Source organism: Pipistrellus kuhlii, unplaced genomic scaffold (genome assembly GCF_014108245.1).
Source record: "Pipistrellus kuhlii isolate mPipKuh1 unplaced genomic scaffold, mPipKuh1.p scaffold_m20_p_13, whole genome shotgun sequence".
Lineage (NCBI taxonomy): Eukaryota > Metazoa > Chordata > Mammalia > Chiroptera > Vespertilionidae > Pipistrellus > Pipistrellus kuhlii.
The window spans coordinates 14,805,581-14,877,669 of record NW_023425438.1 but is presented as its reverse complement, the minus strand read 5'-3'; positions in this window follow the sequence as shown (position 1 = coordinate 14,877,669).

The following is a 72,089-nucleotide window of genomic DNA, read 5'->3' as shown; positions in this document are numbered from 1 at the left end:
TACAAGGCACTTGCATTTCCGAGTAATTCAGTAAAAATTTTAATCCATGTAAAAATTATAATCCACGATTTACCTTCTATTTATTTTATAAGACTGTGAATTGGATGACTATGTCTTGTTTGTAAATATGTTTTATTTTTCATAATAGTCTGGAAGCTTCTTGGGAACAAGGCTCAAGTCTTTTGTATTTTGCGTTTGGATCCCAGCTCTGCCACTTAGAAGCTATTTGTCTTAGTTATAGGGCCCAGTAGCTCAGCCTCCCCAGTCACCTGAGCTGGGCCCTCTAAGTGCACCCCTTTGTGGGCTGTGAGCACAGTTTTGTTGTAGTTGAGACCTGATTGCTGTTGGTGTCACTGGGAGAAATTGACCTGCAGGCCAATTGGCTGCGGGGACCAGCTGAGACTACAGTGGGAGAGCTGCTGAGCAGGAGACACCCTTTGGAGCAGGACTTGCTTCAGTGGGGCTTTGGTGCTCACTGAGTATGCCCCTTGAGTATGTCTCTTATGGATGTGTAGAGTTGTAATCTGATATGGTCTGACACTGACCACTGGGTACACTGGCTCTTGGATCTCCAGGAAGGTGTCAAGTCAGCCACTACCTGAGGCTACCCAGCAGGAGCTACAGAAAGATCTGCAGATTCCTCTTCTTTGTATTGGGTTTGGAAATGCCCAGATGAGGCCCAGCTGTGAAGCAAGGCAGGCTGCTGCTGGTGCTGGTCTTCGGCCTTTTATTGATATGTTCAGGGCTTCCTGACCCAGCTGCAGCTTGTCTGATTTTAGCTTGAGTAAGGAGAGGCCATTTATATGCAAAAGCTACGGCACACAGCTTGGGTGAGGTTGTAAACTGGATGAAGCCGGGTCTCAGGGAATCACCAGGGCAGAGCAAACAGAAATGGCTGCCACTCAGCCCTGCGAGCGGGAGGTCCCAGCACAGGAACAAAGATCCCTGTGAGCACCTCCATCTGGGAGAAAGCCGCCTCCGAGTTCCTGCCCCGATGCCAGACAATCCAGTTCCTCCTGGTAAGTGTCTGTGTCTCCCAGAGCCTGGCCCTTTTGTTTTTTGTTTGTTTGAAGCCATTGAACCGGGAAGCCTGGAGTTCAGAGGAAGTGGGACGTTGTAAGTTCAGTTCATGCACCGGCCTTTTAAGAGGAACAGCTGGGTCTCCAGCAGCCTCTGTGTCACTGAGCCCCAATCCACACTGGTTTTTACAGCCTGCAGTTATGGGGACTTCTCTTCCCAGCTCTGGAGTCCTGGCTGGGGGGTCTGGTGTGGGGTTGGGACCCCTTGCTCCCCTGGGTGGTCTCCACAGAGACACTTCCTCCCAATTAAAAAAAAAGTGGCCCACATGGGTGCCGACCAGCCCGTTCACGCCTCCGGACCTCCTACCAGCCTCAGTGTGCTTTCTTCTTCACTTCTCTAGCTGTAGGACTTCCATTCAGCCAGCTTTCCTGCGGTTCTGGATGATGGCTGTTCTGTATTTTAGTTGTAATTTTGATGTGGTTGTGGGAGGCGGCGAGTACTGGTGTTTACCTACGCTGCTGTCTTGGTTCCTCCGATGGTACATTTATTATTAAATTTATTATTAAATTGTCTCCGGGTACAATTGGGATGCCTCTCATTTGCACAGCTCTTGGCAAAGTCATCTGTGCCTCACCACCATCTCATGAGTTAGGTTTTACTGAATCATTGGGACCAGTGATGTGAAAAACCAGGTGCAGAAGTTGAAACCCAAGTGTGCTGGAAATTAAAACGCCAAATTAGCAAGAAATACACACATCACCCACATATACCTGTGGCTGAAGCTCATGTTCCTCAAAACAGGCATCCAGTGAGCTCAGCTGAGGAGAAAGCATTTCCTGTCATTTGCCCACTACATCCCTTCTATGTGTAGTAAGTCAGGCAGCCTTGGCCAAATACGGTGACCAGCCGAGGTGGCCACACCTGCTCCTGGCAGGACTGTAGGTGGGGGACCCTGTCCAGGCTTCCACTGTGGTGAGCAGCGCCCTCTCTACAGACCCGTGGGGAAGACCTGTACAGACCAGAAATTGCTAACGAGCAACTGGCCTGCACACAACCTGCAGGACAGTGGTGTTTCTCCACAGGAGAGAAGTGGTTTATAGAAAACAGATGGTGCTATCCTGACCAAGGTCCTCGTTAGAACTCCCAGCAGCCAACAGGCATCTCGGTGCTTTTTTATTTTATTTACTTTAAATTTATTTTTATTGTTGAAAGTATTACAGATGTCCCTCCTTCCTCCCCACTCCCACACTATTGTCTGTGTCCATGGTGTGTATGTATGCACATAAGTTCTTGGTTGGTTGCTCTCTTTTCCTCCCACCCCTTCCTTCAGAGATTCGTCAGTCTCTTGCATGGTTTTACGTCTCTGGATCTATTCTGTTCATCAGTTTATATTGTTCATTAGATTCCACATTTAAATGAGGTCATGTGATATTTATTTTTCTCTGGCTGACTTATTTCACTTAGCATAATAACGACCAGGCCCCTGACATGCTGTCTCAAAGGATAAGAGATCCTCCTTCTTTACAGCTGCATAGTATTCCATGGTGTAAATGTACCACAGTTTTTCATCCAGTCCTCTGCTGATGGGCACTTAGGCTGTTTTCAGATCTTATCTCAGTGCCTTTTTAGATTGCTGGCCATGGAAAACTCAAAGAGAATACACCTACAAATATAGTTAGTGGCGATGCATAGGATTTGGTGAAGAAAACAAACGTTATTGAGGGATGTAAAAGATCTGAGTAAAGGGGGAGATGTGTTATGTTTCTGGAAGAGAGTCTTGGTCTGTCAACACAGTCCCTCCGGGAGGTGTTGGTAGATCGGAGACGTGGCCACTGGCAGATGCAGCTGGAACACGTGGGCCCCCCTAAGAGGCCGTGGGCCCGAGCATCACCCAAGGCCAGGACCGCAGCTCTGCTCTCAGAGCCTTTGCTGAGCAGTCGTCCAGCAAGAGATGCAGAAGGAGGCTGGCCACAGATTCCCCACAGATGAGGGCCCGGTCCCAGCTTTCTGGTGACCGGGAAGGTCTGGGGGAACCAACGGAGGAAGAATGATGATACCTGAGGGGACTTACACCTCGAAGCATAAGGGACTTGGGAAACCTGAGGTTCAGGGAAGCCAGCCGCAAAGTGAGACGGAAACCACTTGCCTTGCCAGGAGTTTACTGACACACGTGGGCTGAGCCAGCCTGTTATGCAGATATAATGGAAAAGAAAAGGCTTCCATTGCTCGTTCCACAGCCAAACCACAGACACTGGCAACTCCTCGCCTCGGAGGCAAAAAAGACATTCCCAGGGTTTGGCTCCTTCCCTTCTGAATTCTATACCTGCAGCTAAAGAAGTCAGTCACGCGAGGCTGGCCTGCTGGGAAGGGCATCTGTGGTCTCTGCAGAGATCTCTGCCCGCCCTTCTCTCGGATCTCTCCTCCCACATGCCCCCTCCACACCCGTTCTGGGAATGCCCATTAATGACATGACGGATAGATCCTTCTGTTTTGCTTCCAGGAATCTTTGTTTGTTTGTTTGAAGCCATTGAACCAGGAGGAAAAAAAAATTATTTTTTCCCACTTTGGAGACAACTTGTGGACAATCCATCAAGAATTCCATAACATACAGTTAACAAACCTTTTGAAGGCCAACAAATTGTTGGGCCTTGGGCCAGGCTTTGGAGATGAAAATAAAGAAGGTTGGAGTTTTCTTTTTATTATTCGTCAGATGGGAGGGTGTGGTCTGGGTACCTGGCCCAAGGGAAGAAGTGTCAGAATAACTGGACTGAACTCCTGCCTCTGACAGTGATGGCAGAAGAGTCGCCTATGGTCACTGTGCCTCAGGCTCCTAATCTGTATACTTCAGTGATGGGTCTGGCTGATCTCGCTGGGCCATCCAGTTCTAACACTGGATGCTGGCGAGTCCCTGAGCACAGGCAGAATCACGAGTAACTGGAATAGTCTTGCTCCTATGTTCTCAGAAGAGCCTGGCCAGGTGGTTTCCCTTTTATTATGATTATGCAACAGTTGACATAGGCAAAGGAATGTGAGTGTCGCACGCTTAATGATGAAGCATTACAACCTAATAACAATAACCCTGCCTGCTAACCTTAGAAGTCACTAACATTCTGAGTTTTATTTCTAGAAACCCCTTGTTTCAAAGACTAAGTTAGCTCATGTGTATTCACCCTCAAATAACATGCTATTTATTTTTGCTTGTTTTATGAAAATGGTGTTATGCTCTCCCTAGTCTTCTTTTCACTTGCTTTTTTCACTCAGTATTATGTTTCTAAGATTGGGCCATGTGGCATGCAGTAAAACTATATAAAGTTTTACTGTGTGAGTCTGAGTAAATAATTGTTTATTTAATTACGCTACTATGAATGTTCCCACACATAAATGCTACACAAGTGTTTCTCTGAGGTTTCTACTTAGAGGTAGAATCACATGAAACCTGGACAGGTGTGTAGAGTTTCTCTTGGGTAGAATTGCTGGGCTAAAAAGTATGTGAATATTCAACCTCTTTTCCCCCAAAGTGATTGTACCAATTCACCCTCCTATCAACTTGATTCAAACCCTCATCAAGACTTTGACAGTGTCAGGCTTCTTAATTTTTGCCAGTCCTGGGGATGAAAAGTAGTATCTCACTGGTGCCTTACTTAGTGTCTCTCCAATTACTAATGAGATTGTGTGTTCTTTCATGTATTTCTGGGCCACTCATGTTTCCTGCTCTGTGAGCTTCCTGTTCCTATCTTTTGCTCATTTTTTTTTCTATTGGACTTAAAAATAAATTCTCTTTATGTATTTTTTATTGATTATGCATATCATAAATATCTTTTCCTGGTATGTGGCTCTCAGGTCACTTTCATCATGGAATCTACTGTTAGAAGTTCTTGATTTGAATTCAGCCAAATTTATTATTTCTTTCTTTCTTAGTTTATACATTTGTGTTCTATTAAAGAAACCTTTGTCATCCTGGGGCCCTAAAGATATGCTTGTACAGTGTCTTAAAACATTTTAGAGTTTTTACCTGTTACATCTAAGTTTTAAACCCACTAGGGTTTGATTTTTCTCTATGGTGTAAAGCAGGATCTAATTATATATATTTTTTCCCATATGAAAAACCAATTGATATTACATTTGTTGAAGAATTTTTTCCTTGTGATCCATAATGCCTTATCTATACTAATAAAAGGGTAATATGCTAATTAGACCCAGAGATCTTCCGGGAGACCTTCCAGATGTCCTTCCAGGCAAAGCCATGGTGGTGGGGCCAAAACAGAGGCAGGTTAGGGGCGATCAGGCTGGCAAGGGGAGGCAGTTGGGGGTGATCAGGCAGGCAGGTAGGTGAGTGGTTAGGAGTCAGTGGTCCCAGATTGCGAGAGGGATGTCCAACTGCCAGCAGTCAGATATCCCCCGAGGTGTCCGAGTTTGGAGAGGGTATAGGCCAGGCTGAGGGCTACCCCTTCCCCATGCACAAATTTCGTGCACCGGACCACTAGTCCTATATAATAAAGAGCTAATATGCTAATTAACCAAACAGCAGAATGACCATCTGGACAACCTTCTGGGCAAAGCCTGGGCTGTGAGGGCTGGCCAAGGCTGCAAGGCCGCGAGAGCCAAGCCCCTTGCATGAATTTTGGGCATCGGGCGGCTAGTCTATCATATTGCAAGGACCCACACCTTCTTCTCTGTCTCTATTTCTTGTTCTTTAGTCTATTCCACTGGGCAATTTGTCTATATCTATCCTGGTACAACACTGTCTTCATTACTACAGCTTTATAGTAAGTCTTGCTATTCCTCTTCAGGGGTGCCTTGTTTATTCTTAGGCCTTTGCTGCTCCATATAAATTTGAGAATTATTGGCCCAAGTTCCTCAACAATCCTATTTGGCTTTCTATTGGAATTAGATCCATTTGGGGGAGGAGTGACACATGTGTGATATTTCCAAAGATTCTATTATGGTCCTCGAGTCGCTGGTGGTCTAGTGGTGAAGATAGACAGAGACAGATCACTATACTACCATGTGGTAAATATTACATAAGCATGAAACACCAAGGAGGAGTTGGGAAGGAGTTAGAGAAGGTAATGTGTCAAAAAGTTCTCAGTAAACAAAGATTCTGTATCCTGAGCAAAAGTGAGAGGGAGCGAGTGCAGAAAACACACTGTAGGGAGCTCCGTTGCCCCCAGTTGCTTTGGGGGACACAGGTCTGATGTTAAGGTTTCCGGTGGCTATCACCAATAGCCACAAAAACAACTATAGATAGTCATTAATTCCAGGGAATGTTGAATGCAGGTGAATGATCGGCATGGAGAGAGGGCTGGGTAGGGAAGGCTTCTTTCCTTGGGTATGGAAGATGCTGGGGTTTGAGCCAGGTTTTGGAGGATGTTGGACTGAGAGAGCCACCGGAGAAAATAAAGAGGTTCCCTGGGCTGCAGGGGTCTTTCTGGATAGGCTTAAGGGAGGGCAGGCAGATGACTGCAGTCTTTCACACCAGACTTTAGCTTTCACCACAAAAGGGAGCGTTGACTCTGCCCGAGGAGAAAATGACCCGATGAGAGTGGTATTTGGAGGAAATTGTCCTGGCATCATGCTGCTGCAATTTTCCTCTTTGCAAATTATAAATCATCACGGCATTTAGGAAAACACTGTCACGCATGTCTCTCCTGATGTGGTTCGCATCTGGCTCAGCCACTGCCATACAGACTGTTTAGGAAATCTGTGTAGCATTACTATCTAACAACAGTTGCTTTATATGCAATGAAGCAACCCACAAGCTTAGCAATGGCACATATCCCTCTGGAGGAATTTAGTCCGAGTTCCCTATGTGACGGGAAACCCCATGGTGTAGCGGCTACTGGTCTGGACAACAGCATGAGCATTGAGAACCAGGGACGCTGAAGCTCATCTTAGGACTGTATTTAAACGTAGTGACTTTTTTTTTAAATTTTTATTTTATTTTATTGATTTTTCACAGAGAGGAAGAGAGAGGGATAGAGAGTTAGAAACATCGATGAGAGAGAATCATCGATCAGCTGCCTCTTGTACACCCCCCCACTGGGGATGTGCCCGCAACCAAGGTACATGCCCCTGACTGGAATCGAACCCGGGACCCTTCAGTCCGCAGGCTGATGCTCTCTATCCACTGAGCCAAACCGGTTTCGGCTAAACGTAGTGACTCTTACTTTCAGTTTTCTTTCCTTGCATGTGTAATGTTTGGGGAGTTTAAAAAGGGCGCTAGGAAGCATTCTGCATAACCTATTTAGAGCAGAATTAGCAGGGTTTGTTTTTCTTTTTAAAAGAAAGTTATAATCTTGTAACACGTGGCCATCATGATCAGTTAAACTATTTAGGTTTAGAATTTAGGCTTGGATTTTGGCTGAACTCGTTTTTTCCTTTGTTGTGTTTCGCAGGGCTAAGGAGCTCCTTCAGCCTTTAGAAGAAACGAGGGTCAGAGCTTCTTTGCTGTTCCATGGCAGAGCATGTAGAATGCAGAAACACCACGTGCACCGGGGCTGCGCGTTCGGGGGCAGAGAAATAGAGGAGGGAACATGCGCTTTCTCAGCCCAGGATGTGCTCCTCCTTTGCAAGACCATAGACATGCTCTCCTTGACCCCAGTTAGTTGTAATCCACATGCAATCCATCCTCCGAGACAGCTGTTATCAGGCTATTGTGGGGAAAGCATGTCCTTGCTTAACGTTTGATGGAGAAGAGGAAAGGGCAAGGTTCTATGGCTGTGACCGCCATGCAATCACATCAAACAATCCATGTGGCTGTTTTCTCTGGAGGCCTTTCCCAATGGGCTCTTGTGAAGCAAGTTGAATTTGGGGAGTGATAAGATGAACCCCAAATCCATCTTTCCTGGTTCACCCCTAACTCCCAGCTGGGAGGAGACTTTCATTTTCAAATGAAAGAATTCCTGGAATAGACAGTCCTGGTGAGACTAGGTTTTGGAATTTTTTCATATCAAGATGGACTATCTATATTGGGTTGTTCACTGTGATCCTATGTGGTTTATTTCATCTGTAAGGGAGTGAAAGTAAAATCTAGAAGAGCTACATAAAGTGTAGTTTTGTGGTAATTTTTCTTAAGGAAAGTCATCCACTTAATATTTATTGAAAGCTTTGCGCTAACTGCTGTGCTTGTTGCTGGGAGTACTAGGGGATATACAGACAAACATGATAAATCACGGCCCATGAATCAGTGATGTGACATATGGCAGGGAAGCAATTCTCAAAGTGTGTCCTAAATGATGCCAACAATTTCATGAAATTCTCTTGCCCTCACCCAAACAAACAAAGTAGAAAGGAGGATTTTTTTTTCTCAAATAAATTTGGGAAGGAATGTATACTCTGGTTTGGAGACATGCATAGACATCATAATCATAGGATAATAAAGGCTGTGATATATTCTGTTATAAACAATTATGCCATTCTTGGTTCAATCCAGCATTTGTCAAAAGTATTTAGACTTGGAAATCTAGCTACTAATATCTTGAGGACTAGTTTTCTGTGAAACACTTCGGAAAATACCGTGGTGGAGGCAAGTCAGTGGAAATTAAGTGTCAAAAAAACTTTCATTTATACATCAGATATATTATTGGATTCGATTGACTAAGATTTTGTTGAGATCTATGTTTATAAATGATATTTGTCTAATTTTTCCTTTATCCGCAATATTCTTAATCTGGTTTGTTATTAAGGTAATACTGGCTTCATGGAATAAGTTAAAACATGCTCTCTCTGCTTTTATTTTTTTTGGAATAGCTTGTAGGGAGATGGTATAATTTCTTCCTTAATGGTTGGTAGAATTCATCAGTGAAGCCATATGGACCTGATGAAGTCTAATTTTTGAAAGTTATTAATCATTGATTAAATTTCTTTTATAGATATACTCTGATGTTCTGTTTTTCTGTATGTGAGTTTTGGATGTTTGTGTCTTTCAAATAAAGGAACTGTTTCAACTAAGTTATCAATGATGAACTTGAAAATGGAGAAAGTGTGTGTCCTGAAAGCCTAAGATATTTACTATCTGGAATTTTGGAGAGTTTGTTACTCTTGCTCTAGGAGATTTTCAGATGATTCGGTGAATGTCTGTTTATGAGCATGAGGTCAAATGGAGATTTCAAACATAGGTTTCTTGGGAGTTTGGAAGTGGAAACGTGGACAGTGAGTTGAGTGATCACATGGGAGCTGTGGGACAGTTCACATAGCATGCACTAGAACCTGCCCTGAGCCAGAATAAACCACGTTCCTGCCGGGGCCCCACAGTGTGGGTGTCCTGTCTGTGTCTGCGTTGCAGCTCAGAAACACCTGCAGTGGTCATGGCAACGGAAAGGTTTTCTACCTCTAATTTCTGTCCCAGGAACACTGGAATTAGATACCCATTTCATGCTGCTTCCAGTAATAACACAGTGCTAATCTAGCTTCAACAGAAGATAATCATCTTTACATAATCGGCAAGTGACACCGTATTAAAATTGTCATTGAAGAATTGCACGCAGGCAGAGTTTTAGTGAAGTGTGAGATATCAATACCCTAAGCCAGCAAATAAAGCTGAGCCTTAGTGATACCGTTTTGTACAGCATGCCTTTGTGTGCTCTGAGCAGGAAGTTCAGACTGTCCCTCTCAGGAGTCCCTACACCTTACTGGCCCACGAAACCCTGGATGTTCTTTACTATTTAAAATATATATTTTTTTATTGATTTTTTTACAGGGAGGAAGAGAGAGGGTTAGAGAGTTAGAAACATCGATGAGAGAGAATCATCGGTCAGCTGCCTCCTGCATACTCCCTACTGGGGATGTGCCCGCAACCAAGGTACATGCCCTTGACTGGAATCGAACCTGGGACCTTTCAGTCTGCAGGCCAACAGTCTATCCACTGAGCCAAACTGGTTTCGGCGTTCTTTACTATTTTGCCTGCTCCTGTCTCGGGGCCATGAGTGACACCCGGATGAGCTCCACTAGCAACCTGCTCACCCCCCAAACCAAGGTCTGTCCTTGTTCTAGACTCTCCTTCCCTCCTGTTGAGATTGTTGTTGGTATACTTCCTTGCCTGAGAACCTCTGTTAAAACTCATATTACACAGAATCTCTAGTCCATAAACACAGGTATTTTCTCAATGATTTAGATCAGTGGTCAGCAAACCGCAGCTCACAAGCCACATGCAGCTCTTTGACCCTTTGAGTGTTCTAATGCCACTTCTTCAAAATAGAGTCGCCCAGGCCGAAAACCGACTTCTGTGCACGGGCCACGAAGTTTCAATCGCACTGTACGTGCGCCCGCACATGGTATTTTGTGGAAGTGCCACACTCAAGGGGCCAAAGAGCTGCAGTTTGCCAACCACTGATTTAGATCTTCTTTAAATTCCCTCAACAATGTCTTGTAGTTTTCAGAATATATAAGTTCCCCCGCTGTACTTGTGACATGCCTGCAAGCCATCCACATTAGAGTGCCTCAAGCACATGGTCTTTACCCCCACGCTGTCTAGAGAACACAGACCATAACTGAGTCCCAATGTTCTTCTGTGTTTTGCACAGAGGAAGTGCTTACGTGTCCTCGAGATAAGAGCTGCAGCAGGATCCTCTTCATTTCATTAACAGCCGGGTTGCACAAAGCAGACGCTGGCTCCTCATCGCCAGGCTGCTCTGGAGTCCTTCATTTTGACAGGACAACGAGTCCTCCTCACACCCACAGCCTTTCCCTGAAGGAGCCACCTCTGCAGGAGTCTCCAGCAAGGAGGGGCGGTTGACCCTGGCTTTTACAATCCCACGCGGTGCTGCACGTACAGTCCTGCCTGCTGAGCAGGGCTGGGTTAACAGAGGGCAGGGCCCGACTCCATGGCACGCAGACCCACAGATGTGCAATCAAGTTCAAACCACAAAGCCTCTTGGGAAATGTGTGTGGGGTTTCCAGGGTCAGCCAGAGGCACAACCAGAGCTCTTGCCTTGAGTCTCCAGCCAAGCCTCCGCCTTCCTCTGGCCAGTCCACTCGGATCTGTGGTTCCCCAGGGGCTTGTTCCTCAGCTCCGGACCTCAGCCCCCAAAGCCCATTCTGACCCCGCTCTGTCCTCCATGAGACAGGCCCCCAGAGAGGAGTTGCCTTGTTTCCTTCTAAGCATTCAAAGCCAATGGAACAGATTTTGATAAAATACTGAATGGTTTTGTGTAATAAAGGATAAAGGGAAAAGATGTATTCCAGCCAACGGAGAGCATGGGTCCTGGTTCCTCATTGCCAATGGGAGTAATGGAGGTGAGCCCTGTGCGTTATTGGAAATTAGATCTTAAAGAAGACAGGGCGAAGCCCCATGCGGGTGGACAAAAAGCACCCACTTTGGTGCCAGCCTAGCCGGGTGCCTGTGAAACCTTAGGCAAGGGAATGTGAGTTAAATTAACCTCCTCGCTACCCGTACCTTATTCATAAAACAGGAAAATACCTACCTCACCTGGCTCCCACTGGGGTTGTATGAACTAACATATGGACAGTGCAGGCACGTGGCAAAGGCTCAGCAAATATTAGTTTTCTTTCCTTTTCATGAAGGAAAGGCCCTGAGGATGACAGAACTCTAATGCAGAGTCAGGCACAGGCAGAAATGGAGGCCGATATTGATGGAGTTCCCACAAAGTGCGGGAGCCCGGGGCCTGGGTGGAGGGCTCAGACGAGCACGAAGGTAATTAGAGACTGGGTGGCAGGACCATGATAAGATCGGATCAGATGCGTGTGAGATCGTGGTAGGGACGGCTCCTCTTGGGCGTGCAGGGAGGGTCCTGGAGGTAGCTCTCTGTAAGCCTGGGTCAGAAGATGAACGGGAATGACCTGGGCAAAGTGGCTGGGATGGTGTTCGGGACAGAAGAAACAAGTAAATGTGGGACCTGGACGCAAGGAGTCCTTGTGCACTGATGGACCCTTGGTGATAAAAACAATCACAACAACATTGGTTATGGACCTACCATGTCCCACACGCCCTGAGAAACACTGCTTCTACATTGTCTCATTAATCCTCACAGCTCTGAGCCATGCACTGTTAGGGTGCGGAAGAGAAAGCTGAGACTCCGTCATGAAGGGATCTTTGTGAGATCACAGAGCTGGCAGGTGGTGGGACAGGTTTCGATCAAGACCCTTTGGGTACTAGAGCCAGGGCTCATCCCTAACCACTGGACAGAGCTGCCCTAGCAACTGGCTGTGGCTGAGAAGAGCTCTCCTGGATGTCAGGGAAGCCATTGCATTAGGCAAGCCTGTTAACCAACATTTAGATGAGCAAGACAGATCCACGTGGCCACTCTCATTCCGTCTATTGCCCCTACCCGACCACCTTGTAGATGCCCCTTGGGTCAGTGCAAACCACCTCCATGCTTCACTGAACAACTCTCAAGAGCACTTCCTGCTGAAAGTGTGTTGGTGGAGGGGGCAGGCCTCAGAGGATGGGCAATGCACAGCTCCAGGGGTCTCCAGGCACACAAACAAAGGTAGCCTTGTGAAATTCAGGTGATACGATATGCTAAGATTTATTGAGAAAGTGAGTTCTTGGCTGGGTTTTGGAGCTCATCTGCTTTTCAGGGAGTTTTGTGAAAACATCTTGCAATAGAGTTTGGCCCAATTCAAGGTATAATAATGGAGTTAGATGCACATGGGTTTGGGGGATGCTGGAGAGAAGAGAGAGTTGTCAGAACTAAAGTAAAAATATTTTAAGTCTTCAAATAAGTGCATTTAGCAGACAGAAAACAATTGACCTGGAAGAGTTCCGTCTGTCCTGACATCTTTTACTGTAATTTTTCTGTCATTACCTGAAAAAAAACAACACCTACTATGAGCACTTGAAAAGATCCTCAACATCACCAGCCATCAGGGAAATTTAAATTAGAGCCACAATGAGATACTGCTTTGCACCCACTAGGATGGCTATAATAAAAAGGCAAATAAGTGTTGGCAAGGATGTGGAGATTGGTACCCTCATGCACCGCTGGTGGGAATGTGAAATGGTTCAGTCATTCCAGAAAACAGACCAGCAGTTTCTCGGAAGGTTAAACATAGAGTTACCATAGGACCCAGCACTTCTACATCTAGGCATATATCCAAGAGAAATAAAAATACACATCCACAAAAAAACAAAAAACTTATACGTGTTTTTAATGTTTAATAAAGTTCATAGCAGCATGGGAACAATTCAAGTATCCTTCAACAGATGAAGGATGAACAAAATAGAAGAACTGAAGTAGTGATGAACCTTGAAAACATGCTACGAGATGCTACAAGCTAATTGCAAAGAAACATGTATGATTCCATTTACATGAAATCTCCCAAAGAAGCATTTACTGGATGAGGATGCTAGACCCAGTGAGACCATGAACCTTCCCCAAGCTCATAGAGCTTTGCAGAAGGTCCAGGAGGCACCCAGATCTCCTAGCAGATAGTTCCAGATCGTAGACAGACCCGTGGTTTGCAAGCTGTATTCTATGGGGCCTTCGCAGGGAGGCCCATGGGTAGGGACAGTGGGGTGGGCGTGAGCATGAGAAGTACAGTTGATGATCAGATGAGCTCTGGTCTTCTATTTGGGTTGAATTAAAGCACATATTAGACTCATGAATATGCTTTCTTTGAAAAATAAAATAAAAGGGTTTCACTGTCAACATTCATTGCCTTTAGACCCAGGATTCTCAGATTATAGAGACAGTGAACAGAACATTTCCTTGCTCGACCTCAGCAGCCAGAGTGCTGTTGTATCCTCAGAAAACTATCTGTTTGAAGTTATTACATTTCAAACAGAAAGTAATAACTTGGGCTGCCAAGATCTTGTTGCTTCAGTGTTGATTCTTTGCTGAGGAATGCTCTCGCAGGTGTCTGTTTACAACACTGATCGCCAATGAGCAAGTGACAAATACAGCCCCGGGCGAAAATATATTATGTTGCTAGAAAACAACGCTGCTGAGGTGTTCATGAAATGATCAGAAAACACTGTCACGTAATGCTGATGTGGTACCAGATGTCCTTGTCCCCAGAAAGGCTCCCCACTCTCATCTAAGACGGTCTTTAGACGCAAAAGATGTTTCCCAACATAAATGAGAAGGTCTGTTCTCAATTTGTCTTGACAAGGAATGACACACATTTACCAGACAAAGGGGTTCCCATTTTCATTCCTCGTGTTTAATTTGCACGGACAGGAGGCTGTACGTATCTTGACGTGGTGTTGGCCCTGGAGGGGCCCTGTTCGTTAAGCACCATGGTTCGCTCGTTTCTGTGTTATGTCTCCCAAGGGCCAACCAGCTGCTTGCCTGTCATTGGCATGAGGCCTGGGAAACAAAAGCCCAGGAGCCTGTGTTGAAGGATAATGTGACCTTCGACCCCCACTAGCAAGGCCTGGAAGGAAAAGAGGCAAAGTCAGGCTCCGGTAATGGTTAGTGACAGATCTTGTTAGGGTTAAAAAAACAGCTCTGGCATCCAGCTGGGACTTCACCCGGGGAAGTGCTCAGAGGCCTTCAGCGACAGCCACCGGGCCCCATGCACAGCTGTACCAGGTGCCCATTGGCACTCTGTCTGAGCTGCTCCTTTCTGGACCCCCCTCTGTGTCAGCTGGGTCAATGGGAAGATTCATTCATTCCCACCCCTGCTGCCACCAGCATGTCTCCACCCTCCTGATGCTCCAGCGACATTCTGACAGTGGCAAGGCACGGATTCTGGGTTTTCTTTGATAAAAATAATATCAAGGAAGTGACCTGGGCTTAGTGATCCTATAAAAGGGATGCCATTGAGCTCTCTGGTCCCCTTCTGCCGCGTGACGTCACAGAGAGCGGACAGCTGTCTGTCACCCAGGAAGTGATTTCCTACCAGATCCTAACCACGCTGGCACCGTGATCTTGGACTTACAGTCTCCAGATCTGAGAGTAATAAACTTTGGTTGTTTAGAAGCCACCCAGTCTATGGTACTTTTGCTCCGAGCTGACTAAGACAAACGCCTTACATAAATATAGGGAGCGTGTAGTCAGGTGTAATTCGTGTTTAGCTGACAGGCTGAGTGGAGTTGAGCTGAAGATCGAGGTACTGAAATATACAGACAAACTTCAGATCGCGAGAATCCTGCTGCAAACAGAAGGCCTCCGTGTCTTCCACCTCTGAGTCATCCCCCCTTGGTATCTGTGTGTTTTTGGCACATCTGAAGAGAAATGAGTGGCCTGTTTTATTTATGCCAACAGAGAAAGGAAGAGACACACACGTCCTGGGACCTCTAGGTTGAGCGGCGTGGTTCCCACCAGCCTTTGCAGCAGTTTGGCATGTTCCTGAGGTGCAGATAGGAGCAGCCCAGGACCTGGCGTCTGCTCCCTGAATAAAACGCCGAAGTGGAGAGTACGGTGAGGAGAACTGAGGGTGTGAGCAGGGACAGACGATGGTGCAGGGGGTGTGACGTGGGAGACAGCCTGTCTGAGCATGTCTATTTTCCAGCACGTGGGGAACATATTACTCTCACATATCACTGCTATAGAAAAGTGTGACACATTAAAAAACATTTTTTATTTTGAGACAACTGTAGATTCCTAATGCTCCTGCTTTCTCTCTCTATCCTGTTATGTCCAGTTTCTTTGTCCTCAGCAGCTTTTCCTGCTGCAAGGCCATCATCCTTCCAGGCCCAATTAAGCACTGTTTTCTCTGTAGCATTTTCCAGGATTGCCTCTCATAGCACCACATGCACCCCCTCTTTTTAATGCTACCTTGTGTTAAAATGATCTGTGTATGTTTTGTTTCCAATTCTAGATCCTAAGATTCTGGTGGGTAGGGGCTCTTGCCTTATTCATCTTTGTATCTCTCCACAGGGCCTTACCCTGGGCCTTTAATTAAGTCTCAACACTTATTTATTTATCTGTTATTAATAAGAAATTAGTAAGTGATAACAATAAGTAGAATTTATTAAATACCGTGATAAGCGCTAAACATGCATTGTCTCAAATATTATGGAGTTGTGAGGATTAAATGCGATATTGCAAATAAAGGCCGTGAGACATAGTGGCACTCAGTAAGTGGTAGCAGTTATTATTATGGTTGTTGTTATTATTCTGAGTTAACGGGTGAGAAAACTAAAGCACATAGAGAGTAAGTCACTTGCTCAGTGTTTTATAGCCAGATGGAGTTGGAACGTGAGCCCAGGTGTCTGCCCATTTTGCCTGTTTTCCTTCATTTAGCATAATGATTTTGACGTTCAGCTGTGTTGGTGTGTATATTGATAATTCACCCCTTGAATTGATGAATAGCATGCTATTGTATTGATATACTACAACTTATTAATCCACCCACCTGTTGGTAGACATTTGAATTATTTCCAATTTTTGTCTAGTACAAATAAAGTGCCTGAGAACATTCATGAGCAATCTTTGTGTGGACATATATTTTGTTTCTTTTGATTTGAATAAAATGGTTAGGTTGTATGGTTGGTGTGTATTTAACGTTTAAGAAACTGCTAAATTGTTTTGGGGTTCTGTACCATTTTTTATCATCAGTGCACGAAAGTTCCAGTTTCTCTACATAATTGCGAACACTTGGCATGCTCATTCTTTTTAATCTGAGCCATCTTAATGGGTGTGTAGTAGTAGCTCATTGTGGTTTTAGGTGGTATTGTCATACCTATTCAGATCAGTGACTAATGATATTCAACATCTTTTTATGTATTTATTGGCCATTCATAGTGCTTCTTTGTTGAAGTCTGCTTATATTGTTTTGAAATCTAAGAGTTCTCTATATATTTTGGATGCAAGTCCTTTATAAGATAAATATATTATAAATTTTTCTACCAGCATTTCATGTTTGTTTTTCTTATTGACATTTTTCAAAAAGTGAAAGTTTTAAATGTTGGTAAAGTTTAATTATCAATGTTTTCCCATTTTTGGATAATGCTTTTGGTGTTATATCTAAGAAATCTTTGCCTGCCCTAAGGTCTCAAATGATTTTTCCGTGTTTTTCTAGAAGTTTTGTACTATGTTTCACATGAAGCAGTAGGATACATTTTCAACTGATTTTTGTGTGTGATAGTAACAATTGATATTTACTGTTTTTAATATGGGCACTTAGTTGATTGAATATTTATTGAAAAGGCTTTCCTTTCCCCATTGAATTGCTTTGTTAAAAATTAGTTGATTTATTTCCTAACTCTATTCTGTTCCAATGATCTATAGCTATATCCTAAAGCAAGACCAAGGGGTCTGAATTTACTAGATAGCTTTATAGTAAATATTGAAATGAAGCAGAAGAACTCCTCAGACTATGTTCTTTTTAAAAATTGTTTTGGCTATTCTAGGTTCTTTGAATTTCCACATAAATCATAGAATTACTTTATTAATTTCTACAAAATGCTTATGGGAATTTTGATTGGGTTTGTGTTGGATCTTGAGAAGAATTTGGGTAGCATTGCCATTTTAACTGTATAGTTTTCTAATCTCTTAACATGTTATATCTCTCCACTTATTTAGATAAGAGAAATTGTAATAGGAGACAAAGTATTTTGACATTAATGTTAAACCATTGTGAGTCTCACAATTATTGTTCAACTGTTATAAAAAAAATTGCAAAAATTTTCTCCTCCTCCTCCTCCTCCTCCTCCTCCTCATAGTTCTTCTTTTTCTTGGCTTGGTTTTTATCAAAAGCAAATTTATCACAGATTCAGATTTTAATTCATATTCTATCTCTCTCTTCGATTGTTCAAATTTTTTATATTTTAGTTTCTAAATATCTACTATATTTAGAAATATGTTGAGAAATTAATCATAACAACACATTGTCAAATATAGGAACATAGAACTGTAACCAGTATAGTGAACAATATTCATATTGGGGTCTGATATAATACTATTTTCATTGGATTTCCTTGAGAACCAAATGAGCTAAAGCCTGTGAGAAATTACATTAGAATTTCAAAGTCCTGTTAATGTTTTTATTTAAAAGAGGTTCCCAAATAACCTTTTTGTCTTATTAATTGATGCAAGTTATTTTTAATTTTTAAAAAATCCTCACCCAAGGATATTTTTTTGTTGATTTTAGAGAGAGTGAAAGAGAGAGGAAAAGACAGAGAGAAATATGGATGTGAGAGAAACACATCAATTGGTTGCCTCCTTCATGTGCCCTAGGGCACAGGCTGGGGAGGAGCCTGCAGCCAAGGTACATGCCTTTGACCAGAATCAAACTTGGGACCCTTTAGTCCATAGGCCGAGGATCCACTGAGCCAAACTGGCTAGGGCTTGATATGAGTTATTTTTCAAGGTGAAAAGCCAGTGAAAAAAATTCAACAAACAACCTGTGGTAGAGACAGCTAGCTGATCGTCAGTAATTTATGCTTCCTTTGCACAATGCAGAGTACTATTGGGAAGTGGCTAGTCAGCCAGAAATGACATTTCCTAGTCTCTCTGCATCCAAGTGGGGCTGAGTGACTAGCACTCATTGGTAGAAAGTGAGCTGGGTGCCGAAACAGGTTTGGCTCAATGGATAAAGCTTGGGGATTGAAAGGTCCCGGGTTCAATTCCGGTCAAGGGCATGTACCTTGGTTGGGGGCATATCCCCAGTAGAGGGTGTGCAAGAGGCAGCTGATCAATGACTCTCTCTCATCAATGTTTCGAACTCTCTATTTCTCTCCTTTCCTCTCTGTACAAAATCAATAAAATATATTAAAAAAAAAAAAAAAAGAAAGAAAGTGAGCTGGGTGACTGTCACTTTCAGCCCAAGGTGGTTGGGTATCCCCTGTGCTTTCCCGTTGCTTTAGTACCCTTCATGGTGACTTTGGGAGTCCCATGGTGAAGAGATGACATCTCAAGAATGAAAGGAGCCTGAATTCTCAAATCACCACTTGCGAAGAGGGCTACTACTCCACCAGGGAATCTCAGTAGTTAAACATATAAACATTTTATTTTGCCTTACACAACGTTCAAGGTGGTTTGAACATTGTGCAAGGCAAAATAAAATATTTATGTGTTTAACTACTGAGATTTTACTGTTTATTATAGCAGGTAGTTTATTCACATAAGTAACCATTTTTGTGTGTGTGTGTACACACACACACAAAAATGGTTACTTATGTGAATAAAAAAAAAATATATATATATATATATATATATATTTTTTTTTTTAATGAGAGGGCCTTTGAACAAAAGAAATAGTAATAGGGTAGGTCTGTTTACCTTGTAAGAAAGAGAAATAGACTAAAGTTAAATGCTTGGCCTTTAACCTTAAAGTGATCCACATCCAGTGAACCACATAAACTTCCTTGAACTTTGTTCTAAAGAATGAAAAAAAAAAAAAAAAAAAAAAAAAAAAAAAAAAAAAAAAAGGATCTAATTGATTTGGGCTTGGATTCTAGGTCTTCAAAATTCTTGCTCTGTGCCAATTTCTTTGTGCATCTACCAGTGGCTTTTATTTTTAGATCTATTAGTTCTCCTCAAAACATATCATTATTCTTAGCCCATAAACTGAGCTGGTCCTGGGTGCATATTGTTGGACATCTTCACCTTTCATACACAAGTGCCTCAAACTTAAATGACTAGTCCTAAACTTACTACCTTACCCAAATGTGCCTTTGTCTTGACTTCCATTAATTGTGCTGAGAACACTACTATTACAATTGGATAATCTGACTTCAAATATTTCAATGAAAGGATAGACTAATATATGTTGATGGTTGCTTGGACATAGGTTTTTGCTCTCTGTGATATATGTTGATACATTAAATGAATAATTTTAATAGTGATTAAATAGCTTGTAGATAAATAGCTCTCTTATTACTTTTAGTTAGAAGATATACAGTAGACAGTGTACCCTTGGCATGTATGGATTTAACATTTGTGACTTTGATCCTTCACGTGAGATTTTGAAAACACACAACAAAGAACAATTTTCCAGGAATTTGAGTCTTGAATTATATGAAGTTGTGGGTGGGTTCAGCTGACTACCTAGAATTTACCTTAAATCTGCCTTAGGGTTTTCTACTCAACATTAGTATGCATTCAATACCTCTTATGAAGTAATAAATTAAAAAAAAAGAAAAAGAAAATGGCCTAGAAAAGACAATCAACTTTTAGTGTTGGTGATGGAATTAAATGGAAAAAACACACAACAAAACAAAACACAAAAACAAAGTCTGAGAAAGTAATGTTCTTATTCATAAATAGAAATTCAATATAAATTAAAGAATGAAATATTAACTTTGTGAACATGTATTCTATAGAGAAACAAGAAGAGTTGATTCATTAAACGGATTCATCAAGTGCTTGAACAAGAGTTCCTTTTATGAGATAAATCATTGATACATTTTATAAATCAATTTAGTTCTAATATATAGAGAACATATATAAATCTGTGGACCACATCTAAACTCATAGGAAGACACTTTTCCTAAACAGGTTTATCAATCCATTTCCTTAAAGAGGTGGGTCCTCCATAAAATGAATTCTAGAATCAGTTGATTTAGATTTTCTCCACTTTGTTCCTCTTAAATTCTTGGTGCTTGGTGCATTGTTGAATGATTATAGACCACTCCACTGATATACACTAAAATAGGAAGACTCTGCATTTTCCAGATGCTTTAGGTAAGCTATTCTTGAGGTCAGAAAAGAGTAAGTTATATATCTAATATATATATATATATATATATATATATATATATATATATATATTTAAAATCCTTGATTTCTTTAAAAATCAATCTCATTTGGATAACCTCTAATTTGTCACTTCAACTTGGCCTTACAGGTATACTATATAAGCATATATCAGTGCAAGAAAATATTTTTAGTTGAGTGAATTATATTTTCTTCAGAAATTTTCCTGTGGTGTTCTTTGTTTTGATCTTTGTTGTAGAATCTGGTTGACTATTGTAGATCAACACCATATTCCATACTTTAAATATTTTAAAAAGTGGTGTGATATCCAGCCTCCAACATGGCTTTCAAAGATTCTTGCCTCGATATTCATACTTATGGGGAGTCCCTTCCTATACTAAATAAGCTGACCTCTGTAAGCACTGGAATACTGTCTATGTGATGGTATATGACTTCCGAGTTTACATAAAAGAAGTTGTGGTTTCCATCTCTCTCTCTCTTGGGTTATCACTCTGGGGGAAGCTAGCTGCCATGTTGTAAGGCCACTCAAGCAGCTCTGTACAAAGGCTCATTTGGCAAGGAACTGAGGCCTCCTGTTGGATACAACTAGCACTTATTGGCCACCTTGAATCTAGCCCCAGACAAATCTTTACATGATATCACAGCTCTGGTCAACATCTTGACTCTATTATGAGGTTGCCAGTGAAACTATAAGAGATAATAAAAGCTCATTGTCATTTAAGCCACTATGTTTTTTGATAATTTGTCATCAAGCTCTGGATAACTAGTATACTTAGTACTAGTTATCTAGTACTAGTTACCACTAGTGGTGGTACGCGGGCAGGTGTTACATCTGGCTTTGCTGGAGAAAGAGCTAAGGCAGCAGCAGGAGGTGCATTCTCGTCCTGGTTTATAGTGTGAGCTGGGGTGGGGCGTCTGTAACGGTGATATCTTCGTAGAGTCCCAGGCACTAAATGAAAGCCAAGAGAGCTCCAGGGTTTCTTCTGTGAATGTCTCTGTCTTAGAAAACATCACACAAAGCCAACAAAAATTTGGTTTCATTTCTCCATGGTTTCATGGCTGTATTTTGATGTGACAAAAATCCTTCCTTTGTGCTACGTACCAGCATTGGATGACTGAGGTACAAATTCTTGTGAAACTTCCGTTTAATTACACACGAAGCTCCCTAGAATCGCACCCACAGAACAGTAGGGTTGTTTTGTCAAATGTCCAAGACCTAAATTTGCCGCTGGCTCACCCCCAGCGCAGTCATGCGATTAGTCACGCAAGTTGTCACAACCCCCCTTTTGCCATCACGGAATCATAGCGGAGGGCCCCCCTGTGCTCATTTCCCAAAACATGTCTCTGAAGACGAATCTCGCACATGCATGACGGTTTGGGCTTATTTTTCACGTTTGCTTTGCCCAAAGCGTGGACCATGTCGGACAAGATGGAGACACCTTCACGGCCTGTTAGTCACATCTCACCGAAGCCCCTCAATGGGCTGTCAGACAAGAAAGGAGCCTCCTGTAGCCACCTTAATCAGCATCCCCATCTGTGAGGTCATCGGGATGTTTCCCTTTTCAGCTCTCATTAGTTTTCCACGGGCAAGTCCTTATCTTTTGTATCTTTGGCTGCCCCATCCTGAGAAAGCCTTTCTGCAGAATGACACCCTCCCCGTGGGTCAGCCGCAGTAATGAGCCACTGGTGGAGGTGGCCTTTGCACTCAGGGGCAGTCTATGTTGATAGGAACCTTTCGTGTTGCGAGATGTCGCTTTTACCCTTGGCTTCTGCCTTCTCCGTCTCATTATTTCTAATAGGCTGTGGCAATTAGGGTCCTGGGGCTGCTGATCACAGCCATTGGGAACGGGGAAGGGGCGCTCGGGGCGGGGAGGTGTGGGGGAGGGGGAACAGTTGCTTTTCTTTACATGAACAATGTGATGCCCTGCTCAGCCCAAATCTGCCAACAGCGAGGCACGGTGGACCTGCAGCTACGGATGGGAAACTCCTCAGCGAGGCCTCTCCCATGTCCTCCCCTCGCAGTAGCTACTGGCTGTTTTCAAACCCCTTTTGTGCAGAATTGGAGATGCTTGGCAGATGTTGCAGTGTGTTCAGTGTGTTGGATTTGGCCTAGTAAGGAATTCATTATTAAACAGGATTATTTGGGAAAGAAATGAGTGTGTTCAGAGAGCTTTTTTTTTTCTTCTTCTTCTTCTTCTTCTTCTTTCTTTCAAAGATAGTTGTTGGGCAAAGAAAAGGACACGGACAAGCAGTGGTCTTGAGTGGTTCGTGGGCCCTCTGAGGAAGGTTCCTCGGACGGATTGGGACATCTTGCCTCCTGATGGAACCCTGTGGTTATTAAGTTCAGTGGGCTTTCCATGGCTGTACGTTAGTGAAGAAGCTGTTCTCTCAAGGTTAGAGCAATACATTGGTACGATCCTAACAGCTTGGGGGGTGAAGGGGGGAAAATCCACACTAGAGTAAGTACAGAGGTTGTCACAAATAACTAAAAGCATAATATAGGGTCAGTGTTCACATTCTTCCCAGTTTTTGTTTTTTTTTTAAAATCTAAAGTGCTTCCTATATTAGAAGGCAAACAAACAAACAAAAAAATCCAGTATGCTTTCTGGAGATGAGATGAGGTTGAAGGTTAAGGGACAATTCAGAAGAAAGACGTCAGCTTACTCAGCAGTGAAGCTTGAATGTTCTCTATGAGGATGAGATTTTTCTAAACGAATGTAAGAAAAAGCCCCTCTATTAATCTGTGTATGAAAGTGACCCTTGGGAAAGCCCCTCCAATGAATGCCTCATGGATTAAGGATGTGCAGTGTCAGAGACCCTAATGTGCTGTTCCTGGAATCATCGATCTTGGGGATGTGGCAGGATAATCTGCTTCTGAGAGCCCCTTGCTGATTGGGTCCTTGCTTTGCAAAGTGACACATTTTAAAATGTAAGTTTATTTCGGTTGATTAGTCCACAGTAAAAATATATGGCAGTTGTGAGGTAGAGGAGTCAAAATGTATAACCATTGACCATTGAAAATTCATTCTTCCTTGAATAGGTAAGAAGTCTCTAGAAGGAAGCCATAAGAATGTTCTTTGTTCCTTCCCCTTTCCCTTCCTCCTTCTCCTCACCTCCCTCTGATCAGCTGCTCTCAGTCCCAGGGATAATTCTTCTCTCCTTGGGGTCTTCTTTCATTACTTTTTCAATTTGCTAAAACCTTAGTCCCCAGGAGAAAGTGTGGGTTCTCTGCAGCTTTTGTTCTGGGCTGTTCAAGTCTTCTGGGCAGCTGAAGCCCTCCCTGTTTGTATGGCCAGCCCAGATTAGCAGGGTGAGGGCTCAGGCCTAAGATCCAGTTGGCGATGAGGAGTTTACATCATTTTACATTTTGAAAATGCAACCAATATTGTTGTAATATATAGCACATTCACACAGGAAGTGCTGACTCTGCCAGGACAACGTTATGAAAAGGAAAATTTGTCACTTGGTTTGCTCACTTTGAAGAGCAGAATCTTATTACAATAGGTCTACCTGATCCAGATTATCTGTCTGTCTGTCTGTCTATCTATCTATCTATCTATCTATCATCTATCTACCCATCTATCTAGCATTCTATCTATCTATCTATCTATCTATCTATCATCTATCTACCCATTTATCTAGCATTCTATCTATATCTATCTATCTATCTATCTATCTATCTATCTATCTATTTAACTATCATCTATTTACCCATCTACCTAGCATTCTATCTAGAATTCTATCTAGCATTCTATCTATCTATCTATCTATCTATCTATCTATCTATCTATCTAACACAATACCTAATGGGGACTTTAGAAGATAATAAAAATTATTTTGAATGACTGAATCCAGTGAATAGATGAGAGATGAGAAAACTGAAGTTTCCCAGGGTAACATATGCAGCATCTTGTGCAAGCTGCACCCAATCCTAAACTCTTAGTCTTTAAATCCAGCATTTGTTTTCTACTGCTTTGTGAGTCCTGAAATTGCTGCTGAACTTTTCCCTCTTGCATCCCAATTAGGATGCCATCAGTAACCTTTATTAGGAAAAGTCTTCTAGGGTCAAGAGGAGAGGACATGTGGGAGAGGGTGAGTTACGGCGCCGGCGTTGGAAAGAATTCAATGGCGTGACCGAGCTGTTCATACTGTTGTCAGCTATAATTCACCACGGGCTCTCACAGGGAGAACTTCCTTAATTTATGAGAGGGAAAAGTTAAAGTTCTTTTCTCCTCAAGTACTGCATCCATAAATGGTTATGTTTATAGTTACTTTGTGCCAATAGGCAAGATTGAAGTACTTCTTTCAGAAAATAGAATTAAATGTGTTGTGGTAAACTACTGTTTGGAAGTAAACTCAGTGGTGAGGGAGCACTTCCCAGCCACGAGGGGACCAAAGAGAGCAGCAAAGAGGTGACCGAGCATCTGACTTTGGAAGAACTGGAAGAATGCATGCACCTTACAGGAGGGGTAACATTAGGTTACAAACCACAATTGACGTCTGTCCCTAAGGGAACACAAGATTCTGACAATTGAGAGAATTTCACTAATCAGTGGTTTGGCTTTCAATTATTGTTATTTTTTATAGTCATTTGGCAGAATAAATACATGGTTACAAAGTGTTTGAAGTTTATTTACTTTACAGAATGACAAAAAAAAAAAATCAATCCACAGTGTTGATTTTTTTCTTAAAGTTGTAGACTTCAGAAGGACAATCTCCAACCCACTTATTTACAGTGAAGAAGGCACAGGTGCTAGAGTCTTTTTGCCACTGTGCCCTGCAGGGTCACATCAGGAAAGACTCCAAGGAAAAGGTGCAACTTTCAAACTGGTGTGGCCACTATGAAAAAAAGCATAGAGTTTCCTCAAAAGATTAAAAAAATAAAAATAAAAATAGAAGTGCCTTATGATCCAGCTGTTCCACTTCTGGGTATATAACCCAAAGAAACCCAAAACGCTGACTGGAAAGACTGTATGCACCCCTAAGCTCATTGCACTGTGGGGGTGCAGGAAATGTCATACACACCCTTGTCTGTGGGGGTTTACACTATGTCAGGAGTCTACTAGCTATGACCCACAGCCAGATCCAGCTCAGCACCTATTTCTGTAAAGTTTAATTGGGATCCAGCCACACTCGCCTGTTTACTCATTGTCTATGACTGCCTTCATGTTTCCAAAGTTGAACTAAAACTATTCCATCCACATAGCTTAACTATTTACTATCTGGTCCTTCACAGAAAAGCTTGCTGACCCCTGTATCACATGGTAGTTAGAGACAATATTACTCACAAACACTGCCATTTTTCATATTGCTATGCAGCACCTCTCCTTTTTCTGCCTTATTTTCCCTTAGCCATTATCACTTTTTTCTCCTCTGCTTGTCTGAATTTTCAGTCTCTCCTTTCCTCCACTCTTCTTGCTTATTCCTAGTCTGTTTTTTTTAATATATATTTTAAGTTTAAATTTTATTTTTCAATTACAGTTTATATTCAATATTAATTTGTATTAGTTTCAGGTGCATAGCATAGTGTTTAAGCAATCGTGTACTTTACTAAGTGATCCTTCTAGTACCCATCTGACACCACACATGGTTCTTACAATATTATTGACTCTGTTCCCTATGCTGAATTTATATCCCTGTGACTACTTTGCAACTGCCAATTTGTGCTTCTTCATTTCTTCACCTTTTCCCACACAGTTCCCAACAGCCAGATCCTGCCCTCGTCTCTGCAGCCATCATCAGACTGTTCTCTGGATCTATGAGTCTGTTCCCTAGTCTGTTTTTCCATGTCTTCGTTTCTTTCTACTCTTCTCTGTTCATTTCCCTCCCTTTCTTCACCTGTTTCTGCTCCTTATCCATCCTTGTCTACTTCCTCCCACCTCTCACTTCTTCACTTCTTTCCTTTCCTCTTCTCCTCTGTGCCTCCTTCGTAGAACTGGTCAACTCCTTTGACTTCGGATGGGTGGGCTGCCTCCTCTTCTCACAATTCAGAACAGCCTGTTCTTGCTCCAACACAATCTTGTCTTGATTTCCCTCTTTCGATCTCCTTAGCCCACAGGGCAGGGTGGATATTTAACTGGTAAGAAAGGGAGCAGGAAAGAATCAGTGATTGGTCAGCATCACATATTTTGAAAATTACTTCCGCCGTGAGATCACCTGCCAGACAGCTCAAAGTTTAGAAATGTTGTCAAGATGCCTTTCTCCTGGAGACCTCATTAGTCCCTGTCGGTGGGTACGGCCACTGAAACTTTAATGAGGCTCTTACAGTTGTTGTGGTTTTTCCCCCCATAGCATTGTGAGTCAGTGTCTAGAATTCAGAAATTAAGTCCATTCAAAATGAGGATGGGTGTGTGTGCTGGGTGGTGCCGTTCTTCCCACAAAGTAATATGTTTTGAATCTTGTGGTTAAATGTTTCTGAGAAGCATGTACCAGTAGTTGTTAAAGACTTCCTTATGCAGTGGTGTAGGAAAGAAAAAGTAAAAACTGAGTAGTTTGGAGTCACTTTAAAGTAATTATCAAAGATCTCCCTAATATTGTCACAGCACGCATCATTGATGCCAGAGTGACCAGAGGTCTCACACTACAGGGCCACCAACCACCAAGACAGCCCACAACTGAAGTGAGGGGAAAAGGCCCACACATGGCAGCCTTGGGCTATGCCTACCTGTAGAGAATGCGGCCTAAAATTTAAGGGCAAAGAGTTGATTGAATTTGTCTTGAATTTGAGTCTATTCACTCTAATTACTTTTCTTTCCCTTAACATTTTTGTTAAACCCCTTTTTCACTATGGTGAGTATGGAAATTCTTATTTCTACATAGTATATATTTTTGAAACCTTTGGGCACTTAATCATTGTATATAACATAAAAGCCATAAACTTGGAATGGAAAAGGAGTGAAAAGGATTTAACGGAACAATGTCTAATAGACATTTTGGGTTTCCCCTGCAGCTTCTCTTATTTTCTTCCTATTAGCCCTCATTTCAGCTGGAGATTCAATTGGCTCTATGGAACCTGGTCCCAGGGGTAAAGCATACGTCTCAGATCGGCATGTCTGACTCCCTGTTCATTGTGGTTGGTTCTGAGTAGACATGTGACTAAGCAAATGCAATTAGATGGAACCACAAGACCTTTGCTTGGAATTCCAGAATGCATACCTTTTCTCACTCATGCTGAATGTGAATTAGTCAGCACACAGCCCAGGGAGCTGTTTGCACCCAACTTGGAATCACCAGGGGTGTTAATCCTGGACTAGAAAGAAAGGAACTAGGTACTTAGTGGCATTGCTGAGGTGCTGGACCAAGTCTCACCTGAAGCTTCTGGCCTTCACAATGATATGAATCAATAAATTCCTTTACAAGTAAAATCAGATTGAGTTTTCTATCACTTGCAACCAAAAGATTTCTAGTTTTGGGGTAGGACAGAATAAAGAATTCAAAGACTGGGTACTAGTGTCTGCTTCATGCTAACTAGCTGTGGGGCTTCAGAGTCCTCTATGATCTCCTCTCTGGGCCTCAGTTTTGTATCTGAAATACACAGAGGAAGTAAGAAGTTGGGCTTTGTGCCTTCTTTGAGATCAATTCCAGCTTTAAGGTTCTCCGAGTTAAACTCTCTTCTTGATTCATTGTGAACTGGCTCCTCCTCCTGGTGTGTATTTCTGTCAATGTCCCCATCACACTCCAGATCTCTGGATAGAAACCTTGATGCTGTCCCTGTCTCCCATCTCCCTCTCTTCTATGCCCCCTATACCTGTTCAGTTATCAGGGCTTGTCAAATCTTCTAAGTGTCCTTTATTTTCTTCCCTTCCTCCCGATTCTTACCAACATTACTCATATCCAGGACTTGATCTTCTCCCTACATCTCCCCGCAGTGCCTACTCTCTTAAATCCAACTTCCTCTCTCTTACCAGATTCATATCGTCAAGTAAATTTGCAAAACTTTACTGGGGACCCCTTAACGTAAAATGAAATCTACATTGCTCAGCATGGCATTCTGTGTGGCCCATTCATTGCAGCCACACTTGTTCTTTGACTTGGATTACCTACCAGTTAGGAATAGAATGCCCGTCTTTAATTTTATGTATTATTAACTTTTAGGTGTAATTATGGTATTGTGGTTATTTGTTTTTCTTCCAGTTTTATTTTGTATTGGTTTCAAGTGGTTAGGCAATCATATACTTTTCAATGGGTCTCCCCCCCACCCCCCCATATTTCCAGTACCCACCTGGCATCACCCATAGTTATTACAATAATAGTTATTATGATATTATTGATCACATTTCTTATGCTGTACTTTATATCCCCTTGACTATTTTGTAACTGCCAATTTGTACTTCTTAGTCCCTTCACCTATTTCATCTAATCTCCCAATTCTCCTACCCTCTGGTAACCACCAGTTCACTCTATGTGATAGGATGACTATCTTTTTGAGGGTGAACACTTTATGCATGAACTGTGTCAGTAGTCCCTTCCAAGGAGTAAATTTGAGCTGGACTCAAGTTGTAGGGCATATACGCTGGTGAATGCCAGGATGAGCAGCCTCGGTGCTAACAACTGAGGGTCCGGGAGCTCTGAAGCCTTCATAAACCCCTTCAGGACAACGAGTCCTGAGAAAACGAGTATCCTTTTCAGATGATCAACATACCTATTAAAGCAACATGTATCTTGCATGTGGTCAGCTCTGAAATGGTGGCTGTTTTAAACATGTATGACTTTAATATAATCCAACCAAGTGCTGGTTAATGTCTACTCTTTAAAACATATATTAATAAGTTAAGTATATATGTTATTAGGACATTCTGTAATAGGAAGTCATAGAAAAGGTGTTGATTTATTGTAACCTAGGAATTAGTGCTGAATCAAGAGGAGAGAGTCTGTATTTGCTTTTTTTTAAAAATAACAAATCCTGGCCCAGGAAGGTCTGTGAGCGAATGGACTGAGCCGGCCTTGTTTTCTTCCTCCTGGTCCCCGTGACAGGCTGCTCCTCCCTGCAAGACCTTGCCAAGCTCTGATGCGTGTTGAGTCAAAACATTTTGAATATGAGCTCATCACACGTGAAGAGGCTTTAAACAACAGCTCAACATGTAAATGTACTATGGGCTTGTTCGGTCAATGTTTCAATTCACATTTCCTAAAGCCTGGAACACTGCATGTAGTTCATACAATATCTCAGCATTCCCTCTCCGGACTGAAGCGGGCAGCTGGCTTCCTGCTGCAGACTAAACAAATGAATAAAGAATCCTTGGAAGGAGCCAGGAACTAGTGTATCTATAGTTTTAGGCATTGACTGTTTAACTGACTGACTTGTGGGTGTACTTATATATTATTAGAGGTCTGATGCATGGATTTGTGCACTGGTGGGGTCCCTTGGCCTGGCCTGCAGGGGTCAGGCCAAAACTGGCTCGCCACCACCCCCCAAGTGGTCCTGGATTGTGAAAGGGCACAGGTCAGGCCAAGGGATCCCACAGAGCACAATCAGGGCCAAAGAGGGACTGTGGATAGGCTCCAAAGCATGTCCGGCCTGTCTTACTCAGTCCAGATTGGCTGGATCCTAGCAGCAAGCTAACCTACCAGTTGGAGCACCTGCCTCCCGGTGGTCAGTGCATGTCATAGCGACTGTGCACTTTGAGCTAATGGTTGGACGCTTGGCATATTAGGGTTTTATTATATAGGATAAACAATGGCCCATTTGATATGGTGGGGTGCTTTCTGTGTCCCCATCTGTTGCCGGTGGAAGCAAGCTTCTTACGATGTCATCAGAAATGGAATTTCCTGATACTCGGATGGGAGAATAGGCAGTCTTCAAGACCTGAAGAAATAATTTATGACCCTTATTTCACCTCTGACCAATCAGCTCCCAGCAAGACCCTGAGCCTCTAACCCATATTGCCTTGTGATTTTGCCCTATATAATATATAACCTATATGCCATCAAGGAGATTCTGCTTTTGAGCATTAGCTTCCCCCTATTCATATTAAAGTAGCCTATTTCTCTCCACTGCAATTCTCTGGTATTTGGTTTCTGGCTCTGCTTGTGCTGGGTAACTGAACTCTATAACATATCCACTCAATCCATTGGTTTCAGATGAGTGTAGTGTAGCCTTTGGGTCAGAGGATATTTCAGAAAGGGATAATAAAGAATGAAGCCTCTGTGTACACAGAGTAAGAATGAGTCAGAACAGTAGACCAAAATTTGAACTACGAGAAGGAAAAATTGGGGGTGTAGGGAGGAAATGGAGTTCTGAATTTTAAAGTTAGACTGACTTCTCAAGAATCGGAAAAAAAAAAAAATGAAGCTGGGATAGACAATATAAAGAAACTCATCAGTGGCTGCTAGTTTAGCTAAATTGAAGAAAAAGCCTTGAATTTTGAATGACAATAATGTTCAGAGATGAACATGGGGCTCATTCAGGATGTGGAGGAAATTATGATCAGGGAAATTCATGCAAAGAGAGACTAGATGGTATTTGAAAAAGAAGTGGGACTTAAAGGTTATCCCACACAGATACAAGACTCCAAACATCTAATGATGTCCTTTTTCTGTGCTCTGCTTTAGAATTCCCCCCGATGCCGTCTGCTTTTGTGGTGAATCAGATTTTGTTTCTCTTCTTAATACCCCTCACGGTTTGTTTCTGATTTCCAGAGTTTGAGCAGAAGGAGGGAGAGGAAGTGAAATTCAAATCACTGTATTTTTACCCTTTTTTGCCTTTTGGCTAAGAGAAGTGAGAGGTGAAGAGGTGCTTGTGGCTAACGTGTGGTTTGCAGAATGTGTGGGTATTGTTTGTCTATTTTTGTGTTTAGCTACTGCACTCCTATTATCCCACTTTTCCACAGTGTGTCCTATTTGGGCTGGACAGAAAAAGACTCAACAAACATTTTGCTGAACGGTTTGACCATGTTGTGCTCATTTAAATATTCCTAAACAGAGTCTCAGCATCTTAATGCAAAATCCAGGCAGAAGTCTGCTTACCCACCTCCTCAGTAATATGCCAGTCTTCAGGTGAGTATAGTATGGTCTAAAGTTTGTACCAACAAAAGATTTTATATCACTAGTTTGTGTCCTTACATATACGTATTAGTTATAACAATGCATCCTTTTCATAATTTTCAGTATCTCAAATCAATCACTAACCTGGTCTGCCCTTTAATCATTGAAGTCTGAGGTTTTACTACGATTTATAAAACTGTATAATAGGAAGAGGTATGTTCATCGAATACTGGCTATTTCTTTCTCCTTGTTTAATCTGGACAGGAAAAGGAAAAATAATTGCCAAGTAGGTGCCAATGGTCATTTGGTCTGGGACTTGATAAAGCAGATACGTTCTATTTCGATCCATTCATCCTTCATCTCCCCCTTCTCTCTTCCCAAGACATTCTTATCTTCTTCATATGTTCTCACCTGGTGTTTCCTGACCCTAAATGCTAAAAGAACCCTAATTCCCTTCTAGGGTCCCTTTGCCCCCATGCAAGAAAGAAAAGACAGTTCCTGTATCGAGCTCTTCTTTTAGATGTTCAAATTGACTTGGTTGATAGCTGAAATAAAAATTGGCCAGCCAAGGTGGTTTTAATAAATGATAATTCTTATTTTGACCATCTAATCAGCACAGTGTGTTACCATTGTACTTAGCTGACTAGGAATGATAGGAAGGAGGTAAGGAAAGGCCAGACATTACAAGCCTGGTCATTGGGGCAGCTTCTCCAGGGAGCTGCAACTTGGCCCTCCCCAGGGAACCACCTGTCCATTTCCTATAGATCATGGGGGAGGAGGGGAAGGGGAGAGGATCTGGACAAAGGGGAAGATGGGCACATCATAGTGAAGTTGGGGTGACGTAGGGAAAGTGCTTTTCTGTCAGTCTAGCCTGGGGAAACATGGGTTGGCTAGAGAGGGTGGACCTACTGCAAGCACGTGAAATCTTAGGTTAAAACCTGCAGACAAAGGAATCCTCTCTCTTGTTCCTTTTGCTTCGCTCCTGCTTCCTTGCACTTGCTCATGTTCCCTGCACAGCCATGTGGCCCTGGACGTTGTGTGGCTCAAGGCCATGCGGACCCCACATGCAGTGGACGACAGCTGGGAACACAGGCTAAGCTAGCCTGATGCTGGACTAGACAGTGCAGATGTGGAATACAAATTCTGGGGAATGGCTTTAGCCCTGCTGAAGGCACAGCTGGGCTTCTTCCATGGCAGGAGGGAGGGGTGCCTTGGAAACTCGGGGATTTAATTCCCTCCATCTGGTTTCATGGAAAAGTAATCAGGGGGTCATTCCTCCTTAGAACTCAGGACCTGAAACATAATGTAGGTCAAGTTATCTTTTGCTTACCAGACACCCTTACCTTGTGGCCCTCAGTCAAGGCCTAGCCATTGTTTCTGGCTGCCTTAGGGGTTACTGACTAGTAGGAAAAGGGCTAAGGCTTCCAGACCATGCTGTGAAGAAATAGAGTGCTGGGGTTATACTGTATATTAAAACCATACATTAGCCGAAACCAGTTTGGCTCAGTGGATAGAGCATCCGTCTGCGGATTGAAAGGTCCCAGGTTCGATTCCGGTCAAGAGCATGTACATTGATTGCTGGCACATCCACGGTAGGGGGTGTGCAGGAGGCAGCTGGTCGATGTCTCTCTCTCACTAATGTTTCTAGCTCTCTATCCCTCTCCCTTTCTCTCTGTAAAAAATCACTATATATATATATATATATATATATATATATATATATATATATATTGTCATATATTAAATCAGGTCCCTCAGTTTTAGGTAGAGGGCAAACACGGTCATGTTTTCGGGTGAGGACAAGAAATCTTGACTCATCCACAGAACGCCAACAATGTGCCAAACCCAAATTCAGAGGCTATGGCTGGCATGGACAGTGGATAGAGCAAGTCATTGAGGTGAGGTCTTCCCACCACACCTCCCTCCTGCTCCTCAGTGCTACCCCCCTCCACATTCCCGGGTCTCCGAGGGTTCTGAGGGGGTAAAACCGTATTTCTGTTGTTGAGAATACAACACAGTGATCCCCTTGTCACCTTTGGTATCAGGAGCAAGGATATTGCCCATGGGTTCCTGCTTTCCTGGGACTACCTCTCTGCAATGGGGAGTCTGTGGTGGTGCCAGTGGGTGGCGGGGTGCTGGGGCCCCTATCTCTTAACAGTTTTTCTTAAAAACCCTCCCATCACGCATGTAGTAAAGCATGTGGTTATAATGATCATATGAACAAATCCATAAAATAATTGGGGAAGCATGTATTTAAAATACATCTCACCTTAATTTGTAGAAGGAAGGCGCTAAGGAAGTGCTGTGCTTTGCCACTGGAAAATGGATTGTTTTAAGAGTGAAAATATCCTAGATTTTGATTCTATCCAGTCCACTGAAGAGACCCCCTAGGGGGATTAGTAGTCGATGGTATTGGCTGGTGAGTGAACCAGCGAGTGATCACTATAAACTCAGTTTCAAGTCAACTCTCCCAGCAGCTGGATTCCTCCTGCATCCCTGTCTCCTTTGCCTTCCCAAGCACCTCTTTCCTTCTAGAGCGTCTGCTGGCTGTGGCTGAGGAGCACCAGGCAGGGGTCAGGATGATGGGACATGGGGAAGAGAAGGGCTCTGTGATCGGCAGAATTTGGTTAACTCAGGAGTCAGCTTTCATGTCTACTCCTGCTGTTGCTACTGACTGACATTTATTTGATATTTCCCATGTGCCAGGAACTTCAGAGACTCTATCTATAGTCCTGCCAACAACTTTGAGCGGGACAAATTTCTCTCTCTCTCTCTCTCTCTCTCTCTCTCTCTCTCTCTCTCTCTCTCTCTCTCTCTCCCTCCCTCCCTCCCTCCCTCCCTCCCTCCTCTCCCTCCCTTCCTCTCCCTCCCTCCCCCCCCCCCCCTCTCTCTCTCTCCTTTCTTTTCAACGTTAAACCCGTGGGTCAGACAAGTTAAAACACACTTAACGTCACAATGCTAATAAGGAACAAAGATCTCAGAAAGATGGCTGACCATAAACCTAACCCCTCTTCTCTACACCCATGTCCCTCCAAGGATCACAGACTGACCTGCAGGATACAGAACCCCCCGAAATTGTGGGATAGCTTGTGACATCTTTCAGCCTGATTTTATGCACAATTCCATCTGAATTTTTCAGACATAAACTCTCATTTCCCTTCGCAGGCACAAAAGGCCATCTGTGCAGCCCAAAACAACAATGTAAGCTCCTTTCCAATTTCCTGTCCGTGTCTCTGTGACAGCAATTATGGCTCATCTCTCTAGATTTTTCATTGATATCTATCTTTCTCCAGATGCATGGGGGGGGGGGGGGCACATGTCCAAATTAAATATCATTTTGTTTCCCGAGTCTTAATTTTAAGTTCCCGTTGTCCTTTACTCTTTGTGGGGTTTATGTTATATTTCAATTAGTTTCTTATAAATCTTTGCTGCAGGCTATTAATTGTACACTCATGTAACTAGACAGTAACCTCAGGACTTTAAATTCTCCTTGTTATTTAATCTTGGACTTCTCAAGATTAGACCTAGATCATAGGAAATGCTTAGAATCAACCACTGAACACCACCACATCTGACCTTCCCCTTAAACCTCAAATTCACCCCTCTCCTCTTCACCAACCCCCGCCCCCTACCCCCGACCACTGGGCATGGCACAGTTGTCTATAAATCATAAATAATACTCGAGGCCAGCAAAATTTAAGTCTGGTCCAGGCTCATGCCATGATACAACCATGAGCAGAGTAAAAAGCTTTTGTGTCAAGACTATAAAAGATCAAAACCATTCATGCTTGACCTACAGGTTATAGGAGAATGATTGACTATTTTATTTTATTTTATTAAATTGCACTTTATTTGTTGGCATAAAAGAACAGCTTTCAGAGCTCTCTTTTGGGTGAGTTATGCTCACCTTGGAGTGGCTCTGGTAAAATGCTGACATCAATGAAGCATGTTTTCAACTTCTGGGTCTTCCAATTTCAATTCCTTTGAATCTGCCTCATTTCTCGGGTGGGTTCACCCTCCACTGCCAACTCCTTCTGGGTCCCAGCTGTGAAGCTCTGGGCCCTTGATATGCCTCAGGTCACACCCTGACTGTGAGGGTCCTTTGCCCTCATGGCAGAGGCCCAGCTTTAGGTGGGTCCTCAGGTCAGGACATCTAGGCTCAAAGTGCCTTTAACAGAGAACAAAGCTTTCCGGTCCTACCTCCTCGCTTAGATGCAGCTTGAGGAAGTAAGAGCAGTGACTATAGACAATTCTTTCAGAAAGTGGTGCTATAGAAGAGCTAAGAAGTTGAGTTGTGTCTAAAAGGGCATATGATGTCAAAGGATTTTTTTTTTTTTTTTTAAGGAAGTACTAGGGCATGTCTGAGCACTGGTGGTGGTGATCCAGGAAGGAGGGAGAAATGGATCATGTAGGGAAAGAGAGGTTAATTGCAGGAGGAAAATCTCTGGGAAAGATAGGGGATCATATCCAGAGCAGAAGTGGAGAGATTGACCTTTAATGAAATAGATATGCACACAGAGTCCTTGGCACATAGTAAGTGCTTAGTGAATAATTGCTTCTAGTATTATAAGAGTCTGTCTCCTTGAATAACCAAGGGCAACAGCTGGCCAGACCAACTCATGGATCAAAAGTCAATCTGGGAATGAGTGCATTAGCAATTGATATGGCCTGGCCAACGAGAAAGATAAAAAGACAGAGTGGTCTGCCGAAACCGGTTTGGCTCTGTGGATAGAGTGTCAGCCTGCGGACTGAAAGGTCCCGGGTTCGATTCCGGTCAAGGGCATGTACCTGGGTTGCGGGCACATCCCCAGTAGGAGGTGTGCAAGAGGCAGCTGATTGATGGTTTCTCTCTCATCGATGTTTCTAACTCTCTATCCCTCTCCTCTCCTCTCTGTAAAAAAAAAAAAAAAAAAAAAAAAAAAAAAAAAAAAAAAAAAAAAAAAAAAAAAAAAAAAAAAAAAAAAAAAAAAAAGATCAATAAAATATATTAAACAAACAAACAAAACAACTGAAGATTAAAAAAAAAAAAAAAAAAAGACAGAGTGGTCCATTCTCTCCTACAGCCCCACTCAGCCAGGGTAGACTCCTACATGAGGGGGGTTAAAATGTGCTTGAAAAAGGAAAGATCCTAGTAATTGGTGAATAATTGACATGGTTGTCTTATAATTGAGTCTGCTATTTTCTTTTTCATTGGATTGTGTTTGCCTATTAACAATGTTCTTTAGAGTTCCTGAGAGCGGCAGCCAGGGCAGTGGGGTTGTGGGACTGTGGAGAAAACCACAACCTCCAATCTCTGCTCTTGTATAATCGAGATGCAAACCAACCACTCTAACTGCCGAGGCTCGTACCCAGAAGTGGCCGTCTCACTGGCTCTCGCAGAGAAAACTTCTAACCAACTGCGTAGCAAACTAAGAGCCAAAGCTATCGTTGTTATTCTAGGAAGTACTGTCTTCAGGCCAGGAACTCAGAGCTTTCTCTACGTGGAATGTTATTTTTAATCATTTGGACTCAATGTTGAAACATAATAAGTGGATGTTCCCTGCCAAGTAGCTGATGAAGGAAGTGTCCATGTCCTCAAAAGCATCGCTAAAAAGAATTTTTACAGAAGAACACAACTCTTTCTCACTCAATAAAAATTTAAAATGAAAGTGTATCAGACAGAATTCTTAGTTGTACACGGTTTAGCAAAAAAAATAATAATTTATTAAAAGAATAGTGGAAATTACCCTGATGCCCATTGGCATAGACTGGATAAAGAAGTTGTGATTTAGTGGTGCAATGAAACACACAACAATAAAAAAAATCAATACATTTTATAATATGAATAGATTTCACAGACATAATATTGAGTAAAGGAAGGCAGACATTAAGTTCAGAGTATGTACTGTATATTTCCATTTACATAAAATTCAGAAACAGGCAAAACAAATCTATGGTGTTAACATCAGGAAGGTGGTTAAGGTTTGGTGGTCAAAGGGCTGAAAGGGGGCATGAGGAGTGATTCAGGGCGCTGGTTATACAGTGTGCTCTCTCTGAAAAAATGCAGTGAGCTTTGATATGTACTCCTTTTTCTGTATACACTGAGTGGCCAGATTATTCTGACCATATCCATCAGTACTTCCTTGGGCCACCTTTTGCCTTCAGTACTGTGGCAATTCTTCTTGGCATTGACTCCACGAGATGTTGAAAGGTGATGGGAGCAATCTGACACCATGCCTGATGAATAGCACTGTCTAGTTCTGTGAGATTTGATGGTTGTGGAACCAGCTGCCTGATGGCTCTTTTAACTTCGTCCCACAAATGCTCAATTGGATTGAGATCTGGTGATTGAGGGGGCCACCTAAGCAAGGTAAAGTCTCCTTATTGTTCTTGAAACTACTCCTGCACAATGCAAGCACAATGACATGGCACATTGTCTTGTTGGAAGAAGCCATCTCCATTGGGATACGCCATCAACATGATAGGATGAACTTGATCAGTAATGATACTTAGGTATGTTGTGTTATCAGACGTTGTTCCACATGAATTAAAGGGTCCAAATCATGCCAGGAAAACATGCCCCAAACCATAACACTGCCACCACCAGCTTGAAGGGTTGTACCTCATGCATGTGGGGTGCATGCTTTCATCCTGTTTCCATCAAATTCTCACTCTGCCATCTGCATGATGCAACTGAAAATGCTATTCATCAGACCACACGACTTTTTTTCCAATGTCTACTGTCCAATCCTTGTGTTCCTGTGCGAATTGGAGATATTTTATTTTGGTAACTGCAGACAGCAAAGGTGCTCAAACAGGCCTTCAGCTTCCATACCCCATACGATGCAGTGCACAGCTAATTTGCCCTCAAATGTCAGGTGGTCATAATAATTTGGCTCCTCAGTGTATGTCTTCATGGAAGTCACATAGAAAAAAATCAACAGAAGGGCGATTGATTGGTCAAAACGTCACCAGTAACGCTGGAGACACAGTTTTTGGGCTGTAGGTCTAAACACACTTCCTAAATCTGCCACAGAACACGAATGAGCAGATTGCCATTGAGCCCTAGAGGCTGTTTGCTCTGCAAGATCCTTCCTTGGGAACTAGTGCCTGACATAAGGTTATATATGCATTTGCTTATTTTCTGTCTCCCCAGTGAGAATGTGAGCCTCCTGCTGGTCCCTGGTAGATACTCAGCATATTTTTATTGAATGCAGTTGCCTTCTTCGTAAGTGAGCAGAAATCCCTTTTCACGGATGCATTTCCCCCCCCCCCCCCCCCCCTTGGCTATATTAACCTCATCCATCAGAGTCCAGGCAAGTTCTTGCTGTCCCAGGAACATATTTGCTCTTTAAAGTGATTTCCCAGATTTCTTCTCTGATTCATCAGCATCAAAAATTTAAGTCTCGTCAGGCAATCTTATTTCCCGTAGTGCTCAGTTCCTAGCGGGGGAATCTTCCCATGGTGACCCCTTCACACTCACAATAGAGACATGTAATAGCCTCCGGAGCACGCAATTGGAAACAAAAACGGCTGAGGCGAGTTGAGAGGAAGATGGTGAACTGAGAGATGAGAATCAGTCCGTCAACGAGAGAGTGATGAGGTGATTTCCTTGACCTAGACGAGATTGCACAAATCCTGCTATGTTTATTGTTTTACTTTAACCCCCACTGACCCCCAAGTCATTTATCTGTGGGGCCTGTGGGAGAATTCATCAGCGGAATCTTGCCCTTCCACTGCCCTTTCTCTTGTTGAGGATGTGTTAGGAAAGATCTGACTGGCTGCTCAGATGGAGATTCTTGGAGGTGCAGTGCATATCCTGCTAGCTTTAAGTAAACCCTATCTCCCCCCCCCCCCCCAAAGAAGGCAGATGTGCTCCCTGACCTGTGTTAGCCCCTCTAAGCCTGCTCTGGCCGCTATGTGCAATGGTTCCCTGGGAGACTCACACAGACTTTGGGTCCAAAGATGGACACTCTTTTCTTATCTTGGTGGAGAGAATGGATTGCCTTCATCGTTTTCCTTAGAATCCTCCCACTTCTATGAACACTGCCTCTACCTTTATCAACAACGGGAGGTCAGAGAATGATTCCACAGGACCATTTTGCAAGATTTGGTCCTAGATTTTTCAGTTTCATTCCTGAATGGGGGTAGGCGGTTTGGGAGGGGAGGGCTGACAAAACTCAAAAAGGATCTCCATTATCAGTTGAGAGAGCAGAAAAAAAAACGAACAAGCACCTGTGATTCTTTCCTTCCTCCACTCTCCTTTGCCTGTTCACCTCGCTACTGCTTGCACAGGATATCTTGATTTCTCTCCCCAGCTCTGTCTTCTCCCTTCAGCAGCCACACTATATTTCCAACCACCAGATAGACATTTTACTGGAACTTATGGTGGCATCTCAAACTCAATATAACTAAAAGCAAACCAATCATCTTTATCCCATACCAGATTTTTCTTGTGGTTTCTTTATTTAGGTTAGTGACAGTATCATTGTTCCCTTTACCCAGGCTCCAAATCAAGGACGCTCATAAGCAACAACTGATTACTAAGTCTTGCCAAGTTGATGCCTCTTTCCTTTTCTTAAAATATATTTTTATTGGCCAAAATCGGTTTGGCTCAGTGGATAGAGCGTCAGTCTGTGGACTGAAAGGTCCCAGGTTCAATTCTGGTCAAGGGCATGTACTTTGGTTGCCGGCAGCATCCCCAGTGGGGGGGGGGGGGGGGCGGTGTGCAAGAGGCAGCTGATAGATGATTCTCATCGATGTTTCTCTCTGTCCCTCTTCCTCTCATAAGAAATCAATAAAATACATATAGATTTTAGAGAGGAAGGGAGAGAGAGATAGAAACGTCCACAATGAGAGAGAATCATTGTATATAAAGTGGCAGCAGTAAAGCACCCGATAACCATAGAGATTATCTCTATCTGTCCTCTCTTTACTACAATCCTCGCCACTGTTCTGACCGTGTCTTTAAAATGCTCAGTGCCCCACCCAGTATCTACTAACACCTAATATTTCCATCCTGGCCTTCCAGATTTTCCATGAAGTGCTTGTTCCATCTTCTGTACCTTTTACTTCCTTCCATTTACCCTGTGTTCCAGTCAAATGAACCTCCTTTCCCTACCCATACCTGCTCTATGTCACAGCCCGTGTGAGCTTGCTTACGCTTGATCTTCTGTTTGATTCACCTTCCCTGTCCTTTATGGTCAAACGCAATGAAGTCTCCCTGAAACTCAATATCCTCATCTTCCTGAGAACTATCTGTCCTCTTCCATCCCTTCTTATGCCAGTAAATATCTGGCCGAGGGCAGAAAAGAAATTGAATGATTTCCAGAGTAGGCATTGTCACAACTTTTGCTGCCAACCCATTCGAAAGTTAGCTGTCCTGTGTAATCCCATCCCTTCACTTATTATTCCATTTAAAAAAAAATTTTTTTTTTTTTTTGTAAAGACAGACCTGGTGTTTGCTAGTTCTGAGGTTGCTCTGTGTTACTATTAATGCCTTGTGGATAACCATACCAGAATATATGTCAGTACCTCTGGTGTTAATCATCTAACCTATAAAAATAATTTCTATTGCAACCTTGAATTATTGCGCAACCTTCCTGTTTATTAATATTTCACCATCTGTGGATCCTTGTGAAAAGGGGTCTCATTCAAAGGGTTCACTTCAAATATGTTTTCTTTGGCTGTGGAGATAAAAGTAATTGACAGTAAACGGTGGTGGGGGCAGTTTCCGTCAACGCACAGTAGGAGTGAGGGAGGGACTGATCAACTCCCTCCTACAGCTCTTTGCAGCTGACTTCAAACATTATTTTTTCTTCCAATAGGGAGCCATTCAGGCTCCTAATTACCAACCCACTGGAATACCAAGTTGCTGGGAATTTTATAAAGCAACTTGGTATTCCCCAGGGAGTTTCAACAGAGGTGCTCAGGAAGCCAAAACCCCATTAGCTCTTTGGCCCAACACAAGAGCCCAGCTGCACAGTAGCCTCCCACACTCCAGCAGCCATCTTGTTCTCCTCAGTATCAATGTCTGTTCATGGAAGGGTAACTCTTGAAAGTCTTGAAAGATGGTCCTTTTGCATGAGGAACCATCTGATGATCCATGAGAAGAATGTTGTACTGGTTGTGAACCTTTTTATTCAAGTGACAGGAAATCGGCCCTACTTATTTAAACAAAAAGGTCTTATCTTTTCTCATGCCACGGAACAGTCCACGGGTATGCTTGTGTCACGGTTGGAATCAAAGTCTCAGACAATGTCATAATGACCCAGGGTCTCTCCAACTCTTGGCTCTCATGGTTTTCTTCTCTGTAGGCTTTCTTTTTACAGAGAAATCCATTTATATTGTGAAATCCATTCCTCTCCCTTCCTTGTGGACTGGCGGCTGCAAGCAACATCACACTTACATCCTCCTGCTACAAGTCCAGAAGTGAAGAGTTTTGATCTTATTCAGTTGCTTAATGACAAGCCTAGAATTCATTCAGATTCCCTTTTTTGGTCCCTATCTACATATTTGAGCCAATTCTTTGAGCCCACAAGAGGTAATGTTCTGAGTGGTGAGGTCTGGGTCATATGTCCACCCTTGGAGTCATAGTCTGATTGCATATGGACAAAAAGTGTGATAAGGATGGTTCCTTAAAGCACAGTTAGGGTGCTGCAAGGCACAAAACAATTGTCGACTTCAATTGGTAATGAAAATAGTTAATAGTCTAAGAACAGTGAGACAGACACATAACTCAGCTTGAGGAGGGAGAGAATAAAGTTTGGCAGACTATCACTTTTAATGCTCTTCTGACCCAAAAAGGTGCTTCTGACCCAACCTTCAGAGAACCTGTTCTAAGTTTCTGGTCAGGGAAACAAGTTTAGAGAATCAAGGAGAAGAGCAAGGAGTTACTTCTGGAAACTTAGTTTTTAAAAGTTTATAATACTAGGGAACTATTAAAAAACAAACAAACAAAAAAAACAACACTAGAGAACAAAGATGCCATATTTGAAACCTAAATAAAGAACTGAGACTTGTTGGCAAAGACCTCTCTGATGTCAACAAGAGCTGAACCAAGACTACAAAGAGTGATAAGGTTATGGAATGAGATGATAGAAACTATGATGAAAATAAAGAAAAATGGCAAGACCATGCTCCAAACTCCCAGCAAACTCAGACAAGTACCCTCCATCAGAGCAGTGGCAGAATCAACAGCCAGTGCAGACAGCACAGCAGTTAATGGTGTGTAGTTCCAGACCCAGGCACACCTTGATTCACAGTCTCACTTCCTGTCTGTGTAAACTTGGGCACATTTCCTCCTCAGTAGTGGGGATAATGATATCATGCCTATTCCTTGGGTTGTCTGAGGACTGAGTAATGTCTCAATACTCAATAATCAGTAGCTGGGAAAACTGGATGGTAGTGTTTTTTGAAGCTGACATTTGAAGTTCTCAGAGGCCATTTTTGGTGGAAAAATGTCTGGAATTCTGGGAAGAGTGGTTCCCTTTAGGGTTTGCAATTTTAAGGCAAGTATCTACCTATTGGAGGATAGTTTTGATTTGGGGTTTTGATGCTATTGTTTTTCTATGCCATCAAGCTGTGCTCTTCCCTCACCAAGCCCTTATCTATCGGCTGACACACATTTACCTAAGGGGAGGGGAATCCTTTGGGAGAAGAACGATTAGCAGTTCAGATTTATTAAACTACCTGTTGATCAGAACTGGTCCCAGGTGAAGGACGGTTGATCAAGAGGGAGGCAGAGTGTGGGCTGGTGATTCCCAACATGACCCTGGGGTCCACCAGCCCAACACAAATGATGCGCCTTAGAGAAAATGTGCACGTGTGTATGTATGTATGGCAAGAACCTAACACTAGGAGCCAGAGCACTCCAGACTTAGTAAGTTTTACTCTGAGCACCTAGGATCTACCCTAGCGCGCGCACACACACACACACACACACACACACACACACACACACACACAAGAAAACATTTTCCCTCCCATCTCAAGGAAGCAGCAACAAGATAGGGAGGGAGCTGACAGGCAGCCCCTGCTCTGACATGACTGTAAGACACTCAACGAGGAGGCAGCTCTGGCCAAATCTCATGTTACTCTTCTGCCTTTAGCACATGAGGTCAGATCTAACACTGCTCCAAAAGGGAGAAACGTTTGACTTCTGATTTACCCAAAGGCAAACCAATGACACTGAATAGACACAGGATGACAGTCTTAGAAGAGTCTCTAATGGCAGTGGTGACATATTGACCATCCTTGTCAGTTACATGTGCAGGTTGAGGACCAGTGACAGTAATTAACATTCCGGTGCAGTGCTGGCACTGTTACTGGCAAATAATTTCAGCCACTGAAGCATCTGCTAATTGGAAGAGAATGGTTTCCAGTTTTCCATGGCTTCTTGACCCACGCATGTCACACAAATGAAATATTGGAAAAGAATGAAAGCTTAAATCCCTACCCTGGAACAATATTTAGAAACCTCTTGGAAGAATAGAGATATGAAAGAGGCTTGATGCAGGTCCAAGAATCTTCCTCTTGGGAATATATAGTAATAGGTCTAGAGGTTTCTCTGTTGCCCTTTCCTCCCTGAGTGCTGGATAAATGACAAGAGATTAGCCGGCAATGAGAGTCAGGTTGAATCTTGCCCTTTATCCCCTCATCACTCTCACAAGCTTTTCCAGACTTTTCAGACTTGGAGATTGGAGGAGAAAGAAGCCAATAGCATGGGATTATAGGAGAAGACAGGCACATTTTCTGAACCAGTGGTTGTCAAACTCGGCTGGAAATTAAAGCCACCCGGGGAGCCTTAAAAACAGTGATGCCTCTCAGTCCTATCGCAAAAGGTTCTGATTTCAATGTAAGGGGTTTGGTTTGGGCATTAGGATTTTATAAAGCTCCCTGGAGGATGGAGCCAAGGTTGAGGACCATTGTTTTTTAAGTCGTTCGCATCATCCCAAAGAGAGAAAGGGGAAATGAATTTGTGGTCACCTCTTACTTAGCAAGACTCCTTAATGATAGTGTTTCTTAACCCTGGCTGAAGATCAGAACCATCTAGAAAGCTTTTAAAACATCCAGTGCAGGCTCCAACTGCAGGCGGAATTAACTGAGGATCCCTGAGTATAGGATATGCACAGAGGCATTTTTATTTTATTTTATTTATTTCATTTTAAATCTTTAGTGTTGAAAGTATTACATATGTCCCCTACCCCCCATTGAACCCTTCTAGCTGACCCCTGAACACCCCACAGCCCCTTCCTCCTGCCCCGGTCCTTTTCCACTGTATGGTCCTTGTCCATGGGTCATGCATAGATGCATACTAGTTCTCTGGTTGGTCATGTCCCTCCCCTGCCTTCCCTTTGAGATTTTGCGTTCTGTTCCATGCTTCTACATCTCTGCATCTCTTTTGTTCATCATTGTATTTTGTTCATTAGATTCACAGTGGCATTTTTAAACATTGGTTCTCCTACGAGCCAGGGTTGAGAGCTGCTGCTAAGGCATAGTTCTCAAACTTTTAGTGTGCATAGGAATCACCTGGTGAGACTATTAAAAATATGTATTCTTACATCCTATCCTTTGAGGCTGGGCCTGAGAATTTTATATTTAACAGATCCCACAGGTCATTTTGATAAAGATGGTCATTAAAACCACTCTCATCCATTGTTCTGATAGCTTTCTTGTCCTGGCCAAGTGCACTTTGCTCAATATAAACACTCTGCCACCTGGCCTTCGCAGTTCTCAATTTAAGGGGCAGGGGGAGGAGGCCAAACCACCTTCCTGGAGGGGGAGGGCATTTGGAAACATCTAAGCTTTTCTTCTATTGCTGATGATTGGAGCTGCAACAGATATTTGGTGAATGAACGCCAGGGATGCCAAACTGCTAGTCCTACCAAAAAGAATCAGCAGTCCCACCCCACATACCCGTAATGCACCCAGTGAGAGACCCTGGAACATGGGATGGTTTTGATTGTGATCAGAAGCATCAAGGTATAGACTTAAGCACCAGGGTGAGTAACCATGAGATTTGAGGGAAGGTCTAGAAGTTCAGGAAACCAAGATATGTCATAAAGCTTCTTTCCCAGCTATCTGTCTTCCTCTCCTCTCCTTCTATCTCCAAGAGGGCACATCTAACTTCCCTGTGCTCTCCATCCCCTCACCCTGGCCACAGTCTCTATCAGAGACTCAGAGATGGGCCTAAGGGTCCTATATTCATTTTTGGTGAAGTCACAACACAAGCCATTCTCCCATTGGTCTCCTGACTTTGCTACTGTTAGCCAGGAGACCCTGGACAAGTCACTTTATCCAGCAGGACCTAGAGTCTCCATCTGTAAAATCGGTAGGTTGACCTGGGTGGCTTCAACAACCCCTTTTATTTCTGACATTTCATGATTCAATTCCAGGTTCAGAATTATTAATTTTAGTATAGAACTGTCCGAAAATATTGTTTCTATTTATCCAACTGATACTGAGATACCTTTACTGAAGCCAAACTTTCTATCTACTGTGAAAGATTAGATTTAAACTAAATTGTCCCGAAAAAAGCAAATGCATTAACTTGAATTCCTTCTCAGACCTAATAACTATCACATGGCTCTTACTTGAGAGCACAGTTCAGTTCAGTGACCCAGATTCATAATTTTTTTTATTAGGAAGCATAAATAAGGTACTCTTTGCCCCAAATCAAGGTTTTTATTGACATTTTTGGGTCTGATAATGCTTTGATGTGAGAGGCTGTCCTGTGCTTTGTAGCTTTTATCCCCAGCCTGTATTCACTATATATCAGTAGCACCTCCCACCCAGTGTTGACAAATAAAAATGTCTCCAGACGTTGTCACATATCCCCTGGGGAGAAAAATCACTCCCAGTTGAGAAGCACTGTCCTATCTGTTGGGGATGCAATGAATACACTCTTCCCTCCTCTCAAGTATCCCATAGTTGAGAGGTGAGGAGAGACCATTGAACAGTTAGTTATGGTATTTCATGGGGGTGATGTCATGGAAGCATGCAAAGGTTTAGGGAGCAGAAAGGACACTTACCCTTAGATGAGTCTTCATGGATGAATAGGAGGTGGCCAAGTGACGTGGGGGTGGGGTGGGTGGAAGACATTGGAGCATAGGTAACAGCGGAAGCAAAGCCACAGAGGTGAGACAGTTTGGTGTGGGTGGGCGCCCAGCTGCAAGGCAGAGGTGACAATGAAGAGGTCAACCAGTCTTGTAAGCCTTCTTAGATGTTCTTATACTAGGCAATGGGGCAGAAGGAGGCCTGAGGCAGGGGCAAAACACAGTGAGATTTGCACTGTGGATAGATCCACTGCAGTGCCATGGAAAGACTGGGTCATTGCAGACAGTTTTGGAGGCTGTTGGAATAGCTAATCCAAGCAGGAGAAGGTGAGGGGTTGGGGATGGGGGGCTACAGAGAAGGGAGCAGTATATGCTAGGAGGCAGAAAGAAACTAACAATAAGCAGAGAGAAATATTTCCTGAAATTCCTTAATGCTATGCTTAGAATTCCAGAAAGTTAGAGCTGTGAGGGACCTTGGTGATCTCCTAATTCAGTGTTTCTTTTTATCAACTGAGGCCCAGAGAGGTAAGAGCCAACCTTAGAACCCAGGCCCCCTAGTTCTCAGACGAGGGTCTGTCTAGTGCCTCATGGAAGGTGCTTAAAATGGGGGAAATGGTCTATCTTATAAAACAAGAAAGGGAACAATCTCTTTGGCTGAGCCTTCATGGATGAGTAGGAGTTGGCCAAGTGAAGGGGGCAAGGGGGTACACAGGTAACAGAAAGGATGCTGCACTGTGGCTGGGTGGCTTTAGTGAAACCTTTTGCAATCACTCAGTCCACAGCTGAGATCTGGACTTCTTGCTGCTTGATGCTGTTTGCCATTGGGCTTTTTGAAAGATATGTCTCATGCCTAGCTCACAATGGCTTCGACCATTGAGAGAGGGTGTGGCTGCAATGAACCCAAAGAGTAAGGAGCCCAAGCTCATGCCTGAATAAAAAAGCCTGCAGGCACAACAGCTTTGCCAAATTCTCATGAAGCTGTCGCCAGATGAAGTTCTATTTTATGACGTACCTGCCTTTGTTTCAATACAGAAGGATGCACCAGGTTTACTGAGGAGCCTCAAGTTTCCTCTGGCCACAAGCCTCCCCAGGGAATGTAACTCGGGTTAAGATGTATAGCCTCAGAGTAAGCAAAGTATATTCCTCTCCTTAAAAGTATATGAAACATCGATGCTCATAGACATTAAGTCGATGGAGTTATTTTTTTAATTACTCCACCACTCCTTCAGAACCGAAGATGATGGCCACATTCCTGCTGAGAACTTTGAAAGAACAGACTTCAGTGGATTGTGAGAGATGATATAGCAAACCCTAGAAATTCTAGCCAAACACCTCTGGCATAAAAGCCTTGGGACCTACAGGTGTAAGGACAGAAAGTGTGAAAAGGTGCTCCCTTTGTTTCAATATCCTGAATGCCATGGGCAAAAACTCAAATGACTTAAGTCTTGTTTCATAACAAAAGTGTTCTGCAGGGAGCCCAAAGCTGAGTCTCCTAAAGTCCCTGAGAAGAGACAGAACTCAAACGTAGTCGAGGCAAAGAGAGCAAGAGCAGCATGCTCAGGAAAGAGCATTCCATGAAGCCAGTTCCACCGACATGTCCTCTGCTCCCATTCTCAACTCCAAGGGGATCTATCTCTACAGCATTTCCCCAAGATGAGGAGCCTCCTGGCACGTTCAGTAGACATAGCTGGATGGATACCTTGGTGGCTCATGGAGAAATCTGGCTATTAGGCCATTCATACTGAATCATTACGTGACATTTTCAGTAGAAATCCACCCAATTGTTATTTCTCTTTGCTAGGCACAGATGAGAACTTGCTCCCAAATGTAAGAGGTCAGTCTCCATTTGGTTTTTCAATTTATCAACTTTATAAATGGTGGGGCCTTTCCACCCACATTCCTGACTTCCCAGGCCCCTCCTCTAAGCACCCCTGGGACCATCTCAGCAGTCCCAGGGTGAGCCTGAGAAGCCCTGTTGACTATCTCATCAAATGCGTCTTCAGAATGTTTGTTCTGGCACGCGAAGCCTGCTTTAAAGAGAGGTGCCTTGATTTAAAACGATAGTAGATGTGTTCAATGAATGACTTGGATTCTACCACACTCTGTGTCCACAACCGAATATGGTGGGTTCAACACCATAAACCACTAAGGAATACTGTTTGCTTTACTCTTCGTGCCTAAGGCAAACTAAATTTTACTATAAATAGCTCAAAGGCGAGGGTGCTATTCCAGGTCAGCTTTAGGGAATGGAAACCTTCTGGCCAGACAGCACCAGTTTTCATTTTCTGCTTCCATCTGCTTGGCCTCAGCCCCCTCATGAGTGGCAAGACCATCTGACTTGGTCAAAGTGACAGCTAGAGTTTCTCTTCCACAGCGTTATTTAGAGACAGGCCATTCAGCAAAACACAGGATGTTTTTATCAACAAGGGTCACTTCTAAGAAAGGGCTGGTCTTTATAGCAAGTATCTGACTTGCTTCACTGCCAATAAAATGGGGTTGGAGTGAGCAGCACTTGGCACCCTCTTACTGGCCCTGCTAGCTTTATTAGAAAAGACCTTTATTTGCAGCCTTACTAAAATCCTTATTTGTTCGGCTTCCCCTCCGGAATGATTTTTTTCATCTGCCTACCATACTCTGAGTGACCAAAAGCAAACAAAGTTGGAGTGACCCCTTTGAATCCCTAAATCCAATTCTCGTTCCCAGTCTCTGCTTGAGACACTAGACCCTTCCAGGGTTTGGTCTTGCCCTTCAAACAATGAACCTCTGATAATCACCATAGGCATGTTTGTCTTGGGGCCTCCTAAGCCCTTGGTGGAGTTCATAGAATATAAAGCATCAGTGGATTTATTGCCTGCATTTGGCTGGGTCTGTGCGATCCTTCTCTGCCAAGGGAAATATCAGCAGGGGACAGAAACTAGGAAGAGGAGCAAACAAACATAAGTTTACTCCTTACTAAACTGGAAAGCAACCCTGCCATCTGTGTCCACATATCGCTTTCCAAGGAGTCTCGGAAGCAAGCTCTTTTGACTTTATGTTGGCAATTCCATATGCTTGGCAGAGGTTCCGGCAGCTCCCTCTGTGAGTAGAAAGCTCTCTGAACCTTGCAAAATTAGAAGTTACCCTCTGAATAACCTATGCATTGTGTCCAACTCTCAGTGTTTATAAGAGGAATTCATTGTAATTAATTCCCCATTCCCTCTTTTTTTCATCCTGCAAAACTGCACAATGTGGCTGGCTCCGCTCCACTCGCTCACATCCTCTTCATCTCAGACCCTTCTGTTCAAAGTTTGCCTGAGTTTTCCTGAGTTCAGGCTGCTGTCCCTGAAGTTTTTATGTCAACTTTTCTCCTGCTCCCGAACTTTGCTTCATTTGGCCTCATTTTCTTAACACATTTTTTTATCCGCATTGGATAAAGCAGTTGCATTGCATCTGACAGAGCTCGTGGGAGAAGTTGAGGCACCACCAGGATCACAGAGGAATTTATTTTGACCAATGGCAGTCATTATCAGTGATTCTGCTGCTATTTCTTGGAAGCTTATCTCCGCAGTGGTGGACTCAATGTTCTCTGATATTTGAAGACAAATATGCCAGGAGCTATGTCTACGTAGGTCAAACAATAGCTCCCATCAACAAAAACCAGTTAAACCAGTAAGTTGAGGAAACTGATCAGATGTTAGCTACTCTGAGGCAAACTGCACAGTTGCTAATGAGCTAGTCAGGATCAAACCTAGATCACGAGTCCAGGATTTGTCATAGGCAGCAGGGATGGGGGTGAGACCATATTCCCAGGAACATTATCTTCGCTCGGCTCCAGGAGCCATACTTCTCAATCTTTCATTCTTTTCTGTTCTTCCCCCTTCGCGTTTCTGTGAAGAACGCTGTCATCCGCTGAAACCAGTCTGGCTCAGTGGATAGAGCGTCAGCCTACGGACGGAAAGGTCCCGGGTTCTATTCCGGTTGAGGGCATGTACCTTGGTTGCAGGCATATCCCCAGTAGGGGTTATGCAGGAGGCAGCTGATTGATGTCTCTCTCTCATCGATGTTTCTATCTCTCTATCCTTCTCCCTTCCTCTCTGTAAAAAAAAAAAAGAACGCTGTCATCCTGTCTGTATTCATTGTCTGGGGTTGCCATACAAATGGCTACAACCCAGTGGCTTAAATCAACAAACATTTATTCTCTCACAGTTCTTCAAGCCAGAAGTCTCAAGTCAAGGTTCCAGCGTGGCTGGTTCTTTAGGAGGTTCTGGGGAAGAATCCATTTTATACTTCTTTCCCCTCGTTTCTGGTGGTTGCCGACAATCCTGGAGTTCCTTGGTTTGGGGCTGCATGACTCCAATCTGTACTCTTTGTGGCTTAGAGGGCATGCCTTGTGCCTTTTCACTGTTGGAATGCACTTTCTTTAGAGGTCAGTATGCATCTGGGCTGCAGGGACCATGATATCCTCCTCTGCGTACCAGGTGCCTCCCCACACTAAGTGGATGTTTGATAAAAGAAATCTTTGTTGGCTCTTTCTAGGTGATGCAGGTTCAGCCTTGCCAGGTTCCCACTTGACCAGGCAGCTCCCTCTTGGAACCCAAAGTCAAAGCTTTGTGAGGCAATGGACACCATTAGTATTCAGGACACAGCTGGGCTAGCTTGTGCTGTCTCTCTCTCTCTCTCTCTCTCTCTCTCTCTCTCTCTCTCTCTCTCTCTCTTTCTCTCTCTCTCTCTCTCTTTAAAAATATATTTTATTGATTTTTCTACAGAGAGGAAGGGGGAAGGATAGAGAGTTAGAAACATCAATCAGCTGCCTCCTGCACACCCCCTGCACTTCCCGCAACCAAGGCAGATGCCTCTGACCAGAATCGAACCCGGGGCCCTTCAGTTTGCAGGCCGATGCTCTATCAGTTTCTGCTTGCACTGCCTCTTGAGAGCCAATTTTGTGCATCTCTTCCAAACTCTGCATTCAGAGTTTGGAAGAGATGCACAAAATACATTAATAGCTTGGAACCAGATATGGTGGGAATATTTTCAAATGGAAATTGGCAAACCCTACTAACCGGGACTCCCCACCTCTGGAGAACTAGTTGTTAAACATGTACTTGCACGTCACTGTTACGTTGCTAATCCAATAGTCAATTCTCAGTTCTCATCCTGCCTGACTTCTGGACGTGATGACATAGTTGATCAGTCTCTCTTTTGAGGGATAGTATTTTTACTCAGTTTCTAGGAGACCACACTTCTCAACCTGTTTTGCTGATTCCTTCTCTTCTCTCTGATCTCTTAACATGGGGTGCCCAGGATTTCAATCTTGGACTTCTCTTCCCTTCCCAACCTACACTTACTCCTTGGTGGTCTCTTCCAGTTTAATGTCTCTACATTTCATCTATATGCCGAGGACTTCAAAATAAGTATTACCAGCTTGGACTTCTCTGAATTCTACCTCTGCATTCCCAGTTGCCTACTCTATAGCTCTACTTGAAAATCTAATCGACATTTCAGCTTAAAATGTTTAGACTTGAAACCTTATTCCCTCCAAAACATGCTTCATCTATAGTTTATCCACCTATAGTTTTATTCTAGTAGTTAATGGCAACTTCATCTGTGCAGCTGCTCAGGCCCAAATCACTAAAGTCATGTTTGACTTCACTATTTCTTTCACAGCCTCATATTTAACCATCCAGCAAATTCTGTTAGCTCTGCCTTCAGGACATATCCACAATCTGACCACTTCTCCTAACTGACCAGAACCACTCTCCAAGTTCACATTTTTGCAACATTCTTCTAACTGTTCTCCTGTTTCCACCTTGTCTGCTTAGTCTCACTCATAGTGGAAGCTCCAGCCATTGCAATGGGCCAGCAGGCCCTTGAGCTGACCTTCCTTGCTTCCTAATGACTCCACTCCAGGCACAGGAGCCCCTCCTGGTTTCTACAACATGTCAGGTATGCTACTGCCTGAAGCCCGTGTCTGCTTTCTGTTTTCTTTCCCTGAATGACTATAATACCATGTGATTAGCCTTCAAGACAAGCAGCGTGACTGCAGCTTATGACATCACCCTTCATCGATCAACTTTTCTTCATAAACAACCTCACTGCACCGGGGGAGGGCTGTGCAAGGATAAATTGTTTCTCAGGCAAAGACTTTCTCGGAAATTCCCAGAGCAGTGAGTCCAGCTGAGAAACACTCCAGGTCAAAGCCACCCGGCTCTGGTTCCAGGTCGGTGGCGGGAGTGTGTGTCTGGGAAAGAGGCCTGCACCGATCAGGGAGGCCGTGCTGGTGATGCTGGGCCTCCAAGAGGCCGAGGCAGGCCGGGGCGTCCCCAGACGTGTGACTCCAGGGGAGGCCAGGTCCTTTCCTGGCAGCTCAGAGGGAACCAACTCTTGTTGGCTCAGCGTAGACTTACACGAGTCCATCTGGTCAGCTCTGGACCTGACAGGCTCAAGGGATGGTCTTTGGGAACAGGAAGTTATCAGAACCCTGGTCAGGCCCCTATCTCTGCAGGCTAGTCCGCTTTAGGGAGGTAAACAGGGAAATTTTACTTTTTGGTTCATTTACCTTGATGTGGCACGTTATTATTAGGCCAAAGGCCTTCTGAAGTATGTATGTGCTAGGTTTTTTGTTTTTTTTAATATATATTATTATTCTCTTTTTTATAACTTTTAACCATGATTTGGGTGCAAGGCAAGATGGTCCCCTCTGTGGTACCAGAGGTGGGTGAGAATAGAGGCTGGAACCCAGCACAAGACTGAAGATCACTATGGCAACGGACTACGGAGGGCCAGCTTGGTTGGCTCTCAGGGGGAAAGGCTACCTGTGCTGCGTGTGCAGCAGGCAGGTGTCCACAGGGTTCCCGTCAGCTGACATCGGGAAAGGGTTTCAGAGGCAGCACGGGGACAGGGAAAGGGAGAGAAGACAGACACCTGAGAGGCACGGAGAAGGGTCTCTAGCCGTCAGCCTGAGGGGCAGGGAGGGCCAGGGAAAAGGGTTAATAGGTCAGAACAAAAGAACAAGCTAGCATGGGTTTGGGGAATGAGAAAGAGTAACATCACCAACAGCTCACTGAACATGGAATGAAGACAACACTGAGCTATTTCTTTACCACCCAGGGTAAGTTACCCCAGGCACGGGGAGCAAACAGGGCAGGAAGGTTTCTTTGGCTGCCTCAAATGCCTACTCTCAGAGGCCCCATGATGCTCCCCATTCAAACTTTATCTTACCCCCTCTTCTCGCTCCCTCTCCTTCTCCCTCTCCCTCTTCTTCAAATACTTATTGAACACCCACCCTGTGTCGAGGGTTCAGCAGAAAGTCTCTGATCTCATGGAGCTTATATTCTAGTCCGGCGAGCCATACTACAAACAAACACACGACTCTTAAACATATCATGTGATGATAACAAGTGCTCTGAAGGAAACCAAAGTAGGAATAGGGTCTATGCGGGGTGTCTGTCTGCCAAGGTGCCATCTGAGCAGAGTCCTGAAGTGAGGGCACAAGCCGTGGAGAGATGTGAGCCAAGACCAGGAGGGCAAAGGCTGTGAACCAGGCGCCTATTTGGCTGTTTGAGAGCCAGCGAGGAGGCCTGGGTGGCTGCAGCCCAGTCAGGAAGAGAAGGGAGTGGGAAGCGATGAAGTCAGGGGTAACTACAGGCCAGATGGTGTGGTAACAACTAGTTCTCATTCAGCTTCAGGAATTTGTCTTCCCAGGGTAAAAAAAAAAAATTTTCTCAAATTCTGCAGAAGCATCAAAACTTACAGGAATGATTCCAGAGTGTCCTTTCAAGCTCAGAGGGAGAAAGGCTTCAGACCCCACCACGGGTATCTGCCGCTCACAGCCTTGTTCCCCTTCTCCTCTACAAATTGCTTCCAGGCTGAGGATGTGGGGGCGGCAGGGGAAGGGGAGTTCCTGCAGCAGGAACAGAAAACATCAGGCTGTGTTCTCTGGCAACGGGCCTCCTCCCACCCAAGGCATGTCTTCCGGGAGGGCCACGGGGCGGGCAGGAAAGAGGTGAAACACCGGCTTCCCGGTCCTCCTCGTGATGGGTCTTATCTCCAAAACCTCTCACGTGCCACCTGGTTCTTCTTCCTAAAGCAAGGCCAAGCCTCAGGATTCCGTGAGCCTTCAAGAGAATGTGCTCGCCTAGCCAGTTTGGCTCAGTGGATAGAGTGTTGGCCTGCTACGGACTGAAGGGTCCCAGGTTTGATTCTGGTCAAGGGCACGTGCCCGGGTTTCGGGCTTGATTCCCACTAGGGGGTGTGCAGGAGGCAGCTGATAGATAATTGTCTCTCATCTTTGGTGTTTCTATCTCTCTCTCCCTCTCCCACCACTCTGAAATCAATAAAAATATACTTAAAACAAATAAACAAACAAAAACTTTAAAAAAAAGAACATGCTCACCAAACAGGGGGGAAAAGATAAAGAAAACTGTATCTAGGAATATATTGTAATAATATCAAGTTGTTGGCAAGTAAGGACAAAAAGAAAAAAATTAAAGCAACCAGAGACTAAAAGACACAGGCTCACAGAGACAAGAAGAACTCCAGACTTCTCAGTGGGAACAGTGAAGCTGAAGACTGGTATAACATGTTTAAAGTGCCAAAAGAAAAACTCAATTCAGAATTCTATGCCCAGGAAAAATATCTTCCAAAAACAAAGGCAAAATAACTGGAATAGTGCGCTGCTAGGAAAAGGAAGGAACTCCTACCATTTGCAACAGCATGGAGGGAACTGGAGAGCATTATGCTAAGCGAAATAAGTCAGTTGGAGAAAGATAAATGTCACACAATCTCTCTCATTTGTGGAATATAATGAACAGCATAAACTGATGAACAAGAAATAGATCCAGAGACAGACAAGCATCGATCAGACTGTCAAACCTCAGACGGAAGGCAGGGGAGGGGAGGGAGAAAGGGGAGAGATTAACCAAAGGACTTGTATGCATGCATATAAGCCTAACCAATGGACACAGACATGGGGGGAGAGGGGAGGTCACGAGTGGGGGTGGTTGTGACGGTGGGGGGATAATAGGGGGATAAGAACACATATGTAATACCTTAATCAATGATGAAAAAGAAAACCAACTAGTGTCCATACAAGAGACTTCACAGCCCATAGGTATACACTAAAATAAAATGTTTTTAAGCAAAAAATAAGTTCTTAAAGCTGAAGAAAAATGATGCCAAATGGAAATGCGTATTCACATAGAGGAATAGAGAGCACCGGAAATAAAAATACATCTGTAAATATAACAGCCTTTGGTGTTTTTTTTTTGTTTGTTTGTTTCTTAATTTATAATTACTGACTTCCAGGTATGGACAACAATGTTGGCTGCTTGACTTTGAATCACACCATGTAACTTTAAAATACGCCCCCCAAAACAATCCCAAAACCCCATAGAGTAAGTGAGAGAAAATAGAAACTGTACCATGCTTTCAGCATTACTAAGAAGCAGAGAATACTACAAGTTTCAAATTGTTATCAGGTAGAAAAACGAACCAAATTCCAACAATCTCGATCCCAGAGAAAGTCCAGCTAAGTTAAGAAATACTGGACGTGATAGTTCACCACGCCAGCTACAGGGAGGGAAATGGAAATGAGTCAGAGAAGATTAGAGCTGTGGAGAAGCATTGCTTCTAGGAAAAAATAAGGAAGAGTGGTGATATTCTTTGGAAAGATGGCAGGAAAAGGAAAGAAGAAAATAAATGGATAAAAATCCATAATCTTGAAGAAGAAAAAAAAGACACAAACTCTTTTCTTCTTCCCACTCTCACCATCAACATTGTGCATAAAGGAATCTGAGCAGAAAAAGGCAGAACTAATAGCAGATACTGTCCTACACTGGAGACCTCCTCCACAAAATGAATAGGAGTAAGAAGAGATCATACAGGAACAAAATCATCGTTAAAAAAAATGTGAATCAAAAAAATTTCGCTGAGGAAAATATTCTATCCATCCCCTCCCCTCAAAACACACACAGACACACACACACACACACACCAAAAAAACACACAAAGAAAACCCAAACACACACACACACACACACACACACACACTCACACACAAAATGAAGCTTAGGAAAAGTGTAGCAACAGACGCCAATAAAAATTAATTACCTTTTATAAAGAATGTAGAGATGTATTAAAAACACTTTAATCACAAATATAAAATCTAATAACATAAATGGAACAAAAAACAATAAAAAACCAACAAAAAGAAAAGAGAAATGAAATACTTGAATGTAGGAAAAGATACTAGAAAAAGACAAAATCATAACAAAAATGAAAACTAAATTACAAACCCCAAGGATGAATACATTTAAACAGAGATTTAATCAAAGGCACTGAAAAGCAGGAAAACAACCAAGAGAGTAAAACTGAGATAAAGAAAGAAGTAAAAAGGGTCAGAGGGAAGTCATTGAAATGGAAGACAGCAAAGCATGTCCAACCGGAGTTACTGAGAAGATCAAAACAATGGCTCAGAACTAATATTTAAAATTCAGAGCCAAGAGAACTTTCTAGAAATAACCTCCAAACTGAATGTACACAGTGAAGGGGCCACTTGGCAAAACCAACCTGAACTGGTCATCTCAGAGGGGGTTCTGTGCTTGGATTTAAAGAGAAAAGAAAGAACAAACTCCTTAGGGTCTCCCAATAAACACATGGAATAGCTTGGAAGGAGGAGAGGATTAGACGCACATTAGATTTCTCACCAATGACATACGAAGCTAGACAAGGAGGGAGCAGCAATTTGAAGAAACTTTAGGAAAATGCAGAGTAAGAACTTTAGATCCAGCCACGCTATTTTCCTAGTATCAAGGATGTAGGAAAACAGTTTTGTGTTTTTTGTTTGTTTATTTGTTTGTATTGATTTCAGAGAGGGGGGGGAGAGATGGAAACATCAATGATGAGAGAGAATCATTGATGGGCTGCCTCCTGCACGTCCCCTACTGGAGATGGAGCCTGCAACCTGGGCATGTGCCCTTGACCTGAATCAAACGAACCCGGGACCCTTCAGTCCGCAGGCTGACGCTCTATCCACTGAGCCAAACAGCTAGGGCAGGAAGCAGTTTGAATACACAAGAATTCGGGAACACTGCGGTCATGTGCCTTTCCTGATGAATCTTTCCCACCTTCCAAATATTTCTGGTGTCAGATTTATGGCAGCTGTAAGGGCATATGTAGAAACCATTTTGCCTCCCAGTAATCTCTGACGTCTAACTGCTTGATGGTATTATACTAAGAGAATATGAACATCCCCTTAGAGCTGCGGTGGGCAAACTGCGGCTCGAGAGCCACCTGTGGCTCTTTGGCCCCTTGAGTGTGGCTCTTCCACAAAATACCACGGCCTGGGTGAGTCTCTTTTGAAGAAGTGGCGTTGAAAGAAGTTTGAGTTTAAAAACTTGACTCTGAAAAGAAATTTCAGCCGAAACCGGTTTGGCTCAGTGGATAGAGCATCAGTCTGCGGACTGAAAGGTCCCAGGTTCAATTCCGGTCAAGGGCATGTACCTTGGTTGCAGGCACATCCCCAGTAGGAGGTGTGCAGAAGGCAGCTGATCGATGTGTCTCTCTCATCGATGTTTCTAACTCTCTATCCCTCTCCCTTCCTCTCTGTAAAAAATCAATACACTGTTGTGCTCTGCAGACTGAACACTGAAGCCCCTGTGGTGTTTTGTCTCCCCTCCCCCCCCCCCCCCCCCCCCCCCGCACCCCTAACCCCGGGCTGCTGCGTCCTGCCCGGGCCTCCGCCCAACTCCTCTGGGGGCCCCACCACATCTGCCACAGACCAGACAGGACCAGACAGGCCTTCAGCATTTGGCCAAGTGTCCTGCACACACCAGTTTGCGTCAGCTGCGTCCGCCCACGCCCCCACGCCCAGCATCTGCGATGTCCCGGAGCTTATTAATGGATTAATGTGTCTTCCACATCCATAATCCTGGCGAGCCCATGGGCTCAAGGAAGCTTAGTGTGTGTGCTTTCCACTGGGCATTGCACCAGCGCCCTGCTGCAGGCCATCGCATTGACCGCCATCGGGAGGGCAGCTGGCCAGAGCAAGGATGGGTCAGTTCGTTCCTGTCCTCGGGTTCTGCACAAACAGTTCTGTGAAAGTAAATAATGAACTTGAAGGGGAAAAAAGGACTTAAATGTCCGTCCCCTTTCACTTCTGCTCTAATGCTACAGAGGTTTGCTGTATTTGTCGTGTCTCTGAGCATCGTTTCTGTGCAGCGGGCCTGGCTTTTGATCATTCATCCTGTTTGAAAAGTGAGCACATTGAGGGAGGCCTCCAGCGGAGCTCCTCAGAGCCCCAGCCTCAGGGACTTCTCTGTCGTAAGAGTTAAAAGGATTCAATGAAATCTTGCTGAGAATGTTTGGAAACATGGAAGCTTCAAGGACATTCTTTAAAAGAATATATGCCAAACTGGCCTTCATATTGGCTATTTTGTTGCCTTTTAAAAAAGATTTTTTAATTGATTTTTTTTTTTTTTTTAAGAGAGAGAGGGAGTGGAGGTGGGGGGGGGGGAGAGAGAAACATTGATGTGAGAGCAAGACATCGATTGACTGCATGCCCTCTACCAGGGATCATGCCCACAACCTGGGCGTGTTCCCTGACCTAGAATCAAATCCGAAACCTTTCGGTGCACAAGGCCATGTGACCAACTGAGCCACACCGGCCAGGGCTCTTTTGGTGCTTTTTTTGAACTAAGCCCCTGGAAGAGGGATTCCAAACAGGGGGTGGTCCCCCAGCCCACATCGCAGCGAGGGAGGCAGCCCCTGGTGGAGCCAGGTCAGAGGCCTCCGGAGATTAGCAGTGGGAAGAGCAGAGGTCACCCCTGGGCAGTGACAGGTGTGGGCAAGCTGAAGAAGAGGTAAAAACAGGACAGCTGCCCACCTGCAATAAGGTCAAGACCATGCTCTGAAAACGCTGATACAATCCCAGCTGGCAGGAAGAGGCTCCTGCTGTTTCCCTTTGAGGGAGGATGATCATACACACATGGTGACACAGAGACATGGGACTTGGAAGTTGCTGAGTGCCTCTTAGCACCCTTTCCCCTGGACTAGACCCGAGCTGAGCATGCACAGCGATTTCTCACCACTCACGGCTCCTGCCAGCCCCACTTCAGAGCTAGCAGCTGGCCTGGCAGCGTACCTGTGGCTCCCATGCTTCCAGTCAGGAAGCTTAGGGGGTCATGGCCAGTGGTGCCACTGTGGAGGGTGAGGGCTGTGGAGGGCTCTGAAGGCTCCCATCGTCTACCTCTGATTCCCACAACCCCTTTTGTTTCGGGGCCACCATGTGGTTGGCCCCCAAGACCTTCCTGAAGGACCAGCACGGACACAAGTCATGTAGGGGGCACATGTTATCAACTGTGTGAGACTCGCCTTCCCTTATTTTCTGGACCAATTTACAAGCAAGGAACTCTCTGGTCCATAAAACTCTCTAGTTCTTGCAGGGACTGGCAGCCTATAGCCTGTGGGATGCAGGTCAAGTCTATATATATATGATGACTTCTTGCAAATGGCAGAGTTGAGTAACTGTGAATGAAAGACTTAAAATGCAGAAACATTTAAAATCTGGCTTGTGGCAGGAATAGTTTGCTGGCCTCTCCTTTAGAGTAACACCAGTTGTGGGGACAAGGGGTTGTCCTGGCTCTTACTCAATGCGCCTCATAGGTTAGGGGTGGGATAGGGAGTACATGTCTCCAGTTGGTTCTCATAAGCAAAACCAGGTGGCCCGACTGGAATGTCTTAACCTGTGATGTTCAGGGCATCAGTGTCCCTAATCATTCCATGGAGCTGGCATCGAAGATGCTCACAGCAAGGAATCCTGACTATTTGGAGGCCACTATCACATACATTCAGTTACCAATACTGTGAAGCTGATTACCTGTCCCTTGGATGTGGACACATTCGGGCACATATGAGTTAGAACTTCCATGGAACAGGCCTGTGCCTTCCTTCAGAGGTAGCCCTAAGGATGAAACTGCAATCTTCCTATCTGCCGGAGCTCAGGAGATATCAACATAACCTTAAACCCTATTGAGCTTCTGCGTGTTTGCCGTGCCTGAACCTTGATGCAACACTCCAAACCCAAATTAGGGCAGGTCATTACCATTATCATATGTTTCTTCCAAAAGAATCATGCGTTAGAAGAGGATATTTAACATCTCAACACTCACTGACACCAATTCCTGCGCCAGCAACAGTGGTCTGGGTCAGTGCTTAGAACTGGCGTGGGAAGATGTTCTCAAACCCAGCTCTGTCTTCGTGGTAATTTATGTTACAGCCTCCACCATGGAGAGTCACCACAAGATGCATGCTCTCCTCTCATGCTGCGGAGGCACTTGGTACTCTGGAGGAAGGTGGATGGCTAAAGAAAGGCAAAGTAAAGAGAGGTATTTTAACATTTTTATATTTGTCTCAATCTCAACATGTGGCCTTCATTTTTTCTTTTTTCCCCCAAAGAGCATTTTAGCAATAAATATTTTTTTGGCTAGCTACAGAGTGGCGTGTTGATTGGGTTATTTGTAGGTTATAAATCATGCTGATGTAATAACATTCAAGTTCTAGAGGTCACTGGGCAGTTTCCTCTTTTACAGATAAGGAAACAGAGCATCGCAGAGGCTGTGAAACCAATTAAGATCCCACCACATCCTCCCCTCCCATCTCCCTCTAAACCCTCAGGTTCTCCAAGAAAATGGTGGGAGAAAATGGAAAAGATTTCTTTCCTTAGGAGTTCTCTTCTTAGACTATATTGACTCTATGAACAGGATTCCAGAAGCAACTCTTAGATGCAAACTCTTTTTTGCTTATTTCCACCATCGTACTCCACCAGCCATGTGACAGGAGTATTGTGCAGTAGAAAGAAAAGCTAGGAATGGATTACAACAGCCTTTCCTGTCCTCACCCCCTTTGGTGGCCTGCAAGGTGGTGCGTGCCCATACTAGACAGTACCCCTGTCTCCAGAGGTGCCTGTGGCCAGGATGGTTGGGGTCCCTCATCTTTATCTGTAGCCCAGATGGTTCCTTCTCCCTAACTTCCACGGGAATGCGAATGTAGATCAGAACTTCCCCTAGCAAATAGGACCACAGGCCACCGGAAAAGGTCCTGGGTATGGTGTAAATCCTCCCGTGGGAGAAAACCACATCCAATCAGAGACATGAGAGCAAACTTGAAGGGGGTACAGAAGTCACAAAGCAGTGTGGGTTGGGGACTGGACTAATTACACCAGTCCTTTTCTTCCTGCCACATTCCCTTCTTTGAGAACCTGAGGGCAATCACATGACCGATGCCGTTGGCCGTCAGTAACTAAACCAGGAGTGGACATCTGGCCCAAATTAGAACACCAAGAAGCAGTCCTGGTAGTTGTCTGTGAGTGCTGGACGCATACGATCCTGGGGCAGAATCCTGTGAAGCAGGCAGTCACGTGCAAATGAAGGAAGCTTGATCAGAGGGAGAAGATGAGACATATGCTCAGAGGCAAAGACAACTGAGAGAAGGGGGAATTCAAGCTCTTTGGTGACTCAGGAATAATTCTCAAAGTTGAGTTTCACAATATTCCCTTCTACATGCATAAGCAACCCCATTTACTAAAGTTAGTCTCAGTGGGTTTCTGGGGGTAGCAACTGAAGGCCCTCCCCCCGACCCTAAGATGAACTGTTGGGGGTGGAGGAGTCGGGGCTGGGGGTGAGAGAAGGCACCAGGAGAAAAGATCACTCTGGTCACTTTTCTGGAGAGAATAAATCTGAGAATCCTAGTACATGCACAATATGCAGACATTCACATTCTGAAACAGTCCTACTTCCAGTGTGTTAGCTTACCCACACTTCTGTTTAGAGACCTAGGATGTGTTTGTTTAAATATATAATCTTGGCATTGGAAGAGCCTTTCTAAGTGAGACACAAATCTGGAAACTGTAAAGAAAAGACTGACATATTAGACTCCCCATCTTTACGTTTTGAATAACCTTTGACAAAACTCATAGTGAAGGATCTACATGACAGCTGGGAACCCCTGCTCTGGTCTAGATTCCCTCCAGATGAAGATCAGACACTCCCTCCCGGCTGCTAGATGGGGGTCCAACCATCTGTGGCTTTGTGGTTGCCATGACGACTGAGAGTGTCACAACCATTGGCCGCAAGACTATGATCTTTCACTGTCCCCAAATGAGAAAACTGAAAGGGAAGAAAGAGGGGATGGGGTGTAATGAAAACTGCACGAGAACAACAGGGAGGGAGGCATGAACATTGATAAAGATGAAAGGAATGAGCGGTTTATCTCTCTCCTGTTCCTGGGCCCTCTCCTGTGTGACGTCATGGCCATGCAGTAATTCATGGAGCTGCTATCTCCGTCGTGGGAGTCGTGGGAACTAGCATTAACTGAGTGGTTATGGTGGTGGCTTAGGAAGGCAGCCAGCTCCATCTGACCCCCAGCCCAAAGGGTAAATTAAGTCTACTGATTATCCAAAAGGCTTCTGAACACTATCTTTAGGTCTAACATTTTCCTTCCCATGCTTCTAATTTCCTCTTCCCCTACACTAAATTCCCTTCAGTCTTACCACCCACCAGAATGGAGAATTGAAATTAGGTAAAAGTACTTAATAGCTTGCCAAACAATAAACAACTCTCTTAAACTAAAGCCGCATTTCATCTAGGGAGAGGGCCATAAAAATAATGATCTATGTGGTCAAGAGTCCTCAGAGACGTTTTTATAGCATCACAGATGGTTTTTCAAATTGCAGAGCCGCTTTCTTTCTTTCTGTATATCTCAATTTCTCAGCCGATAATTTGAGAATAATACCAGCTGCCTGCTGCCTATTTCTCGGGTGAATTGATTTGATCCTGAGGGTCTCTCTAAAAAGCTCTTTGAATTTTAGAGAGAAGGTGTGGGGGGAAAATCATATGGAAGCTTCATATCATGAGAAGGCTGGGCATATTGCAATGCTTGGGGGGAAATCATTTGGCCCAGAGAACATTGGACTCCATGCAGCGTAAGGTGCTTAAGAAGACTCAAGCCTAAGCAGGGCACTGTCATTTCAGATATGTCTTGGATAGCTTTGGAGCTTTGATGGTTACAGGAAGCGCCTGTTTAGTAAGAGATGGGGTGGGGTGGCAAGAGAAAAGAGATTTGCATTTATGCTCTAATCCTATCAGTGTTCAATACAAAGCTGCTTGACTTAGGTTTTCATCTTGGTGATTTTTCTGGCTTCAGCCTCTGCACAGAGTCTATGTTCCAGTTCAGCCCTAGGTCTCTTCATAGCATACCACCTTCCCTTCTACCCAAACCAAGGGCCTTGGGTCCCTGAACTTTGACAATCCAGACCAGAGGTAGCACCAATCGTGTTGAGAACAGTATCCCCAGGGAAAGCCTGCTTCTCTGACCCGGCCCATCTCCTCAACTGTCAAATGGGTGTGATGACACTAATAAACACACTCATAGGCTATTGAGTTAGAGTCCCCCAAATACTTCAGCACTCTGCTTGGTAAAATAAATGACAAGCCTAATTTTTATAGGCACATTGTGGAAAAACATGGTGGAGATGGGCAGGGTATAAATAATGGAGCCTGACCGGTGTGGCTCAGATGGTTGACCTATGAACCAAGAGGTCATGGTTTAATTCCTGATTGGGACACATGCCCAGGTTGCTGGCTCAATGCCCAGATTTCGTGCTCGATCCCCAGTGCAGGGCATGCAGGAGACAGCCAATCAATGATTCTCTCTCATCATTGATGTTTCTCTCCCTTTTCCTTTCTCTTGGAAATCAATAAAAATATATTTAAAAATAATTTGAACTGATCAAGGTCAAAAACAGAGTGATAATTCCTCAAAAAGTTAAAAATAGCATTATCATAGGAACCAGCAATTCCCCTTCTGGGTATCTACACAAAAGAACGGAAAGCAGGGTCTTAAATAAATATTTGTGTGCCCATGTTATAGCAACATTAGAAGCAACCTAAGTGTTCATTGAAGGATGAATGAATAAGCAAAGCATAATCAATATATATAATGGAATATTATCCAGCCCTACAGTGTAAGGAAATTCTGATACATGCTACAACATGGATAAGAGGACATTGCATTAAATGAAATAAACCTATCTCGAAAACACAAATACTGTTTTAGTATGAAGTAATTAAAGTCATAAAAAATCATAGAGACAGAAAGTAGAATGTTGGTTACCAAGGGCTGTGGGGAAGGAAGTTTTGTTTTGTTTAATGGGTACAGAGTTTCAGATGAAAAGAGTTCTGAAGATATATGGTGGTGATGGTTGTGCAACAATACGAATATACTTAATGCCACTGAGCTGTACACTTAAATGGTTAAACTGGTAAATTTCAAGTTGTATGTATTTTACCAGGATTAAAAATTTTTGAAAAAATATTGTTAGTGATTCTTCCACAGAAGGCATTAATTTTTTTTTTTGCTTTTATTATTATTTTTTTCTTGCAGGAAATTTGCTCCTTTAAGTTGAGGTCAAACAAAGAATTACTACTCATGGTTTTACAATTTGTGTGGCTGAATTAATATACTTTTGATAGTTTTATCATGTTTCTGATTGTTGTAAAAATATTTTTTTCTGGGATTCAGGACATCACAGTAGAAAAAAGTTATTAAATTGATATATGGCAGAGATCATGGCAAATATCCTCTAAAATCCATCTCCCCTATGCTTTTAAATTATATTTATAAACCCAAATCTTTGAACTTGGGACAAATCATAAGATCCTCACTTCTCAGAGTTCCCAGGAAAAGAACATACTAATTAAATATGTATTGAACATTGTCTGTGGCTGTGTATTGGACTAAGTGCTTTCCATGCACTGTCTCATTCAACCCCCAATCCTTTGAGGCAAGTGCTATCATTAGCCCCAACTTACAGATGTACAAACTGAGTCGTAGAAAAGTAACTGCAATGTTACACATCTAAGAAATGATGAAGTCAAAATTTGAATTAAAGACATCTCGATCTAGAGCTCATATTTTAACACCGTTCTGATCTTTAATGTGGCAGCTGCAGGCCTGCATGGGCTAGCCTTGGGCTCTGAGTTGCTGCCATCCCTCAGTGGTTAACAGGTTCACGTGAGGCCACTGATAGCTGGTGCCGAACTACCAGGTGCGTTATCTGCTATGAGTCTGAAGTTGATAAGAAGATCAATGGCATGTGGGATAGATGAGCAAAGATGATATCAGATGGAATGGGCATGTTCAGAATATATCTATGCATTTAAAAACATACAGTGCCTAATTTAAACATTTTTTAAATCATCACTCGAGGACATGCTTACTGATTTGAAAGAGAGAGGAAGGGAGAGAAAGACACACACACACACACACACACACACACACACAGAGAGAGAGAGAGAGAAAAAAAAAAAAACATCAATCAGTTGCCTCCTATATGTGCCCTGATTGGGTATTGAACCCCAAACCTAGCTTTGTGTCTTGACCTGAAATCGAACCCACATCTTTTCAGTGCACTCCAACCAGCTGAGCCACACTGGCCAGGGCCAATGCCTAATTTTTAAACAAACTCCACATGTGGGAACATAAGTTAGTTCATGTGGGAACATAAGTTCAATAATTCATTCCTTTTTTCTTGATAAAATGATTAGAATTTGCTTAGAAATGCCTTTTATCATAAAACAAACATTGTCAGCATTAACTTCATTCATCACTGACTCTGTTTCTTCTTTGTTATATTCTCATCTAATTCTTCTCTTCCTTTGCCTCTTCTCTCACTCTACTCTTTGATATGAATTTAAGCTACTCACTTAAATGTTGAATCAGATGTTCTTCCTCTTGGATAGAGACTACTTCCCTCCCCTCCATGACTGGCTGGGCCTGTTATCTTTGGGTAACAATTTTGTCAGAGAGGGTGGAGAAACGTTTCTACTTAGAAATCCAGCCCGGGTGACATTTACAATCCCACAGTGGTTTTGTAGAGGCCTACACAGCTAAGCGTATTGAGCGCTCGCTAGTTATTAGACATGGTGTGCTTTCCTGTACTTAGACACGGTCACTAGTATGTGGCAGATTCAGGATTTGACTCATGTCTTTCTGACTCCAGAGCCTACACGCTGCACCACTATGCTACAGTGTTTTTCTAGTCAAGATCAGGCTCAAAGTGTTCCTCTCTAAGGAAACGTTCTCTAGCTGGGTAGACAGTCATGATAGAGCCACTCGATGTCACCTGCTGCTGGCTCTCGGAGAAGGCACCGGCCTGTGGCTGGGCTTTCTGCTCCTTGGGCAGAGAGAAATGAGGATAACGAGGAAGCTTCTATGTGTACAGGCTGGAGGAGGCAGCCATCCCAAGATTTAGGGGGAAGAATGTGTTCAAGTATGTGGAATCTGATCATTGTATTTCAGAGCTGAGCCGGACTATAGAGACGATCTCCTCTAACTCCTCTATTTCCCATTGCAGATGTTGAAGATCTGAAAGGTGAATTGTCTATAGGGACACACACCCAGTTGGTTAGCTGGAGCGCCAAGACCTATTTTTAAAAAAAATCAGAATATACTGCTTTTCCCACTCTGCCTTCACGCTGCTTGTTATTAAGAAGTCCCAAAGATCAAAAAAACTAAATTGCTGTTAGCAATATAATTTCATATTATACAGTTTTGCTGAAACTACTTGTTATAATAATTCAAGCAGATCTCCCAAATCCACAGGTTCCAAAAAGGTTCTGCCTTTTGCTAAGTTAATATATAGAATTCCAAGGCCATGTTTATACCACACGAAATTCCCAAAGAGCTGGGCAATTTCCTATAAAAACTCAGCTGTGTACTGATTGACTGGGAAACTCAAGGTTTCCTGTCAACTCCCACTCTCCTGGTGCTCCGGGAATACAGACTCCTCAGCAAACAGACTCTCCTGAGTTCTCCGCAGCGGCCCTTTCTGATTTTCCTGTTCGTCGCTCCCAAGAGCCTACACTCTTGCCTCAAACACTCATTAGTTGAAGAGCCTTAAATGGTACATTCCTGGGATGAAGGCTTCATATGTCTCTCACACAAGATAGATTCTTGGACTAGAACTCAGCAAACTCAAAATGAATCAGTACTTTCAACTCCCTGGCCCATCGTTTCTTCATGGATAAAACATGGGCAAAAAGTCCCGCCTATCTTCCTTACAGGATTGTTCTGAAGATTATGAAAGCTAGAGATTCCCAGAATCAGGGGGACAGCTGGGGCCTGCTGAGTCTAGCTGCTCATGTTAGAGGTGAGAACGCGAGATTCAGAGGTTCCTCCCTCCCCGCCCCCTCACTCAGGGTCACCAAGGATGTTGTTAATGGCAAATCAGGACCAAGCTTCAGTCGTCCCTAGATGTCCTTGTACTACTCAGAGCTGCCCGTGATGATAGGTATGAAAGCATGCTTATAATTAAAAAGCAGGAGGCTGCCAACATGTAATTATTGAGGTATTAATTAATAGACTGTGTACAGAGTCAGCACTCATCAAAAAAAATTTTTTTTCATGCCTTAACAGGGCTGTAGATTGTCAGGAATGTCTAACGATGGCAAAAACATCATGTCCCAAGACAATTCCTTCCCCTTCCAGTAAATACGAGAAAAGCAGCAAGTTTAACCAGAGATATTCACATTCTGCCTCTCCCAACAGCCCTCTCTTGTTGCTGTTTAAAAATTTGATTTTAGCCGAAACCAGTTTGGCTCAGTGGATAGAGAGCATCAGCCTTCGGACAGAAAGGTCCCAGGTTCGATTCTGGTCAAGGGCATGTACATTGGTTGCGGGCACATCCCTCATAGGGGGTGTGCAGGAGGCAGCCGGTCGATGTTTCTCTTCCATCGATGTTTCTAGCTCTCTGTCCCTCTTTCTCTCCCTTCCTCTCTGTAAAAAAAAAAAATCAATAAAATATATTATTTTAAAATTTGATATTATTGAGGTGAATTCACATACCCATAAAACTCGCCATGTTAAGGTATACACGTCAGGGGTTTTAGTGCAGTCACAAGGCGGTGTGCCCGTCCCCACTGTCTAATTCCAGAACATTCCCGTCATCTCGCCGCACTCAGAACATGCCAGTCTGGTTGGGTTGAGTGTAGCTTCGCTGACTTGGCTCTTGGATCAGGCATATGACGCCCCGCCGTCATGTCTGAGACGATCAGATATCCCAAGCTTGCTCCATGTGTGGAGAGCTCCGTGTCTGCTAAAGGGCTGACTCCTTAGAGATGGGCCAGGAGTAGGGAGGAGGTAAGCGCCTAGCCTCCCGATGAGACTGAGCAAGGAGTATCAGGACTTGACAAGCAAAACTCAGCCATCAGGGCTGACGGGCAGAGCTGATATATTGATAGAGACCACTTCCCAGGCCTACAGGAGACCCGAAGTGGGGAGAGTGATTGTTTTAAAGATCCGGGGTTCAGGTGGTTCATGCCTCAGGCTTGTATAGGTGCTGAATCATCCACCCCGCTCCCTCTCATATTACCTGATCTAAGCCTGCTGGGATCCCCAAGCACTCCCCTGCCAGAGCCTTCTTGCCCTGTGTGAACTGGGATTACCAGCTCACACGTCTGCATTCCTGAATAGACCATGAGTTTCAAAAGGGAAGAACTCCTGCCTTTTGTTGTTGTTGTTGTTGTTGTTGTTACCTACCCAACCTGTGCTCAGGCACCACGCACAAAGATATCTTGAACAAACTTAATTTTTCCACAAACACAAATCTCTCTTTCTAAGTATATTCCTCTTAACACTCAAAACTGAGTGCCAGGCATGTACCCAAACGTCCCGTAATTTTTCAACGTGGACACACATGGCAATAATGATCCTGGGCCAAAGCTGCCTCCCTGTAATTTTCACTGAGGAGCCCCCATGCCGGTCTGGAGAACAAGAGGCAGTAACTCTGCTCTCTTCCCTGGGGTAGCACTTCAAACATTTGAAATGAACTGTTGTGCCCTTTTATTTTCTGTTTTAAACACATGTGCTTACACCAACGGTTATGCATAAAATATGGGTGCATTTACTCATCCATCCATTTAACAAATATTTTTGAGTGTGTTCTATGCAGGCACCATGCCAGCGGCAGTGAGTGCAAGAGAAGACAAGACACATACCCTGCCCTAAAGGAGTCTAAAGTCCACGCTGGTTGCAATATACTCCCTGGGGTTTCTCTAACAGGTCAGCATTCCTTTGCAGATGTCCAAATGTGGTTCCCAGAACTTGACACTATTTTATTACTTCACTAGAGGCCCAATGCGTGAAGATTCATGCAAGAATGGGCCTTCCTCCCCCTGGCTGCCAGCACCGCCTTTGCTCTGACCCGGAGCTGCCTCTCCGCCTTCACTCCGACCCAGAACTGCCTTTCTGCCTCTTGCTTTGTCAAGCCAATTTGCATATTCCCTCCTTATTGGCTGTGGATGCTGCCATCTTTGTCTTGGAGTTACAGTCAATTTGCATATTCTATCTTTATTAGATAGGATGATAAGGAAACTCTGTTTCCAAGAATTTTTAAAAAAATATATTTTATTGATTTTTTTACAGAGAGGAAGGGAGAGAGATAGAGAGCTAGAAACATCAATGAGAGAGAAACATCGACCAGCTGCCTCTTGCACACCCCCTACCGGGGATGTGCGCGCAACCAAGGTACATGCCCTTGACCGGAATCGAACCTGGGATCTTTCAGTCCGCAGACCGAGGCTCTACCACTGAGCCAAACCGGTTTCAGCTGTTTAAAAGAATTTTGATTATTTATATTATCCTTAGGGAGTGCTCAGGTATACTAATGTAGTGTGTGTGTGTGTGTGTGTGTGTGTGTGTGTGTGTGAGAGAGAGAGAGAGAGAGAGAGAGAGAGAGAGAGAGAGAGAGAGAGAGGGAGCGCAAGAGAGAATTTTGTTAAAAAATTTTAATACTCTGTGCTCTTTGTGATTAAAACCAATATGTGGTAGTATTTCTCATGATAAAAATTCAAGTGAAGCACATTCCTATTCTGAAAAAGACACACACACACACACACACACACACACAACAAACAAACAAACAAAATCATCCCATAGGAATAAGCAGACTGCCATCTATGTATCAGGCTGAACTCATAAGGATGAACGATTTTTTTTTTTTAAGAAAAGAACATTTCGCACTGTCGCTAATGGTCCTTTATGATGTTTCTGAAAATAATTGAAAGGGAAGCATGGACATCTGGCATGTGAATAAAGCTGTTTTCAATTAGGGGAAGCTATCTGCCTTCAAAGCAGAGCAGACAGTGGGGTACCCTTGGGTGTGCTCCTTTAATGATACTAGCTCAGGACCTGGCAGCCTCCCCCAGCCACCTATTTGAAGAATGTGGGGTGGGTGGGCCACTTCATTTTCACATCTGTGTTTGGTCCTTAAATGCCTTCAGGCTTTGGGATTTCTCTCCTCTCCTCTCCCCCTCCCCCTTTCTTTTGTGTTTCACTTTGAGGCTGAAAATGTGGGGTTCTTTGGTTGTGCTGTTGCTTGGGTACTTTCTGTATGTACAGGACACAGATTCACCAGGGGCCAGAAGGTAAACAGAAGGGAAAGCACTTCTCGTCTGTGACTACTGGGATAAATGTGGGAGAACGCCTCAAGACTTGGGTGGTCAGCAGACCCAGGAACGATTCCAGAAAGAGCAGAGTGTCTGAGAGTCCTTCTGTCCTCTACCATAATATAATTTGTAGCAGTCATTGTGCTGAGTCTTTATAAGTTGGTAATTTCACTGTTTAATATTTTGAAATCCATTTCCTTGGCCTAACGTCTCTCCGTTAACTCAATATTTATTAGGCCCTGAATATGCGCCAGAAACTTTAAACTTCAGACATAACTATTGTCATGAGTGTTGTATTGAGAAGAATCTGTAGCATTGTGTCATCCCCAGGATTCCTAAAGCTCATACTTGACCACAGAGACAGCGACCACCCTTGGACGCAGTTGAGGGTAGAGTTTTTAGAATCCTCCCAAGAGATGTTTCTTGTCATAAGATTTCACCAGCATTGTGGATGGGTCTGAGGGGGCTGTTGCCATTCCCTCTGACTCTGTTTCCAGAAATATTTCATGGAACCCTCTGGAGCCTGATAGCCACGTCTAAAAATCAGTGTTCCAGTGAAAAGAAATTATTTAATTTAAAATATATATTTTTTACAACTAGCGGACAGTTTTTCTGATTACAATGTTCGCACCAAAGAAATCCTTAGTTATATATTCTCACTGAAGAAATTTGGAAAAATAGAGACAAAGTAGAGACAACATTTGGAAAAATAGAGACAAAATAGCACAAAGTAGAAAATCAAAATCATCTGTGACTCCACTGTACAAAGATAAGCACCAGTAAAGCGTTGATGTACATATCTCTTCATCTATCCAGGTCTGCTTTTCTTTCACAACCGTTTTCTAGCCCGGCCAGCTTTTTGGGTAATCATATATTGTGAACATTTTTCCAGGTCAGTGCCTTTTCTTCTACAATATAATGCTAACAGCTGCATGATATTCCATTGTATGTATGTACTATCATTAGTTTAACTAACTGCATATTATTGGGCTCTTAGGTTGTTTCCACTT